The 53,613-nt window shown below is 40.4% G+C and overlaps 2 protein-coding genes across 4 annotated transcripts; both read left to right on the top strand.

The window, feature by feature from the left end:
* The first annotated feature begins 213 nt into the window (after positions 1 to 213).
* ldb1b (LIM-domain binding 1b) lies at positions 214 to 22,628 on the top strand. Of its 3 annotated transcripts, none has more exons than XM_084930590.1 (11): positions 214 to 735; positions 14,550 to 14,652; positions 16,092 to 16,136; positions 16,375 to 16,450; positions 16,539 to 16,641; positions 16,721 to 16,893; positions 17,851 to 17,973; positions 18,056 to 18,139; positions 19,283 to 19,406; positions 19,499 to 19,647; positions 20,405 to 22,628. In XM_084930590.1, exons 1-11 carry the CDS (start codon positions 708 to 710, stop codon positions 20,633 to 20,635), a joined length of 1,239 nt encoding a protein of 412 aa, XP_084786716.1. In that variant the 5' UTR covers positions 214 to 707; the 3' UTR covers positions 20,636 to 22,628. The 3 variants fall into 3 exon arrangements, with proteins under 3 accessions (XP_084786716.1, XP_084786715.1, XP_084786718.1); XM_084930589.1 differs by lacking the exon at positions 214 to 735 and adding an exon at positions 8,802 to 8,869; XM_084930592.1 differs by lacking the exon at positions 214 to 735 and adding an exon at positions 11,689 to 12,059.
* A 5,037-nt stretch (positions 22,629 to 27,665) lies between these two features.
* armh3 (armadillo like helical domain containing 3) lies at positions 27,666 to 51,008 on the top strand. Its single transcript, XM_084930566.1, has 25 exons — positions 27,666 to 27,777; positions 29,011 to 29,120; positions 29,216 to 29,272; positions 29,637 to 29,783; positions 30,688 to 30,795; positions 30,959 to 31,051; positions 31,142 to 31,216; positions 31,328 to 31,414; positions 32,189 to 32,245; positions 32,372 to 32,415; positions 32,926 to 33,033; positions 34,738 to 34,813; positions 35,821 to 35,914; positions 37,648 to 37,749; positions 37,938 to 37,996; positions 38,089 to 38,154; positions 39,303 to 39,372; positions 39,526 to 39,586; positions 39,678 to 39,766; positions 41,812 to 41,894; positions 42,202 to 42,328; positions 42,467 to 42,542; positions 44,448 to 44,526; positions 48,549 to 48,665; positions 49,916 to 51,008. Exons 2-25 carry the CDS (start codon positions 29,019 to 29,021, stop codon positions 50,006 to 50,008), a joined length of 2,070 nt encoding a protein of 689 aa, XP_084786692.1. The 5' UTR covers positions 27,666 to 27,777; positions 29,011 to 29,018; the 3' UTR covers positions 50,009 to 51,008.
* The last annotated feature ends 2,605 nt before the right edge of the window (positions 51,009 to 53,613 follow it).

The raw sequence follows: 53,613 nt of genomic DNA, 5'->3' as shown, positions 1-53,613 counted from the left end.
AAAGGGACCCACATCACATGGTTGTTATTCTCTCAAATCTGCCTCTCAGGTCACTTTGACAGTCCACTCTCTCTCTCGCCCTAGCTTACTCGCTTGCTCGCTCACACACACATTCGCACACACACTCTCTCCCGTTCTCTCTCTCTCTCTAGCACTCAGCCGCTCATTCCCTCCCTCTCTCTTTCTCTCTTACTCCCTCTCTCCTCCCACCTGAGCTGTAATTTGCAGGGCTGATGAGGGTGAGGGCAGAGCAGAGGCAGGAGCAGTATTCTCCTCACTCGATAACACGCACTCACTTACACACTTGGACACACACTCGCAGTGTGATTCACAGTGCACAGCTACAACTGAGAGAATCTGATCCTTTGTGTGTGTGTGTGTTTGTGTGTGCTCTTTTTTTTTTTAACCTTTTCTTCCCCTCTTTCTCTCTTTTCTCTTTTCCTCCCTCGCCGTCACTCACTCACTCCCTCCCTCCCTCACTCACTCACTCCCTCTTCTCTCTCTCTGCTCCCTGGCGGTGTGTATATGTGTGTGTATGTGTCTGTGTGTGTGAACCGTGGGGATAACAGACGCTCATGTGAGCAGCCTCAGTGGCGGCAGCAGTGACTGGTGAGAACGAGGAGAGAGAAGAGGAGAGGAAGAGAGCAGGGATAACAGAGCCACCACCACCATCATTCTGATCGGATTCACACCAGACATGTGAGAAGATGTCCGTGGGCGGCTGCGCGTGTCCCGGTAAGTAGCTGCCGTGGTGATGGTTGTCTTTAACGACAGCCCTGCCGCTGCTGCCTCTGCTGCTGTTGCCAGCCGCTGACTTTTTCTGGTTGTTGTTGTTGTATTTTGGTTGGTGAGTGCAGCGGCTGCTGTGGCGTGACCAACTGGGGCAGAGAGATGGGGAAAGAGGTGCCCCGAGGCCCTAGGGCTCTGTTTGCAAAGGCTCATGGGAGGTCACCCTCTGCGATGGTTGATGAAGTGCAAAGAAAATACTAGGATATATGCAGCAAACATGCATTCTTCTTATCATCGTACTCTTTTAGTTTCAAGATGAAATGCTGAAGATATTTGCTTGCGGCGCGCACATCTGTGCATGAAGTTGTTGCAGTGGCGCCACTAATGCAACTTCTTCCTCTTCCTCCACCAGTTGTTGTTCTTGCTGTTTCTGCTGTTGCTAATGATGCTGATGCTTTCTGACTAATGGCCCAGGTTAACAACAGAGTCCTTTATAAGTTACTCTCTCATCCAAAGTGGAAATCTGACAGCGGAGGTAGCGGAAAAGAAGAGAGGGGGAAAAAAAGGGATCAAAGTGTGACATTTAAAGGGCAAAGATCAGTGGCATGAATCAAAGGCTTGCGTGATTGATTTTGCTCCTCTTCTCACAGAAGAGTTACTAATGAATGCTTGATGTTTCGTAGCTCACACAGGAGTATGCTGTTTAGGATATGTGAAGAGGGAGATGAGGGGATGCTCCTCTTGCAGGTACAGAAGCAGTTTTTATCACTGATAATCAAAGTGGGGAAGAAAGTGCCCTGCTACATCTGTGGGACGTGATTTTTAAAGATTCAAGTCTTGTTCTTTAACCAAAGCATGGATGTATAATAGCCTTGTTAGGGAGCTTTTTACCTAGAAGTTCTCTTTAAGTTCACAAAACGAGGTCAGCAAGTGCACAGTCGAGTGGGAGAAGGGCAGACGCTGATCTTACTCTAACACAATTACTTGCACCTCTCTCTGTTCGCTGTTGTTTTCTGTGACATCTGAGGCTTCTTCATTCATGTTAAATATCTGTCTTTGGGGTTGAAGAAGTGTCAATCATATGGCCACAGTCGTAGCTTCATAGGCCGTTTTCATCTTGCGCCATGATAACAAAACAGCCCCGCAGTCCGACTGTTGTATGTCACCATTTTATTAAAATTGGTTGAAGTTGAGTATCGGCTACAGGGCTTCTGGGAACAGAGCCACGGAGAGCGACCTGGAGGGAGCAATATCCGTCATATTAGGCCACCATATTGAGAGGTGTGCGACTTCTGCGGAACTCCCCGCAGACCCCAAACAGTTGTGTTTAGGTGTGGGACGCCTGACAGCAAACAGATAATTCTTCTGGTTTTATTGACTTTAATCAGGCAGAGGTGGAAAGAACAAGAGAAATAAAGGTCTAGAAATAAACCCTGCACTGCTCAGCCTCAGGCAATATATTATTAAGTGTTACAGCGATTTATGTAGCACTCCTGATAGGATGTGTAGGACATGAAATACAATCCTATAGCTGCGAATGTATTCATAATCATGATAGATGCTCTCAGAATCTGCTGCTGTATAATTCTCAGCAGCAGGAGAGGAGGAAGGAAGTGTGATAAAGTTGTGAGCTGCTGTGTGTATTTATGTGCATGTGCGTGTAGGGTGCTGCATAACCCTGACGTGGCCTCCTCTCTTCTCCTGCCTACCAGGCCACAGCGGCCACAGTGGTCAACCCTCAAACAGCCGGGATGTGGATAAAGAAATTTAGCCAACCACTCATCGAGTATCATATTTCCCTGGTGCCAGTCTCGACTTTAGTCATTAGAGAGATGGAGCACTAACTGGTCCCATGTTTTGCGGTCTGGAAACTCTTTAGCATTGCAGATTATTTTAAAGGCGGAAAGTTTCTGAGAAGCAAACTGAGAGACAATGCTCGTCTTGGCTTGTACAGTTGCAGCTTGTAGACAGATGAATAGGAAGAGACACGACTGAGGATGACGGATCAGAAAGCTGGATAGTATAGAAACGTGTTGGCAGACAGATTTGGTATCAGCAAGGGCAAACTCTCTAGACGCACCAGATAACAATTTGTCTGGAGCGCACAATGGTACAGGGAATATGGTGCATCAGAGTTTTCGCGTGTGTGTGTGTGTGTTCAATCATGTGTTTTCAATCTCTGCGCAGCGCTCCGTGTTACAAAGGCAAACGCTGCCACCTCAGCCGTTAAACAAGCCTGCACAGCAGAGGCGAGAGCATTTGTTTAGAACCGGGCCTTAGCTATCTTGTGGTCAGATTGCATACTTAATCAACGTGGTCATGGAAATTTCCAAAAAGACGTATGACTGCACTCTTCTGCACTCCACTTTTGCTCTCATATTGTTCTCTCTGGTGTTCCCCTTTTTGCTTTTGGCTTTTTTTCTGTTTTCTTTTGTATTCTCTTTTTCATTTTCTCCTCATTTTTCTTTTTTTTCTCACTTAAAAAAATATTATTGACAAAGTAGCTTCTTGTCTGGTGACATCTTTCACTTTTCAGCTCCTGGCTTCATAGATGTCGACACATATTTAGCAAAACCCAAACTTTAAAAAGACAACACAACTGTGCAATCTTACTTTCTCATGCACATCTGGTGACCTTAAAGAATACGTGTGATTAATACAGCTTCAGTCACTCACACAGATACACATGTATACACAACATGAGGTAACTGAAAACCAATGTAAACACTGCCTCCTAAAACGGAACAATCACTTCCATTCATTCAAGTCAACTTCAAATGAACCCAAAGCTTGACCCTAAAGTGACGCTAGTTAATTTACACGCTTAAGTTGCCACCCTCTTTATATAATTAAAACACGATCAGAGACTCTGTGAAGGCTGACTAAATACAACAGCATATAAAATGTGAAACTATATAATTTCTGCCTTTCGGTTGCTTTCGTCTTGTTCTCTGTTGTTTACATTCCTGAGCCGTGTTCAACGCACAAGGATCCTCCCCCTTCTTGTGTGGGCTCACAGTTTGTACGTGAGTGTGTGTGTGTGTGTGTGTGTGTGTGCGTCTGGATGCACACACACAGCATGTGTCCTGACATGTGGATGACATAAACAGTGGGCCAAAGTGTGTGAGGGAATAACTTTACTCAATGGTTATTGTGTTTTCTGCTTGGAGATCAATTAGATGACTTCATGCTATTCTACACTGACCTTACAGTAAAATTCACACTACTCTGTGCCCCCCTCACCTCTGTGACATCTCCCCCCCCATACCTCCCCTGTCTCCCCTCTCCCACACAGTTTCAGTCTGCACTATGTATATACCTTCATCCTTCTTTCCCCTCTCACCCTCCCCTCACTCCCTCTTTTTCTTTGACTCCTCTGATTGCTAGCGTATGTTGGCTGGCTGGCTGGCTAGAGTGGGGGAAGCGGTGGGGAGGAGTAAGGAGGGAGACGGGGAAAGGGAAAGAGAAGGAGAGAGAGCGACAGAGAGAGAGAGAGAGAGAGAGAGAGAGAGAGAGAGAGAAGGGGGAAGGGACTGTGCCCTCTCATGCAGAGAGTCACATGGTGTCCCTGATTGGAGGAAAATGAGTAAAGACTGCAGCTCTGGCTGAAATGGCAACAGACAAAAACGCACAAAGGCTGAGCTGTTTAAAAACGGGTTGCACAACAAGAGAGCCTGGAGAGGAGGAGGAGGAGGAGGGTGTGACAGAGGGGAAGAGAGAGGGAGTGAGCAGACACCGAGGAAAGATGTGGATTAAGGGAGGAAGAGGAGGAGGAGGAGGAAGCAGGAGAAAGGAGGGAGAAGAGGTGATTGGGGGGGGGGCAGAGTGCAGAAGAGCCAAGAAAAGAGAAGCAAGTAGGAGATGAACACTGTAGGAGAGGGAGGGAGATGGAGTGGGTGAGACAGAGTGAGAGAGAGAGATCAGACTGTGTTTCTATGTTTTCTGCAAGGCTGAGCGGTGACGTGATTGGCTGAGGGTGTGTGGGGTGGGGGGCAGACCTGACTCTGAGATCAGAGACAGACAAAATGGCTCCCAGAGAACAGAGAACGCAGCATCAGGGCACTGTCATCTCCACTCACACAGCTGCCAGCTGACACCAGCAGCCGCCACACACACTCTCACGCACATCTGTCACACACACACTTAAATCTAAGCTACCTGCAAAATGCCAGGGAGAAAAGGGGGTGGCGGGGCGGGGGGGGGGGGGGGGGGGGGGTGCAACAGTGAAGATGATGGATAATAATATAGATCATTAAGTTACTACAGCGCATGCATGATTCTTTTGACACTTAAAGTAACACACTCATATAATATATTTCAATGCCAAACTGGCTCACGGCTGAGCCTTTTCCTGATTTAATCCCTTCACCTCTTGGCCTGTTATAACATGTGACGCACTTGCCGCTGAACTTCCCAGGTTGCAGTGTGTCTGTGTTTGCCTGCCAAAAAGATCCTGAGTAGGGAATTCACCCAGTGAGTGAGAAAAAAAACTGTAGGGCAGCATGAAAACAAAGACACTGGCTCACTGTGGCCACGAGAGGGCGCTGCTATCAAAGGACAAGCTGCAGATTGTAGGTCAGTCCGAATTTTCCACAGTGATTTCTCCTGACTGTAAAGCAGATGAATGAGTGATGGATCTCTGCTGAGCAACAGCGGATCCATTTATATTCAGTGTCGCTTGTTTTGATTGTCGCACTTTTGTTTTCTCTTGCAAATGAGACGCATCAATAACAATTTCCCGTCTGACAGTTGAGCTGTAGGGTGCAAGAGATTTAGATCGTTTAAGTATAAGCAGTCAAGTCCTTTCAAAGTAAAAGTCCTCACTAAAAAAATGTACTTATTATTTTCCCGAACAAAATATCAATAGTCCCTGTCTTAAGCTTCATTATTTTGGACGGGGGATATTAACATTATCTATGATTTAATAGAGAGAGAAATTAATAATTTATTAATATTAATCCTATTATACATTTTTTTTTAATTAAATAATTTTCTGAATGGATAAAATAAGCTTACTCAAGCTTTGAGCTTTACAATATCTTTTTTATTATCTAAATCTGAACACAGAGGGAGAAAAATAAGACCCAGTTGGGACTTAAGCGCCACTGAAATTAGTTTAATATCACTGTTTTGCACAGACTAGCTGACAAACTCAGCAGTATTAGTATTACATGAGGTTGGAGGGATAAAATTCTTATAAATACGACCATTTGATACTGGTTCTTAAATGTAAGGGTTTTCAACTTTTATCCCTGATTGTTATTACCTATATTGCTTTTCTGCAAGATACAGTTGAGATATATTTATGGGGGGGAAACACGCACGTACACACACACCCTCTTTTTGGGGTCTCCTGTGATTTAAATACATAAATCAAAATTACTTATCTTTAGACAGTTATTTCTAACTTTTGATTCCAGTGGTTGTTCATGTAAAGAAAGATTACAAAAACACCCAACAAGATATAGTAAAGCTGTTATGTGATTAAAATTCTAGAGTGAGGCTACCTGTGCACATCTTTGACCAGGTGATATAGAAGCAGAACCTGATGTTTGTATTATCTTGAACTGATGTTAAAAAAAATCCTCCAAACATTAAACATATTCAGTGAGCATCAGTTCTCTGGGCAAAAATGCCCTGATAAATATTAGGAGAATGGATAGAAGGGTTCAAGCTGATATGAATGCAACAGTAACTCAAATAGTTGCTTATTACAACCAAAGAATGCCAAAGAGTATCACTGAATGCACAACATGCCAAACTTTGAAGCAGGTGAGCTACAGCAGCAGAAAACCCATTCCTGTCAGATGAGAATAGAAAATCTGAGGCTTTGATTTGGACAAGTTGACCAAAATTGGACAATACAAGATTGGAAAAACATTGCCTCCGTTTCTGCTGCAACAACAAACAACATGAAAGCATGGATCCACCCTGCCTTTTACCAACAATTCAGACTGCTACTGGTGGTGTAATATGTGGGACATATTTTCTTGGCACACTTTGTCCCCCTTACTAGCAGCTGAGCATTGTTTAAATGCCACAGCCTACCATCTCCATCCCTTTATGACCACAGTCTACCCATCTTCTGATCACTGTTCCCAGTAGGATATCATCCCATGTCACAAAGTCAAATCATCTTATAGTGGTTTCTTGATCATAACAATGAGTTCACTGTACTCTAATGTGCTCCACAGTCATAGAATCGAAATCCAACAGAGCACTTTTGGGATGTGGTGCAACAGGAGATTCACATTATGGACGTGCAGCAAATGTGTTATCATATCAATATGGACCAACATCTCAGAGGAATGTTTCCAGCACCTTGTTGAATCTGTGCCATAAAGAATTGAAGCAGTTCTGAAGGGAAAAGGGGGTCCAACCTAGTACTAGCAAGGTGTGCCCAACAAACTGTCTGAGCAGTGTATATTGCACAAGATACATTTGTATCCCACTTAAGCAACGGCACACTATAACAGTGTGGCAAAAACTCTCTGACAGTAGACTGCTATTAATCTCACAGTATTGTCATATTGTCCAACTTTGCCCTTATGTAATAACTAAGTACAACTCTTGAGATTAGGAATCTCTTTTGTGAGCGTGTCCTGGGCCCAGATGGGATGCTGTTCAGTGGCAGAAGTAACTAGAGAAAACCTTCCCAGGCTGAGGGAGATCATTTGAACTCCATGCATCCATTCGCTTCCACTTATCCTTTTCAGGGTCGCGGGGGGCGCTGAAGCCTATCCCAGCTGTCATAGGGCGAGAGGCTGGGTACACCCTGGACAGGTCGCCAGTCTGTCGCAGGGCCAACACACAGGGACAGACAACCATTCGCACTCACATTCATTCGCACATTCACACCTAGTGACAATTTGGATTATCCAATTAACCTATCCCCACAAGCTGCATGTCTTTGGACAGTGGGAGGAAGCCGGAGTACCCGGAGGGAACCCACGCAAACACGGGGAGAACATGCAAACTCCACACAGAAAGACCCCGGCCTGATGTTGGAATTGAACTCAGGACCTTCTTGCTGTGCGGCAACAGTGCTAACCACCGTTCCACCGTGCTGCATCATTTGAACTCCACAAAGAAATCCTCTTGCTGTGAGCCACCATGCTGCTAATTAATGTGAATGCTACTTTCTTCTGTTGTACGTTTCTCTGTTGAGATAAGACATTTTGTTTTAACCCTAAACCTCGAGTCCATTAAAATAACTACAGCTGAAGTTCTGCTGCAGTTAAGTGTCTGCAGCTCTTCTGGCTCACAGTCTCTTTGATCTAAAGCTGGCCACTGTTAGAGCTCATTCCTCCAAAAAGTGGCAGCTTGTCTTTTGGATCTTTTATCAGAGCTGAATCAGACAGAGAGATCTCTGTCCCCCCCCATCTGATCCAATAAAGGAGTAAAGAGGCCTGAGCTGCCAAATGTATCAAATCTGGCAGGCAGACACCAGTGAAATGAGCCCCAGAGACATGTAGCTAGCTTCCGTGTGGACAGTGTGTGCCACTGATGTGTCTAAAGTACTTATTTAATATTGTGAAGTGAAGTCGAGAAACAGTAGGCATGCTTTTAGCTTTGGGAAAGAAATGCAGTGAATGCTATCTATGAAAAGAGGAGTGGTTCTGTTTTCATTCCTCTTTGGGGAAAAAACGGAAAAAACAGCACTTAACTGATGTCACTCATTCTCCAGTTGGAACTCATCTTTGAGCTGGGATCAGCTCGGTCAGGGCTTTTTCTGCAGTCAAACCGACACAAAACTGTCCTGAGATCAGTGCTTAGGATTGTGCTGAAGGGAGGCTGGCGGGAATGGTTCTTATCAGAACTCTGGCAGATGCATGTGCAGTTGAGTTTCCTGTGGACTAGTAAGTGGAAGTGGCACATTGCACACATTTGCACATGTGCACGATAGCATGCACGCACACACATGCACATGCGAGGCAGACACACACACACACAGACTGTAGGCATCCTCCTTCCCCCTCCTCGTGCCCCTGAGCCTGACAGTCTGGACATGGAAGATATCAGAGAGTGGGAGAGGCATGAAAACACAGACTCAGGCTCTGAGTTAGATCAGTGTGTAGCTGTGAAAGTGCATTTGTAGGTGACAAAATGGCGATGTCAGAACAGCTAGAGTCTGAAGGAGGTAAGTCTGTCTTGCTGACCTTTTCCTTTTTGCCTTTCTCACAGCTGACGAGGTAACAAAAACCTCTGAGGTCAAACAAAACAGTCGAAAAGAAGAATTTCTGATTTGTCTTTTATTTAAAAGCAAGAACTAGTACAGCATATCTATACCAAAATGTTGTACAAGTTCAGTCTCTTACTCTCTTTTTATTGACTTTAACAAAGGTCAATTTAAACAGGTTGCACTTGTGGGTTTAAAGTGTAGGCTTAGTGAAAACACCATGTGTGCCCGCTTTGAGCACTTATTATACATGGCTTTATGGCTTTAGGTGTGAATGTTTAACTGCAGGAAAATGAGGCAAGCTGACGAAGCGAGGGTTGGGCAGATCTGTGTGAGTGTACCCGTGTGCCTCACTGGTTGGGGTGCTGGTTGAAGATAAGGCTGTCCCTATGCCTGAGAGCAAAGGAGATGGTGTGTGTAAGCCCTTCAAGCCTTATCCTGACACACCTCCCACCCCCACCTCCTCTCCATCACCCCACCACGCACACACGCACTGGGGATTAACCCCGTCATGTACCATTTCAATGGGTGAGCTTGGGGAGACACACACACACAGGATTAACCCTTGTGTGTCCATTTCCATGGATGTTTCTTAGCCTCTCTCTCTGGTTGTGTCAGCAATGATTGCTCATGTTGCCATAGTGACAGGGGCCAGCCAATGTAAGATAGGCAAATCCACATAAGTCACCCACAACAGACACTCTTAGCTACAACAGACTACACCTCCCCCTGGTACTAGACACACAAAGATGCTGCCAAAGGACTGACAGCAGCCTCGTGAGCTGTGAAGAGCTCATGTCACAGGCTTACCATGGTCAAACCAATATACATAAAGTCAGCCCGGGCATCTTTGTTGCTGGTTGGGTGAGAGACAGGCCTTATAGAGGCTTATCCTCTCTACATGCCTGGCTCTGGGAGACAGTGCACTTCACCATACTCTGGATTTCATACATCAGAGTCTACAAAGAGGTTCATATTTGAGTTGCTGTCTTCATTTTGGGCATATAAGAGCAGCAGATCCCGGCGGGATAGATGTCCAACAAACAGATCCAACACTTGAAAAACATATACAAGTATTTTAAATGTATAAATGGAAAAAAGCATAAAAATAAAAATACAATAAAATGTATTACACCTAGATTCAGTGTATCAAAATGCTGGCATGAATTAAAAAATATAACATAGTAATAATAGTAAAAAATAATCTGGATGAAAATGTGAGAATAATGTTTAAAAAAATGTGCAAAAATTGCATCTTTACTTATATCTACTGCACACATTTAAATGACTTATAAGTAACTGAGAATTAGATTATTGCATTAAAACTATCATGTATTTATATCATGTGTACAACGTAATAAAGAATCATGGAGCAACATGTATACGGGCTCACAAACTGCATACCACTGCAAATACACCACAGTGCAAGTCTGGTTCAGGATAAAATATTACACCATCAGAACAACAAATGGGATTTAAAATATCAGACACAGGCAGCAACTCATAACCTACTGAAATAACTTGTTTAACTGATGCTTGAAGTTTAAATTGTTCTGCATACCAAAATGTGTAAAAATAAACTTTAAAAAAATCACATTTCTACTCATGTCCGCTTTGGTGTATATATTTCCAGTCATTTATATGTGTTATCTATAGTGCAGTTAAAAGGTGAAGATGAACGTAATAATAATAATGATGATGATGATAATTATAATAATAACGACGATGATGATAAATGTTATTATAATGTTGCAATAATGTAATATTACTGATCAGCACCAGTGTTTAGTCTCACTCCCTCTGTGAAGACCTGTTTACTGAGCAGCTCGCAACAGCGGCTTAATTTATGAATAAATCATTTATGAAACATTGTTTTCACTCCCAGTGTGCATGGGTGGTGTATTAATGAGAACCGTGTTCGTGCTGGTGGCTGTAACAACCTAAAGAGTGCAGCAGGAAGGGAAAGTTCTTTAGTGGGTGAAAGGAAACTACTTTACATCCTCGATATGAGATAATCTGTCTTTTCTGTCCTTTGGGGTTAGATGCTGTAGATCAAATAGTTTGCGTGTTAGATATGACGCTTGCATAAATATGGAAAAATTGCTGTCCTAATACTGCTTGTTCTTTTTATATCACAACTTTGGACATATGGGTGAGATCTCTGCTGGCTGTGATCTGAATATCTGATTATTATTTGAGGCGATTTAAGCAGATTTAGAAGCCTGTGGGATTCTCCTTTTGGCTTAGTGCTTTGTGTGTGTGCGTGGATCTGTGTGTGTGTGCGCGCAGACTCAGAGATGAAAAGAGGGTAGAGATTCCTGATGTTAAGGGATTTACTCGTCCACCTTGGGCAGTTCAGCATACAAACTGAGAGGCAGAATTAATTGACAAACTTATTCTGCTGTCTTTAAGTGTAAATTTATAAGATCTTGGTGTACTTTTGACCAATGGGACTGCTCCACTGCAAATGTATGTGCATCACGTTTGCATCCTGCTTGGGCCCAGGGTCTTGGTTGTCACTGCCTCAGCTCAAGCTGATTGCAGCAAGCCTATGTTCACTAATTAGGTAAACATGACAGCCACTTTGCAGTCAGCATGATCTTTGTCTCCACGCTCATCTCCACTGAGTTGCATTAGGACAATTCTCATCTGTGTCAGTTACAAGGAAGGGATATGGGATGCAGGGAGGAGGAAGGGAAAAATGCTTACCAGACAACCTTTATGTGCAGTTGTGCATTAGTGGGGGGAGGAGGAGCAGAAGTGGGAGAGGGCGGCTGGCGGTGCTGGGCAGAGGAGAGAGGAGCAAATGCATTGCAGAGGGAGAGGAGGAGGAGGGCCTACAGCTATTGTTCATGTCCTCCCGTGAACAAAGGGCTCATCGGGGTCCATATGTAAACCCACAGCAGGCTTCAGCCCACTGACAAGGCCTCATGCGGGACAAAACATAACCGACCGACTCCCGCAATTTAGGCCTTATTCCGTTTAGAGGAGATTTTTTTATTGATCCAATTCAAAGGGACGTATTGTGTGGGTACGTTGCGTCCAGCCAACCGCCGTCCAGCGGGCCTATCCGTTTTTACGCACGGAGCGTACACACGGTCTATCAGCACGGATCTGTAAACATCAATTTTCTGATTGGACTTCTTTGCAGGTAAAGGGTCGCCTTTCCCCCAAACACACTACTCGACTCTAACGTTTAGCTTTTTTAGCGTTTACAGTTGGTGTAGGAACTGCCGCCGGTGTAATTGCTCCTCTTTTTGAGTGCTTTTTCGTTGCGAAGGGATTTAACGCTAAGGCGTTAGCAGGAAGGCTAAAACCAGCTAACTGGTTACAAACAGTTTTCTGGCTAGCTGACGTTAGCCTACCCTGCAGGCCTACGAGGCAGTGTTGTACACAGTCACCGTCGCTGTGGTTGAGGGGATCGGGATTATGTATTGTGTCTTGTTTGTTCACATAAATGTATTGCTTTTCAGATTATTATTGTTTGGCGTTTTGTTGTTAAGCTCGCTCGAGTCTCGTAATATATTTAGCCTAGCTAGCAACTATATGCTAGCTTGGTGCCATTCTAATTGCCTTTGTAGCAACTCTACATCCAATCTTCTTTAGTAGTTAAATTTATGAAGCATAGATGCCGAAATAACCTAAACCGGTGTCACTTTACGTTCAAAGTTTAACAATATGGTTCAGGTTAATCCGGCTCACAAATTCCGTTTGGATACTTGTCCCTTATCTTGTCCCTTATACCAATCATGGTGGCAGTCTTGAGTGGCAGGAGTGCACAACCACGACAGGTTATATCCCCATTTAGAGGAGACTTGATGTTGTGATGTTGGGTGGATTTTTGGCGGCTGAGCATGAAGAAAAGTCAATAGTTGAGTGTTTTTTGGCAACCGTGCCAGTTTGACAGATGATCTGCTCTAAAAGTTTCTGTCCACAAGCAGATGTGTGTATGTTTAATGTGTATGTTTCTGTCGACATTGTGTACTGTGTGCTTGTAAAAGAGAGGAACACGATTCCCAGTGGAGGAAGTGGAGTCCAGCTGATGTGATTGTGACTGCCTGTCATTAACCGCTAACGGGAGAGGAGAGGAGCTAATGGAGCTCTCAACAACTAATGGACACACAAAGAATCGATTATTTATTTATTTATCAGTCTTCTGGTGGTGCATCCAGCCCATAGCATAGTGTTGCACATAGTAAACAGCTTGTTTTTAACTCGATTTGAAGCCAGGGTTTCAAATAGATGAGTGTTTTATTGCCTTTTCTTTTTAACTTTTTAGAAAGATGGAAATGTTTTATGGCTCTATACTCTTTACGGAAAACTTTTTTTTATTAATTTACCTCTGGGTCTGTAAAAGCTGTGATCGCTGCCGTTATTCACAACATATTTGAATGCAATTCCTCCTTTCACTAGAATGGATTTCATAAGGATGCATAGATTAGTGATTTATAGGAACAACATCCTAATGTGTGTGACTTTAAAGGTTAGGCAGCCTCTGTCTGCCCACCTCACCACAGTGTGTCTGCAGATATGTGTTATGAAGTGTTACTAGTACTTTTTACTGGTTTAACTGTTTACTATACATCTTACGTCACTGTGTTCTCATTTCATAACAAACTTTCCTCTGAGACAAGTCCCCCTCTTTGGTTCTATCTTTCCTTCAGACATACAGTGACATAAATATGTTTAATATGCAGAGACACCACAGAGAGATATGAAGGAGGTGGGGCTTCACCATGGTGACGCAGAGGTCGTGACCCAGAGGCACGCCTGGATGGCCTTTATAAGAGAGCCAGGCAATTAGAGTAGAACAGGGACTGGATCTTTATGTGTGTGTGTGTGTGTGTGTGTGTGTGTGTGTGTGTGTGTCAGTGTCATCAGTATGTTTTCTCTTGTGTTTGGGGTTCCTTCTGACTTACTGTTTAGTACTTCATGGTAAGGCAGCAGTTTCTATGGTAGTGCAGCATGAGGCTTCTTCCATTGTGTTGTTTTATATTTTAATGCCCCAAAAATGAGCCATTCAGGGAAGACCATGGAATGAGTGCAGTTAAAACTGGACCATACTGGTTATTTAAGGCTGATTAGGCATCAGAGGTGTAACAGTTCTCCACTTTTTACTTTGGTTTTCAAAAAAAACAATTTTTAGCACAGGTCCAGTTATTCAATCATGATTGGATCATGGACCAAAAAAGAAACTATGTATTTATGTATCGCCGCTTCAGTTTTTAGCCAGATAATCTTTAAACACGACAACTTTACCATAATAGCATGCTTCAAGTAGGTAAGGCAAGATCTGATGCCGTATCGTGGGCCTTTGCATCTTTTCAATCTCAGTATTACAGATTCGTACAGCCCTGTTCGACATCATCATCTTTGGTTTTGTTGTTTTTTTCCCCATAACCTCAGCTTTATCGATATTGAAAAGTTTACTTTTTTTTCAGTTAATAAATTTTTTATCTTTATCTTTTGTGTCTAAATTTGGCATGCTTACTATACACACGTCATGTTCTCCGTCAGGTCACAAGTTTTCATCTGCCATAAGTTAAATATAATAATATATATTACAAATATATATAGTAATATGTTTGAACCCCGTACACAAAGCTTTCTTTTTCAACATTTGTCGTCACTTCTATTCCAGGCTGTTCCTCCAAGTCGTTCAAGCTGTACTCCCCCAAGGAGCCCCCCAACGGTAGCACTTTCCCCCCTTTCCACCCCGGCACCATGCTGGACAGAGACGTGGGGTGAGTTTCATTTCTGTGCTGTGTTTGTAAAGCTTGCCAAAAATTAGTCTAGCTGACTGCTTATGGGGCCAACTGTGTTGTTTTTAAAGTATGTTTTCTGTTAGCTGTCAAATGTTTTTCAAATGCTTCTGTGCATTCAAACTGTTGTCACAAAGTTTTTGCAGTGCGTTTACAATAACATAACAAGTTATGAACTTAAGTAGCGTTATCCTCACTTTAGCTGTCTCAGCTCCGCTCCACAAACACGGCGAAGGAAATCTTGTGTCTTTGCGTAATTACTTTAAGCCTTTAATTTAAAATCAAACCAACAGATAGAAATCCTCCTCAGTCTGTTTTCCCACGTTTTGTGAGGGATCAGTGTAGCCACTCAATGCTTGCACATTCATTTCAAAGTGTGTAGAGAGATGAGCACATGCAGTAGGTGTGACTGTGAGCACATCAGTGTTGCAAGAGTGTGGTATATTAGAGTGAAGCTGGCGTGAAGCGTGAATTTTCCTGGGAAATTTTAGTTCAATATTTATTTAATCCATCCATTTTTATTAGTTACTTATGGTACTTACGGGCGAGGGGGCACAGCCTATCCCAGCTGAAATTGTCAATCACATAGCAACACAGAGAGATGACACACTCACGTCCCCATCTATGGCCAATTTAGTCTCGCCATTTACTGTAACATTCGTGCCTTTGGTCTCTGGGAGGAAGCCGGAGTACTCAGAGAGAACGCACACAGGGATTGGGAGAACATGCAAACCTCAATTAATAATTGAATGCATTATGCTTTAAAAAAGCATCAAGCCTTGAGATCATCTATTGGCATAATAATGTAATAACTGAGTGATGCTACCTTCCAGTATCAGATCCTAAATATAAGCCATTTTTCAAAGTGTTGCATACGTTGTACAATATTACCACGCACTGGTAAAACACCTTTAATATATGAAGGTTTATTCCTTGTATTTAAGTAAAGGGGGGCCCGCTGATCTTCTGTCATTGAGTGAACATTTGCATCAGTACTGCTGTAATCCAGAGTAGAAAAATGTTATTCATTCATCGTTTACGCCACGAATTATAAAGGCAATTACCTGCTGAGCTACTGTGAGCAATGTTTAAACCGTTAACTGCTGTATGAGGTGAAAATTTACAGCCAAAAAATTGCATTGAATTGTGTAGCTCAGTAAAGTTGGAGAATATAGTTGTTGTTGTTTTTTAAATTTTGGTTGTTTTTCCACCCGTTGTCATTTTGCAATAAATAAATAAATAAATCGGCTGCAGTTGTTGATTGTGTCTGTGCATTTGAGAATTGATATTTACCGTCTCATCCAATTTTTGCCATGTTTGGCTCATGTCCCCGGGTTGTAAAGGCAGACTAGCTCCTTGAGGAGAGCATATTAGCACTATAGCTGAATGTAATAATGTCTCTGTCTCCTGTTTCTCTACAGCCCCACTCCAATGTACCCTCCCACATACCTGGAGCCAGGAATAGGGTAAGACTACATTGTTTCCCATTATTCCAGGCAGGTTTAAAAACTGTAGTAATGCAAATACAGATAAGATTGTGAGATTTTTTTTTTCCTTATCTTAATTGCCTAGAGATCTTGCAGTAAGACTGTAAGCCTCAACTGGGTTAAACCCTGCTAAATCTAAAGAGTCTATGAGAGCTGTAACCCTACTGCATTTTGATGACTGTCGGCTTTTGTGTTCTTTTCAATTTGTTTCTTCCAGGAGGCACACACCATATGGCAACCAGACAGACTACAGAATATATGAGCTCAACAAACGACTACAGAACTGGACAGAGGTTTGTGTGCATACACAGCCACATACACGGACGCTAAACGCCCCCAAAAAGGTGTTTAATGGATAACTTTCTCCTCTCTACAACGTAGGAGTGCGACAACCTGTGGTGGGATGCATTTACTACAGAGTTCTTTGAGGACGATGCCATGCTGACCATTACTTTCTGTCTGGAGGATGGACCCAAACGTTACAGTAGGGAGCTGTTTGAATGACACAAATCAGATTCAGATTTTCAGAATCAGATTTTTCAGATTCCGATTTCTTCTTACAGCAATTGGCCGGACGTTAATCCCGAGGTACTTCCGGAGTATATTTGAGGGCGGTGCCACTGAGCTCTACTATGTACTGAAACATCCCAAGGAGTCCTTCCACAATAACTTTGTCTCCCTCGACTGTGATCAGTGCACTATGGTCACACAGAATGGAAAACCCATGTTCACACAGGTGTGTATGTGCAGGGGATATCTGCGGAGGTATTGGGGACAAATACAGCTGGTACTTCTTAAAAACTGTGATATTTAAAGATGAAATTTCTGTCTATGTCCATCAGAGTAATTCTATTTTGAGACAAAAGTTGAAATATGGAGAAAAACGGAGTTGGTGGAATCGTACTTCATAATTAACTTTAGTAAAAAGGATGGAAACAATTTCTCTTTTAGCACGTAGACGTCAAAAAAGGTGGTGCAGGAAGCTGCAGCTGCAGAAGGAAAAAAAAAACACTCGGAAGAGTGGATTTGCACAAAATGTAATGGCTGGCAGTGGACAGATGCAAGGATATCAATAGCTCCACCCTCATCCAATAAAGTGGATGTATGCTGTATCACAAGACAGCTGATCAATTAGTTTCACCAACTCATCTAAATAAGGCATTTTGGAAAGGGTATAGAAATCTGTCTTGAAACAATAACTGTAATCTCCACATTTTGACTATTTCTCATCTTTAATCTCGAAATTTCAACTTTATTCTCAAAGTGATTCGTGCATTCTGTCGTGCACAGAATCTCTGTCCCAGGCTCTCCGCAAGTGATTATTAACTAGGTTGACATTGCATTGATGATAGATGTGACCTTCTCTTTCCACCTCTCTCCACTCTTATTTTGAGTGTAATTACTGTCCCAAAAATGGAAGGCAACATGCAGCTTTGTTGATCATGAAGTCGGCTCATATCATTGTCCTTTTCTGCAGACAACGTAGGGATTTGTTTTACTCGTGTAGTGAGAATCTGATATTCTGTATAACAAGAATTATTTAAAAAAATTATTTTCGAAAAATTTCTTAATGAATTCCCTGCTGCAAAAAACACTGTAATCTTTAAATGTGTAAACATGCACCCACTCCTGCATAGATTCTATTCGTCTCTCTTCGGTTGTGTACTAACTCCAGTTCTCTGATCTTCTGCAGGTGTGTGTAGAAGGGCGCTTGTACCTGGAGTTCATGTTTGACGACATGATGAGGATAAAGACGTGGCACTTCAGTATCCGACAACACCGTGAACTCATTCCTCGTAGTATACTGGCCATGCATGTGAGTGAATGCAGAAGAGGTAGGAACCCACACCGGCACACGCTGTTTGCTAGCTTTCTAATCTCCTTTCCATATGTTCCAGGCCCAAGACTCTCAGATGCTGGACCAGCTGTCCAAAAACATAACAAGATGTGGCCTGTCGAACTCCACCCTCAACTACCTCCGAGTGAGTACAGTACATGTGCAACATTTGGATTTGGAAAAATGTTCTTTCCTTGTGTCTTGATCGTGGTCCAGATGTAATTTCGTAAGAAAACATTTCCATCTCTGAAAACTTTACTGGATGTTAAACAGTTAATTAGGAACATTGAGTAACCTGCCAAACAGCAGCATATGTTATATACAGCATCACTGAGCAGAGTGAGAAGACTGTTCAGAGCAGTTCCTGCTTTTAAAGCACTTTGAATGATTACCTTCTGGTTTATAAATGAATATATAGCTTGTAGTCAAGGTGTGTACAAACTGGAGACTTTATTTTTGGACGCTTTACAGATCCTGTGGGGTGACAACCAACATAAGCACATTGTGTTTATGTACAGTAAAGATACAAGAATGGTTGAAATGGTTTATTACTAAAAACTGACCCTGTATGTAGAGCGTTTTTGACTAGTAGTGGCTCTGGAGAGCAGTGCTTTGCTTGAGTCTCTTGTTTTACAAGCGCGGAGCTGCTGCTTGTTGACAGGAACCTTTAAAACTTTAAGGGGATATTATAAGTCATCGTCTTGGCATCATTTTACTAGCATCTATGTCTGCATAATTTACATTTCATTCAACAGCTATTTCCCCATTTGCTTTTAAAAAAAGGCTCTTCATCCTCTACCCGACTGTGCAAATAATCACAGCTGTTTATTAAATTTTGTGTGTGAGACATGAGAAAAATACTGCCTCTTTAGTTATTGGTGACATCCCCTTGCAGAACAGTAATGCTTTAAATGTTCTTGTATGCTTGCAAACAGGCCCAGTTGGATACTAGCAGGCTGTTTGTTTTTCTGCATCTGGTGTGGCTCTCATTTTAAACACAGCACGCAGCACCACCTCACATCCATGTGAAAATTGATTGGAACACGAGCTTTAGATGCCTCTGTAGTGATTAAGCCACTCTAACGTTGCCGCGAAGTGATAACAAATTGTTTTGCTTGATGTTTTGTCCCATCGCATTGTCTGATCTCAAACTTTCAAGTCAACCAGTGATGCTAATAATGCTGAACACCAGCTGATAATGCTGGTAATAAATCAAGCGGAGCATCTCTAATTACCTTGAAAAATGGGTAATCACTAACCTGTGGCATCTCTCTGTTCCTTCCTCTAGCTGTGTGTGATTCTGGAGCCCATGCAGGAGCTGATGTCCAGACACAAGACCTACAGCCTCAGCCCCAGAGACTGCCTCAAGACCTGTCTGTTCCAGAAATGGCAGAGGATGGTGGCACCACCCGGTAGGTGAACCGCATGATTAGATAGGACACGCAGACACGTTGATATGTGGTAACTGGATGTGTAACTTTCTCTCTTTATTCCTTATCTGTAGCTGAGCCATCAAGACAAGCCCCTAACAAACGGCGGAAGCGTAGGATGTCAGGCGGCAGCACCATCAGTGGAGGTGGAGGAACTAACAATAACAACAACAACAAAAAGAAGAGCCCTGGTAGCGGCTTCCCGCTGTCCAGCCAAGTTCCGGTGAGTGCTCTGGTGCCATCTAGTGTCCGTCATTTGAGCACACATTATCGTTTTGCTCTTTGATAAACTGCTCCATGGATTTGCTAAGGAGAGTTCACATAATCGTGGCAACAAAAAAGCGGGACTCAATAAACCAAAGTCATTCTGTGTACAAAAATATGAGGACTGACTCAGATTCTGTAATCTAACCCTAGCTAAAACACAGTTGAAACGTCTTGTTACTGACGGAGCTAGTAGAAGTACAAATGTCACTTTTAAACCCTCTCAAGTTTTTGCAAACACCTCATCAGGGTTCATTCTTGTTTTGTTTAACTGGAAGATAAACTTGTGCCATTTAATGCATTTTTAATATAGCTGGGAAAAGTTACTAATATCAACCCAGGAAAATAGAAGCACTGTGCTATGACTTTTGGGTGAGTTTCATACTTTCATTTTCATGGTAGAACATGTATTAATTTTCTTTAAATTCAGTTGTTGTTCATTAGTCTATAACCATTACTTTTGGAATTAACATTTTAGATGTTGCTTGACTGTAATCAGGTCAGAGCAAGTGTTTTAACAGTAAATACATCTTTATTATTAACAGCTGGTTGGTCAAAGTTCCTGCCAAAACTACAGCAGGTGCAAATGAGAGGTGGCTTTACAGGGGGGGATTCAGAGGCACTAAATGCATCGCTTGTATGATATAAAATCGTATGCCATCTGTTCTAAGATATTCATGTGGTCTGATTGTTGGTGCTGTTTTGTAACTCCGTAGGATGTGATGGTGGTGGGAGAGCCCACTCTGATGGGAGGGGAGTTCGGCGACGAGGATGAGCGCCTGATCACACGGCTGGAGAACACACAGTTCGACGCTGCCAATGGCATAGATGACGAGGACAGCTTCAACAACTCTCCGGCGCTGGGCTCCAACTCGCCTTGGAACAACAAGGCTCCTTCCAGCCAGGAGAGCAAGAGCGACAACCCCACCTCACAGGCATCACAGTAGAGCCCAGAGCCCCGCATCCTCAACCTAACCCCTCCCTGTCACTCCTAGGCCCCCACCCCACCTCAATAGCCATGACTGCAACAGTAACAGTCCATCATCTGCTCTCCAATCCAAACACCACTGTAGCGCTCAGATTCAAGCACAGGTAGCCCGAGGGGGCTCGGACTGTTTTGCCGAGCTGGAGGAAGTTTCACAACTTCGATTATTGCGGTGACTTCCTGATAATTAGGCACTGTGTCCCACCTCTCGCTCCCTTTTCGTCATTTCATAGACAAAAAGTCCCATCTGCTCTTGCCAATTTTCAGTTTTGGATGGCAACCGGGTAGCACGAGTGATGATTTAGTCCAGGGGAGAACTGTGCACGCTAAAGTATCCATACTGAAGTTCACATGTAGGAACAGGTGGGGTGGAGGGGAAGGTGGCAGTCGGGCTTCAAGATGGTGGCGAGTCGCTTAGGGACGACTCGTCCACTCCTACGCTAAACATGCCTCTGGATTCTGGTCTGCTCTGCTGATGTGCGGGTCGCCCATAACGTTTGTTAATAGAGTGTGTGTGTGTGCGTGTGCGCTTGCATGCGTGTGAGTGTGTGTTTGTGAAAGTTTTGAGAAGAGAAAAGCAGCAGCGTGAGTTTAATGGTGGCTTTGCTGAAGCAGATGGACCAGGATTTAGAATCGGTATGTAAAACCATTTGAAATGAACACACTAATAAGAGAGGTGAAATGTGGCACTAGGGAAACATCAAACACACAGACGCGTGCGCGCACACACACAACCACACATAATGATTGAAGGATTTTGAGTCCCCCTAGTGCCCAAATATCTCTGATTAGACTACAGTGAATGCAGTCTTTCAAACAGAACATTGACAACACACACACATGCACAGTCTTACACACACACACACACACTTACACACACACACACACACACACAGTTACACATTTTAAGAGTTTTTATACAGTATATATTTCCCTAGAATGTTTTTTAATTTGTATTAAACGCCTTCATTTCAATTGTTACTTTTTTATTTTCTACCAATACTGAAAAAGCTACAGACCAAGGAGCAACACAGGACTTTTATCCCTTCCCCCTCTAAAATATATTGTTTTTATCTTTTATGTTTATAAAAGAGAAATACTTTAGTGTGGATGTTTTTATTTTGTCTTTTTGTTCCTTTTATTTTTTTTTCCTTTTGAGATTTGAATTTTTGTGTATTTGTGCTTGTATATTTAAGGTAGTAGCAAAGTTCTGTCTGACTGTAATAAAATGTATTCTTACTTAGATTTACCTAAAGCCATCCCAATCTAATGTAAAGAAACAAAAATAGGAAAAAGGAGAAAATTCATGAACCCGTCCCCTCTACCTTCCCACCTGCTCTCTTTCCTCCTCCCTCTTTTTTAAAAATGTAAATTACAACTCCCCCTGGGGGTACAATGCCACCATAGAGAGATGGTTTTACTGTTTATTTTCTTTAATTTATTCAGAAATTCAGTCATGTATTCATCTATACAGAAAGTGATTTTTTTTTTTTCACTTAACATTCACAATTTTGTGTATTACAACTTGATGTCAAGTGAATGTGCTCGCTGAACTTTAGTTATCCGGTGACTTTCATGTTTCGTCACTGGCTAAACACATTTTTTGTTTTAAGAAGTTTTCTGTCTAAATTGTCTTTATTTGTATTCATAACCAGAATCATACACATCTTCTTAAACCAGCCTCACATTGAGTTCAGTCTGCATATTTGGTAGCAATGCTGAGTCTGTAAAGTCTAATAAATGAACAGCTGAAGCTCTGTCATTGTTTTGTACATTTCCATTTTGTTACTGTTGAATCCAGCAGCAGTTATGACTGAGTTTGAATGGTGACTTGTACCTTCTCCAGACCCTGTAGGAAAATCATTGTTTGATATATATTTTTTTGATTTGGTTAGTTTCTGCCCTTGATAATTAATGTATGGTACCAATAAAAAGATACATTTTCACTTTAAAAAGCTTCTTTGTAGTTGATTTTTCTAAATTTTACACTCAAAACTTATTTAAGCCAACACTGTTTTAGTTGCATGTTGTGTCCATTTGGCTTACATAATTTTAAACAACATTATGTAGTGAGCACAAAACAGCTTAACCAGCTTAAACCCTGTTGCATATCTGGTTACTGTTTATTGAAAGCTTATTTTTGGATAAAACATATACACACTTTACTTTGTGTGTTACATAGACAGATCCGCTTTCATCTCAAGACAAGTGAGACCATATAAGCTAATAAGCATAAGAAAATGACTCATCAAACACATGATTAACTGCCTGGTTTAGAAAAAGTGCAGTTACAGCGATATGTTTCATATTTTCCGCTTTCGATCACAACTCGAAGACTAAGCGGCATTAGATTGTTGTAAAAATGCAATGCCCTTTTGTGCAAGATTACTATTTTAAAAAACTAGAGGCCCTAACTGGACACTTTATTGGGCAGGTTCTCTCACGTTATGTAACTTTATGTTAAATTACCTAAATTACCTAGAACCTGGAGTATGTCCTCTCTGGAAGTCCATAAAAATGCACCTTTTTGAATTCCACATAGGAGGTGTTGATACTCTGGGTTTCCTTCATGTAAACTGCCTTTAACAGCCTCTCTACATGTTTAGTATGCTGTTTACTTTTGTGGCGCAAGAATAAAAAAATAATTTAGGAACGGTAGCAAAAAAATTTCTTTTTAGTTGTCAATGTTAAAAACCTTCCAAATCTTCACAAGATTATTTTGCATTAGTGAAACATCTGAAAAACAAAAACAAAAGCAATGGTTTTGAGTTTTCTGCATACAACAATCATGAACCCGTCCTCTCTACCTTCATACAGTAGCCATAGATGCCCGGGGTGAAAAACAGAAAGCGTTGATGACAAATATTTTTGTTGCTCTCCTGCCTGTCTCCTCGGTAGTTTATGAATTATAGTACATCCCTCTGTTTTTCTGAAACAGACCCCTCAACCCTTTAGAGCGCAGCTCCTGTTCTAGAAGTCAGTGTGAATTTGTCTGTCTCACAGGCTTGAAGCTGTCCTTCTGGGTGTCCAAAGCCTGCAGGTATTCTGCCCTACCGGGTGGTTAATGGCTGTCAATCAAGTCTACATGTGCCCTGAAACACACATCTAAAATAACATTGATGGGGAGAAGAGAGAACCAGTAGGCTTCTGACACCAAGGAACCAGAAATGTTGCCCTTATTGGTGAGACAGATTTCATATCCTTTCAGAGCGGCAACCAACAGTTCTGTCATTCAGGTTTCATCATCAGTCCTTTGTTTATGTAACAAAACCCCCCAAATCAACATCAATAATGTGCCTTCTTCACTCATTCAGTACCAAAAAGCTTTTTATTTTTTTTTCCAAATTGTTTCCACTTGTATTTACAGAAGTCAAATCAAGAGGCTCACTGTGGGTTACCAACATCCTTCAGACATTTACATACACCCGGCCTACCTACCATCATTATTTTTAAACAGGTATTTATTCCTCTTATTGTGCCACATGGTACCTTCACAGCTGTAAAGGCTATTATTTGATCTTCTGCCGGGTCAAAGAGCAGACAGTTGGGACAGAATAGAAGATTTGGGGGGAGTCAATTGTCTTTGTAAGTCCCAGTAGAAAAAATTATGTATGACTAATTGGGACGATGCACAGTTGGGAGACCAAAAAATAAACAAACAAACATGTGCTGGAACCAAGGCCCTGAGCTGGCCTGGTGTTTGGCTTTGCAAAGTGTAAAATGGGCTGCTGTATTAAAAAAAATACTAGTTTGGTTTATTTACAGAAACTCTACATGTGAAGGTTTTGCTTAATTTAAAAACTAAAATATTATTTTTCAAACTGCATTTATTTTTTTGGGACATCTCAGACTTGTCTATGTAATAATAGAAAACAATTAAAAAAGAAATAATGCCCTCTGCTGCCTGAAAAGTTTTAAGACAATGGGGTGTGAGGCGTTTTTATTCCATAATTATGGAATGGTTTTACTAGCGTAGCCCACATGAAATCAAATGTGGATGAAGTGAAACAAGTCTGACAGACACTCCTGATAGAAAGAATAACATATGTTAAAGAAATTAGAAATAACGAGTAGTTAGTCTTTTGCGAGGCTCATTGTTTGCAACAGGCTTAATTATAAATGACTCATGAATAAAATGAATCATTGTGCTCCATGGCAGGATAATTATGAACTAATCATTAACTAAAGATTCACTAATGTAGTGTCTCTCACTTTGATCTCTAGTAATTAGATATTTTCTATTACATACTCACTGTCTATGAAGTATTGGTCGATAATGAAAAGATATTATTGATTATTGATTCTTTATCAAGTTCCCTCTTGATTGTTGATAGAGCTCATTGTGATTATTCAGCAGTTTGAACCCAGTGTATAAATAGTGACTCAGGTGTGTAAATGCTCCACTTACATGATTCTGACTTTGACTTAAAGCTGGCAAACAACCATGCAAGCATTTATATTTGGATCTTATACCATTCTGATGTACAGAACATTTTAGACCCCTCTTTAACAGTTATTAGGGAAGTACTTTTGAATGATGCATCAAACTGTTCCAGATTAATTCTGTACTTGTTCTTTATTAACTACATTGTTACAATATTGTTGTGTTATTGGATTATCTTGATATATATCATAGTATTTTTGCATTATTAGCTGTCTGACGCTGCCCACAGCTTAATTTAAAATGCAGTGCATTAGCGTGGAATCTAGTGAAACACTCTCTTTCAAAGGTCATTATGTCTGCTGATGTGTTACAACAGAACTATTGAGCTGTGCTGGCATCAAGTAGCTGGCAGACAGAAATGACTGCGGTAGTGTTTAACTTTCCTTTCTGTTTCATCATCAATTTTAACCTTAACAAAGAGTTTCAAGCAATGAGCACCTGCAAAGTTAAAACCTTCTTAATGTTCTCTCACACTCTTTAAACCCAGTTTCTCTCCTCTACTCCTTTCTCATTAGGTTCTGATTTTCTTCCACTCTCTTCCTTCGTCTCCCTCTCAGTCTAATGACACAGTAAAAGCAGAGCTTGTCTAATTTATTTTGGAAATTGAGGTGGTCCATGTACTCCTTACCAGAAATATTACCCCTTGATTGTAAAAGTTAATTTACCAAAAACGCATGAGGTCAAAATATGGACGCATTAACTGCTGCGTTGAACTACAGCCAAAACCATTGGGAAATATATTATCTCGGTCCTGAGAAACAGGTCCACCATAAAGACGGCAAAGCACTTGCTCTAATTCACAGATACAGACAAAATGAACGTGCAGTATGAAGTAGTTAAAAGGGAGTTCATTCATCTCAACTCACTGCATAATTTCCACACAACTCTATAGGAAGCTTTCACATAAATATGACAGAAAACTGCTGCTGAAAAGCCATTAAAAGACTGTAACTTTTACAGAAATAAAACTAAGATGTGAAATTAAGCTCCAGGATTTTAATGTACTGAAAATAAATTACAGTCAGAGGTGGGTAAATGTTTATTTCTGCTACCGCAAGCAATCCTTGTGGCATAAAGAAGAGCTTAATAGCTGGACTGTAATGAAGGCCACAAGCTGAAATGAGCTGGGCAAACAATAAAGTTACATACTTTAAGACAAGCCTTAACCCTTCAGACTGTATGCTCTTCTTTCTGAACCTTTGAGATATGTGAAAATATGCCAGAAAACTCTTAAACATTTATTTGCTGTGTCAATTATTTTTTACATTTACTCATCAGGGGCTTGGACACATTGATACTCTTAAATGCTTAGGGAAACTTTAGGTCAATTTTCTATGGACCTAAAATTTCCTATCACTAATTTGATATTAACTGCAATAGACTTATAAAATGATCTTTTCATCGCCTGAAAAAAGTGTGTTTGATTATGTAGTTTTGCTGCTTTTCCTGCCTTGTTTAAAAGCATTGCTGTTTTCTGGAAGTGTATTATTGCCTCACTCAACGTCTTTATAAACACAGTTTTACCAGAATTTAATAAATCGTCACAAACATGTAAGTGTTAATAGAATACACAAATCTGTCGCATCATAAAAAGTACTGTAATCATTTTAACGCTTTATTTGTTTTGCAATTTAGAATCTTTGGCTAAAATTGTGTGATATATTAAAGCAAATAGTTGTTTTCCCAGGTTGATGTGGGATCAACATCATCTAGAAGGGGCTGTGTGGTAAAGGTGCACTGGCTATAACTACAGAAAATGTAAAAATAACGTTTAGACTCTTTGTTTAATTAACATTGTCACCACTTCAAAAATGAAACAAAACAAAACACAAGCAAAAAATAGACTTTTAGCTGTCTACCATGTCGTCAGGAATAAACCAAAGTCATATCTAAGTAGGCCTGTAACTGGGAGCCACCATCCGAACGTGGCCAGCAATGTCCTCACAAGTAAAGACAGCATTATATGAATGAATCTCCAGTGAAATAGGTCTGTACTGCTATTTGGCTTGATTGTGCTTCACTTATATGTGCAACAAAACCTTTTCTGTGAACCACAACATGCTCCAGTTTTTTTCGTAATTGCTAAACATCTGTCCTATCTGCTGCATATTTTTGAATCGGATCCGGTGGGTTGATAGTCTTGCATGTGACCCTCTCAGTTATTCCCATTTTACAATGAGTTATTCTCCAGAGTCCCAGTCTTATATTAAATTATAATGAATTAACGGGTAGGACAGTTTGTACACATATAGTAAATATTTAATTTTAATCATTCTCTTTGTCACTCAGGGGTAAAAGTTTCAAAAGTAAAAATAGAAAGGAAAAAATATATGAGCTCATGCATTTGCGTGAATATCAGCATCCATATGTCTGGTGTCTATATTTTCCTCATTCATTCATACAGACACGTACTGTAGTATCAGTGTTTGACAGTGTCAGCACTGTTAAATTGTCAAAATGTTCACTGTGTGTCCTTTGCCCGGAAAAGCTGCCCTATGGCGTAAACATGTTGCAATAGGTGTAGCGCTAGGACCCTGCAGATAAGCAGGAGAGTGTCGACAGCCGTATGCTAGCAGATACTGACTGTATGCTAGCAGATACTGTTGTTACAAGAATTCATGAACTGCAATAGCAGCATAGGTTTTAAAACTTTAATAGAGGTAAGAACAGACGACAGCCACCAATCTAAACAACACAACACAACACAACACAGTAACGTTGCTAATAATCCCTTTCAGATATCAGCTGACAGCCAAATCGTTGTTAATATATTTGTGTGACAAATATTAAGCTACGTAGCGTTAGCTTTAGCTGGGAGGAATCTGGGCATTTTATTAGATTAACATTTAATGACCTAACCGCTAAAGTGCTTTTCGGATGTCTGCTGGACAACAGTGCATGCTACATGATGTGTTGCCGTTTGTTGTTTACTGCTTGATCCCACCAAGTTAGGTGGCAGTGGTTAGCAAGCTAATGTTAGCTGACAAGCTAGTACTTCAACGTCCAGTTGGCTTAATACTGATCAGTGTGAGCAAATGTCAATATGATATATGATACTCAGATAATCAATTGATGCAAGCCCATAAGATGTTGGCAATGTAAACTGATAATGCACGTTCATTTTAAACGTATTAATCGGTCTGATTATGGGAAAATAACTTCTTAAATAAAAACTGTATACTTACATTCATAACCTGTTCATTATAAAAAGGGTGTGGGACAAAGGCATGAAATCTTGAAAAACAGGTCAGACTATTATCTGTTTCTGATCTTTTCTTTTGATCAAACAATACAGAATATTTTTAGCCTTGTTTTTATAATAATCAATTGACGATTGTGGGGCCACAAGCCAGTGCACTCCTAGGGCCAGTCCTAAGTTTGGTCACAGAGGACATCTGGCATAAAATCCTTTGCCAAATCAAACATACAGATTTTCAAGGTTGAGATTTCCATATTGGATTGGTTGGGGAGTCTGGGTTAACAAGGACTACCTCTGGTGCTGTTGGCCAGCAGGGTACAGGTAAAAACTGTGTGCTGGAGAGGGGGGAGGCATATTCAGTACAGCGAGAAAGAAGGAATGACAGGAGTGTGGAGGTGAGGACTTTAAATGTTGGAACTATGACTGGTAAAGGGAGAGTACTGGCTGGACACATTGTACAAAGGATGCTGATTATGGAGCTACCAGGATGGGAAAAAAGGAAGAACACAGGGACAATTCATGGATGTAGTGAAGGAGGACATGCAAAGAGTTGGTTTGACGAAGGAAAAAGCTAGGAATACAGAGAGATGGAAGCAGATAATCTGCTATGGTGACCCCTAAAGGGAGCAGCTGAAAAAAAGAAGACAAATACTCATTAAATATATATGTCTTTTAACTGTGGTTATCTTCTCAGACTTAATCATGTCTCAGGTGGAGAAGAAGGCAGGGCTGCTGAGGAGGACGTCATCCTCTAAAAAGCCCTTGAAAGAGAAGGTGGTCCTCATGTATGATGAGATTTTTGCAGTGAGTATCATAGAAAGTCAAACAATGTCGATGTTGAGAGTTTTGAGAAATGCATTATGTTCAAGTGCTAACAGTGTCATTTCTGCTTGATTTAGAAAGAAGACCCAGCAAAAAATAACCCTCGTTTCTGGGATGAGCTGTTTCTTATGAAGGTAAGGAGAAAGAAGTGTGCTGCATAACAGGAAATCTCTCACAGTGCACTCTGTGGTTATGTGAAGCTGCAGCAGTGATGTGATGCACATAGTTTAAAGAATGCATACTTTAGAAAAGAGGAAGTACTGATGCTCAAATCAAATACACTGCAACCAAATACTGCAGAGATAAGGACTTTGAAGATTGGCAGGCAGTATAATTTGCATTTATTGTGATACTTCTCTACTATGAATGGTTAGGCTATTGCTTTTTTAACAGGAGAGTAGTCTGAGATTTTGAAGTGAATCTTTTAAATGACTTATGCACCCTTAACGTTTAATTCTCCTTGCTTTTCACTCAACACTTTTATCTTTTTTTTCGCAGGTGAACCTAGAGTACCTGGAGTCAAAGTTGGAGAGTGTGGATGGGGAGGACGTCCAGCGCATTCAAGACAACATCAACTCTCTGTTTCACCACTGCGTTCAGGCTCTGGGAGAGGAGCACCAGATCAAAGTGGTCAATGCCCTGCAGGTAACTATCACCTGGATTTTCAACTGCGTGCACATTGTGTATATAATCATCACATAAAGAGCAATCTAAGTATGTTGATCAGGCTGTTAGCTTCTTTTGACTGATAAATTATGTTAGCTTGACTCCATATTTTTATTTTATAATATCATTTCACAAAAATGTGGAAATGTGTGTTGTGGTTTTAAAAAAATAAAAAATATTTAGGCAGGACTAGTTAATGGCATTCTATAATGAGTGTGTTGATATGCATAGAGGTGTTATGATTGCAGTTTATAATAACTACAGTATTAAAGCTTAACCCTGTTAAATAATGAAACATACTAAAACTATTTTTCTCCTTGATGCAGTAACAGCGACAATATCATCCCATGACTGTTGTTGTCTCATGCAGGATTTATGGACCTGCATCAGTATTGCTTTTTAGGTCTTTTTCTGTTCAGAGTGAAGTTTAAGTATGCAACCAACGCAGAAGTACCCACCTGCAGTGCCTTTAAAAAACAACACCATGTAGCCTGGTGGCACTGACATATGTAGCAGTTGAATGCTGATCGGTTGAAAAGCTGGGTTAAACAGAAAAGGGAGCAATAGCAGAGTTCACCATAAACACCATCAAGCATGGAAAAAAAATCCAAAATCAAAACAGCACACTCAAAAAGCCCATAGATCTGTCACAACACAACAGAGTCATTACCGTGAAGTATGACTTCTGTCTATCGAAACTCAAATATATAGTACATATTTACCTGATGTTCCACACCTTTGAGGCATCTCCCCTTGCTGTAAATCTTCGAAAATCTGCATAACAGTTAAATATTACCAATGCAAAATGATGTGAGGTGCTTTACAGACGTGCCGATTCATGAAACATTTGTTAAGCAGCCCATGTGTCCTCCTATACTTCCAGACTCTCTGTGCACTTTTCCGAGGGGTCCACCAGAAGAACAAGTCGGCGTCCGGGTTTGATATTATCAACATGCTCATGGGGTTTGATAAGGCTGAGCAAAGGATGAAGGTATGTTAGACTCTAAACAAAAATAGAAAGAAAAACAAAATAGAAATAGAAAGAAAAATTGAGTGAAATCGATTAGTAAATAAAGATGTAATCGGATAGATGGGTTGAGTTGTTGTTTTTTTTTACTCATTCATACACTTCCTTTTGTTTGTGTCTCCTGCAGGACCTGATGGAGAGACTGGACAGCCTTCTCTGTGGAGACAGCTCAGAGAGTCTCAAGAGCCTTTGCCTCAAACTGTTGCTGTGTTTGGTGACGGTGAGATGGAGCATGCATGATAATTATCATTTGATATGCTTGTTCTGCTGTTACACAAAATGTTACAGCTGTTGAAATATTGTGTTACAGGTAACAGACAATATTAGCCAGAACACTATACTAGAATATGTGATGATCAATAGCATCTTTGAAGCCATTCTTCAGGTAAATCATTTGAATAGAAAATATAATTCTGTGATTTTCAGTTATATTTTGAAATTGTCTCTCCTCTGCTCTGGTCTATTCATCTTTGCTCTCCGTTTGTTTCCTGCTCAGATTCTGTCAGATGCATCCAGCAGAGGGCAGCATGGTTATGATGCTGTGGTGCTTCTGGCTCTCCTGGTGAACTATAGAAAATATGAGGTCTGTTTGATGTGCATATGCTGACTTTTGACTGTGCTAGTGTTTCTTCATATAAAGCTTTTTCTACAATAGTCATGAACTCCAGTATAAAGCCCATGTGAGACTGAACCGGGTTGTGTATTCAAAAGCAAAGATCAACCTCCTGTTCTCTGACGAATCTCCTTCTGGAAACTGATCTGATCTTCTGCTGTAAAGTCTAAAAATTAGAAGATATGTTAAAGGCAATTATTAGTCTCTAAACACCGCAACAGTAGAGAATAATAGGTAAAAATAACTCAGAGGAAGAAAATAACTTGGGCGTTTTAAATCATGTTTCCAGAATATTAATGGTGCCACACTCTGATTAGTTAAGCCAATGTGGATGAGGGGTAAAACAGTGTCTTCATGCATCATCAGGGTGACTTTACACGCTGACTGTTTCTATTTGTAGTCTTACTGGGATGCCATCTTGGGTGCATCGGGGACAAAAAGAATAATATTCCAGCATCCATTTTCTGCACTTGGTATAGATTTTAAAAACATTATTTTTTGTACCAAAGCCCTTCTTGACGCCATATTTTCACCCTCTAGAAAGAAAAATAACCTTCAAAAAGGATGATGTATTTTTATTTGCATTTCTGAACATTACATTGCTTAGCCTGACCAGTTAAATGTTGCAGGTTGTTAGTGTATATACTGGGTAGGAGGCTCTTGAGTTAGTAAGTTATAATAAATAAAGAATGGTCTTTCATGGTCTTTAATAATAAAGTATTTACTTTTCCTTTTCTGTTATAGTCTGTGAATCCATACATTGTAAAGCTCTCCATTGTGGATGATGAACCAACACTAGATGTAAGTATGCTGTCACTAGCTGTTCTTTGTAATTGCAGAATAATAAATAGCCAGCCTGATGTAGGTGGTCTTTACAGACAGATAATCAAAGCTCTCAGTGACACCTTGAATGTTTTTCTTTTCCAGGGAATGGGTATGGTTGTCCACCAAGCTCTGACAGAATATAACAGGTGAGATTTAAAACTTCCATCTGTCAAAAAGGTGTTTTTAATGATGCAGTACATAGTGTGCTGAGAGTGTTGGTACCATCAGTTTAGTTTGATGTATCCTGCAAATGTTCTATTTCTATTCTCCTTAAAAGAAAACAGGCCTTCATAGCTTTAGTTATTTATATCTGACAGCTTTCTTTGGGAGTCTGTAATGTTTTTTGGATGAGGAAAGGTTCAGATATTAAAATGCTGTGTGTGAAGGAGGTCTTGTCTGTCTGCGTGCATAGACAGACACATCAAAATGATGGATGGTGGCTCTATGCACTTCATTGTTTTTGTGTATAAACTGATTGCCTGTAGATAATAAACTGCAGAGAGCAAAAGGAGGTGTTAGGTAAATGTGTGTTAGGTTAGGCATGGCTGTTTTTATTGCTCTCTTTTGTGGCTTACCTGCCTTTCATTAATTTGTCATTCGCTCCTCTTTTTTTGTTCTGTCTACTTTCTGTCCATCTGGTCTTTTTCTCTTTTTAGGCAGTACAAAGACAAAGAGGAGGAGAACCAGGGTGGCTTCTTCTCTACCCTCACTAGTATGGTGGGCAGCATGTTTATAGCAGATGCTGACGAGAAGCTCTCCGTACAGTAAGTGCAAAGCCGTTTCACTTCTTACATCAGACAGATTCATTCTTTATACTCAAGTTAAAAGTAACAGGACAGAATTGGAGTACGAATGAACAGGTTGGCTGAAATACTATAAACAGAAGGAAGACACTCAGATATTAATAAGTTTAACCCAGTATTTACTGTTATATTTACAATGTGTTACATATAGTTTTTAATATCTTTAAGTCCATTTGTCAGAACCTCAGTTTTATTAATAAAAACAAGATTTATCTGGTAGAATTTAGATATCGCGCCATGTTATTTCATCATTTAGATGCATGGACTTGCATGGAATTAAATCACTATTTTTGCCCATCAGTCCGCATCCAGTAAGCCATAATAACACAGAAGCATTTGAGTGTGGCCTTTGTCTAAACCACTTAGACAAAGGTACTATAATTTTGCTTTTGCTCCATTTGCATCCATTTTTCAGGTGATGAGTAGACCGAGTGCTCCTCTGAAATAGTGCTTGTGTCATCAGATTAGACGATTTGTTTGCTCTTGCTTTGTTGCTCATTTTCAGTTCCATATTAGAGTCTTGCAGGACTTAAAGTCTTTGTATTATACTGGACTTTAGTTTAGCATTTCAGTTAATGCTGTCTCTGAAATAAGTTCCATTCCAAGCCATCTTCGTTCTCATTGGACGCCCCTTGCAAACAGAACATTTTTACAACAGGTGGGTGGGGCTTCTGGGCTTGCAGACATAGATGTGTGCTTAAGATGTCCATAGTAGGTATACACGCTCTCTGTGACATCATACCGATCTAAAAGTAGAAAAACATTGTGAAACTGAGTGTTGAGATCAGTCTGATATATATAGTCAGCTGCTGTATAATTCTCTCAGTCACTTCAGTCTTGCTAGTTTACCACCAAGGCCTGATGCTTTGTCCTCCTTCAGGAGGTTCTCTGATCTCTGGGTTAGGGGTCGGGGTTTTTCTTACACCTTTTTTACTTTACTATTTAGTTTGAGTTTTGAGTTAATGCTGAACTCAAGGAAAAGTTTTGTTGTTTCAGATTTCTTGCATCTCACAGGTTTTGGGCTGCTGTGCTTGTGGGTTTATAAATCATTTGTACGCTTCTTCTGGTCTATTCCTCACCACAGCTTTATAGCAGATGTTGTAGGAAGTTTATTGGACTTCTTGGCTTGGTATATAATCACTTTTTCACTGTGAGTTATTTAGTCTAGACTGACGGGGAAAAATATATAGCAGTAGACAATATAACTTTTATGCGGTATGATGTTTTTGAAGAAAGTAGAAGATAAAAACTGTTGCATTGTTTAGTACAGACAGTTTGGCTCAGGCCAACTAACTTAATATGTTTAAAACTGCAGTCAAATACTTGTGTTCATAATCAGTATACTCACTGTTGTTTTATATGACTAATGTCCCAATTTCTATCAACATAAAAATGGACAATGCATTATGAGGGGATTTGGGAAATGATTTATTATTCTGTTCAAACATTGTGCAGTAGTTAATGACACAGAAAATTAAAAAAGTGACCTGCTGATGCGTGAAGCCGTTGTTAAGAAACTTTGAGCAGCAGAGTGCTTTTCCAGTTGTTCCTTGAGCTTGACTGGATCAAAGGCTGGAACGCTCAGTCCACTATTTTGCGAAAATTTGGATATTTAGCCAATGAAAAAAACGTGTTCTCTCTAACTAACTTAACTTTCATTTCAAGGACAAATGAGGCGATTCTGCTGGCACTCTATGAGGCTGTGCATCTCAACCGCAACTTCATCACTGTCTTAGCACAGGTAACATACAACACTTTTTTGTGTTCTTCTATGCTCACAGCTTTTGGATGTTAGAGGTCAAGTAAAAGTTATTCCACCCCTTAGTTTTTCTGTAATTTTGTGTGTTGATGCCTTTTTGCCTGCACTGTAACTCACAGAAAGTTGGTAAGAAACTACCTTGTCTTCATTTATGATTTAATTTAAAGAGATATTACAGGTGGTCCTCAGGCTAAGCAAAGGTCCTCAGGTCCAAAAGTTCCTGAGGTTCTCAGACTGCAATGAGAATTCAGAAAACTTTGAGTTTTATGATTTAATCTTTAGCAAACCTTATCATTTACCTCCTCTCGAGGTTGAAATCCTTTTATTCTTAAATCTTCTGCTACACATGGTATCTGTGAGATGATTTGCCAATAACGACCGATGCGCAGACCAGTGGTTAAGAGTAGAAGTGGAAACACACATCACTTTTTATGTATAAGTGGGCACAGGAAAAACTGTTTTATCATGAGGAGACCTTTAAAAGAACCAGGCCTGGGGAAGGACAGCCATGTGTTGTGAGTGGCTGGTCTGTGAGTGAAATAGAAGAGAGAAAAAAAGAGACTATAGAGAGAAAATACTACTATGGGAGTTAATTACATGCATTTGTCGTATATAAAGGCTTCAGAAGTGAAAAGATTGGAGTTGCTTGCAATTTAATGTGTTTTGCTCTTTTAGTATAAATGACTTGATAAGAGTAAAGCGTTTGAGCTAACGACCTAAATAAGGATAAGATGGCAGCCTCAGGACCAGCTCACAAATGTGTTGCTTTTTTGCAGTGTTGTGCTTATTTGCATATTTCAGGGTAAATGAAGAGATTAGGTGACTGATTAGTGCATCGTTTTGTAGATGTTTCACTCTCCTAAACGTAATCTGTCTCTACTACTCTTCTTGTTTTCTCACTGACTCAGCTTTTCTTTACATTATGAGACTCTAGGCAAGGTTAATCACTGTTAATGAGGTGTTTTTATGTGTGTCATGTCTTTCCACAGAGCCATCCCGAGATCGACATTGCCGCCACACCTACCACCACTACTCCAACCACCCCTACGACGCCACTTGGCACAACGCCGCCCTCCCTTGACAGTAAGCCGTACACTTAATATTTTGAAAAAAAAAGCTTACAGCTCTCAGAAAAGCTTACATGATGTCAGGGGCATTAATCATTGGTTTTGGAGGGCAACTCTCACTGGCTTTATATCACTGTTTGGGAGCACATTTTAAAGTTTCTAGAAAGAATATTTGTTGACCGCAGTAGTCAGTCAACAGACCGTTTTAAAGGCGTTGTCTTGAGGTTGTTAAAGAAAATAGATTGAATAGACTCAGTAACAGGATTCGTTTCTTTAACCTAAAAAAAAGTAACTTTGTCTTCTTTGATATAAAAAAATGACCCTTCAAAGCACCTGAATAGGCCGAGAGCACTGTAAAGGTCTCTAAAGCTGTGGGGCGTTAATGGTCTCTGCTTCTTTGCGTCCATTTAATCGTAACTTTTAATATGCATTTTTAAACACTCCCTTTGAATCTGGCAGCTTTTGTTCACGTTTGCTTTTAAACACTCAAAAGCAAAGAGGCAGAAATAAAAAATACAGTTTGTGCTCTTTACCTGATAGAATTGAGTTCCTAATACACACTCGATTTATTACACCTTAATAAGTGAATTATTAATACTACTTCAGCTGCTTACTAATCTCACTTTGAAAAGGAGTTCATAGCTCCCACTTCAGCTTTTGTGGATGGTGTATGTTGATGCTGGCACATTGACAAGCAGCTCATTTGGCATGCACATGTGCTGTAACTGTTAAAAGGTACATGTTTCTATCTCTGGCTAGCTTCAAACCCAAGAGCCATTTTCTATATAAAATATTAACCTCCAGCTTCAAATACAAATGAGAGTTTCACATGCAGTGTGCATCATGAAAAGTTGAGAGAGTGTCAGCCCTGAGGTCTTTTGTGTGGAACATACATGTGCCTTGTAATCACATGTCAGGAATATGCATTTCCTTCTACAGTCGAGCCTCACACGATAGTATACTGATGGTGTGAAATCTTTTTGGTTTTTTTGGTGGTATGCCTGCTGTGTGCTGAGGAAGAAGGAAACACAGGAGGGTTTTGTGGGGTGGAGGGACATGACCAGCTCATCATTTAACCATGAGTCAAGCTGTATGTTTCAGAGAGCAGAGATTTTTAAATGGATGAAAATGCTTGTCTAGACTGCACAGTTAAATACAGTAGCTACAGTAATGGCAAAAACACATTACTTTCTGTGCGTGAATGAACACTCCGTTTACCCAAACAAGTTAGCTGCTGTTTTATCCCAAAAGGCTGAGTCTGTTCATCTGGACGTAGCAATTTCAGTGGGAGAAACGTTTTGTCACTCATCCAAGTGATTTCTTCAGTCTCAGCTGACTGCAGGTTTCTCCAACCATATAAACAGTACATTTGCACAATAACTGAAACTAGCCCACTGAATGAACATTTGGGCTGTGAGGTCAAACAGCTACGTCCAGATGAACAGAATCAACCTTTTGGGATTAATTTACCTGGATGATTGAGCATGCATCAAGACAGCTGTTGTTTCAGTGTCATGCTGTTGTTAATGGTGGCTTTAAGATGGGCTCAGGTTTCACGGAGAGTCATAATTTAAAGACTGGGACTAACTTCAAAATTTCTGACTTTTTTGCAACTCTGTTGTTTTCTGGATTCAGAGTAAATCTGAAAACAAGGAAATTAGTTTGACTGTGTGTGTGTTTTTTTTTTTTTTTTTTTTTACCCTAGTGATGATGTTTATCTGTACTGTCATTTCTACATTTGCATTATAGTGATGAGCAACCCAGAACTGCCTCTGGATCCCAACCTGCAGACCAGCAACCTTCTCATCACCTTCCTCAAGTATGCTTCCATTGTAATGCAGGATACAAAAGGTAACAGAAAGATTTAAATCCTCTTTCTCTTGGTCTCTGCTACTCTACCTTCTTATAATCATTCATTCTGGTAATTTTAATTTCATCTTTGTCCTAAAGTGCCCCCCCAAATTATTAAACTGTTATAGCTGTCATCATGTTGTGGGTTGTTTATGTTTAGTCCTTTTTATCTGTTATTGTTTTCAAAGATGAGCACCGACTCAACAGCGCCAGACTGTGCCTGATTATTCTCACCTGCATAGCCGAGGTATGAGAACCTACCGTCCTGCAACAAATGCCACCGACCGCATTCTCCGTCAACCTGACCATCTTTGTTTTTAATCCTTCCCTGTACGATAGGACCAGTATGCTGATGCCTTTCTTCATGATGACAATATGAACTTCAGAGTCAGTCTCCATCGAATGGTGAGTTCATGGCCGTGTGAGTGACACTCAGTGAGGATAGAAGTAATTACAAGGTGCGATCCGAAAGTCCAGCCTGTTTCTGTTATGCTATGTTATCTGTGAATAGCCCAGTGTTAATGTAATAAACCTGCACTGTCAGTGGAAGATGTTTCACTCTAAGGGGACACATCAGGTCAGGATGGTGACCCAGGCCGTGATCATCACTCTTTTGATTGTTCCTGGGGGTTGAAAACTGAATTCATTCCCTAGGGTCAGACTTTTTACTGCATGTTCTATTATAACATCTTGCAGCACAGATGAATCTAAATGTTACACAGTGGCACAGTGAATTGTACACTTTAAAAATGTGCGCTGGTTCGTTTCCCCCTACTAAGATATTTTTAACTCCCTACTTGTCTTCCCTTGCCTGATATTACTCCATCTGATTGCTTCCTCTTGTGCATCAAAGATAGTTAGATAGAAAGATAGGAGCATTTCAAGTGTGGACACTGGGTGTGGTATATGGTGTCTGCAGTTGGTTGGAGGTATCAACTGTTTTAGTTTTGTCAACTGAAACATATAATCAGCTCTTGAGTGAATCTCGTTCTGTAGCTAAACTCAGACTCCATCATTTTGGACTTCAGCTGGCGGCTGTAGACCTTGTTCTTCTCTGCAGCCTCTGTGAGCTCAGAATAGCGGTGCATGGAAAAATTTCCCACTGCTACAGATTCTGGTTAGTGTGGCCCTCTTGCTCACTGATCTCCAGACCAGAAGGAGGACTGCTGACAGTTCAAAACAGTAGAATTGGAGTACCTCCCACAAATCCACTTTGTGAAAACAGCTAAATGAAATTGACATATAGCACAAAAGCAACCTGGCCAGTGAGATATCTGGAAAAACATGAGCTTGCAGAATTGCAAATGAAGTTATTCTCTTAAAAGTTGTACTTTGAATGATTACATACCCGTGCAGATGCTGTCAGTTTCTGACTGTGACTGTTATTTAGTGTCTGCTGATTATCTGCTCTGTGTCACTTAACAATAAATAACATACAGCTGTAAAAACGGTTTCCAGAACTGCAAAGTAGGCTTGTCTTGTACAATTATAATTATTAAAATTACAGAGTATCTGTGCATATTAACATATTTTTCTATTTCTACATTTTTCAGCCTATGAGGCACAGGAAAAAAGCAGTGGACAAGAACATCCCGTCACGGCCGCTGGTGTGTGCTGTTCTAGGTAAGAAGAGTGTTTTAACACTTGTTTACTATGGATTCAAATCAGCAATGATATCTGTTAGCTGTAAGGCCTAACTTCTGAGTTTTTGCATCAATTAAACCTCATTATTATGCAATCAAAGGTCATGCATTTTAACAGTTATCTTTTGTGCAGATCTGATGGTGGAGTTTATTGTTACTCACATGATGAAGGATTTCCCCATGGATTTATACCTGTGAGAACACATTAAACTACACATATATCATTATGACTCATCCATCATCAAATCCCTTTAATCAGAGTTTCTTGTCTTATGTCCTGTGCAGGCGCTGTGTGCAGATCATCCACAAACTCCTTTGTTACCAAAAGAAATGTAGAATCAGATTACACTACACCTGGAGAGAGCTTTGGTCAGGTAATGATACCTCATCTTCTCGCTTATGTACTGTTTGTCAGAAAAAAAGCCCCATTCAGATAGGATTTATTTCTCAGGGTGAAATAAGGTGAATTTAATGAAATGCCTGCTGTTTTTTTTTTTTTTTAAATCACAGGTTATCTCATAATTTAAATCCCAGTGTCCTTGTATTTTAGAGTCAATCTGAGCTTTTCCATTTTCATCCCAGTTTTTGTGAATTAGTGAGCTGATAATACCATTTAGCTCAAAGCACAGTCCCTCAGAGCTCTGAAGAACAATTTCCAATTTATGACCTTTTCACAGAAATAAGTAGATACGTTTTAGATAGTAGATAAGTACACCCTTACTGCTTTTAGAGTTAAGAAGGTAAGTAGCACCCAGGTGCTGCTAATCAAATGCACTCGATTGTTGATCATTTGCAAGCATGACCACCTCTATAACAGCAGAAGTTTGAGTTATTTGCTTGTATGGCGCATTCAGGTGTGTTAGCACAATACCGCAGTCTTTCCACGAATGAACGTTCAAGTAGATTTAACCCAAGATCATCTGAGACTCTACAGGCCTCAGGTAGCATGTTAATGTTCACGACAGTGCAGCTGGAAAAAACTGTGCAAATATGGATTATTCAGAGGGATTACCAGGAGAAATGGTGACGTGGCATCTGTTGGATCTGAACAAAGATTTTAAGACTTCTGGAACAATGTTCTTTGAAGAGAACAGATTAAAGTGGGGATGTTTGGTCGTAATTCGCAACACCACAGCATGTCAGCACAAACACCTCATACCAACTGTCAGCATGGTGGTGGAGGGATGATGATATTGGTTTGTTTTGCAGGGACAGCACCTGGGCACCTTGCGGTTGTTGAGTAACCATAAACTCCTTTGTATAAAACAGTATTCATACTCTAGAGTCAAATGTAGGGACTTCTGCCCAGCAGTTAAACATTTTGGTTCATGAAACGGGACAATGATCTCAAGCAAGGAGCAAATCTAAAACAGAATGGCTTAAAAAAGAAAAGAGTCAAGGCAGTGCAGTTGCAGTGACTCATTCAAAGTCCAGACTTCAACACAACTGAAATACTGTGGTGGGAGCTTAAGAGAACTGTGCATAAACAAATGCCCACAAACCTCACTGAACCAAACCAAGTTTGCAAAGAAGAGTGGGCCAAAATTGCTCCACAGTGATTTGAGAGATGGATAAAGTCAAACTGAAAATGAATTTGAAGTTATTGCTGCTTAAGGTGGGTTTACAAGCTACTGAATTATTGGGTGTATTTACTTAGAGTCCTGTGAAAAGTTCTTTTTCACATGACTGTTGATGTATATAACAGAAAATAAGTAAATGCTCAACAGTTTACTTTTAACCTAGGTTTAAATGACCTGAGAGACAACATATGACTAATTTAAAATGTTTGATTTGCTAAATATATATCACCTCACGAGCTGAGCAAATAGTTCCTGCTTTTGCAAAACAAACACAATTTCCTTCTAAAGTGTTGTTTTGTAAATGTATTGCATCACTGAAACCAGATAATGAGTCTCTAAAGAAAGCACAATCCATCCTCGTGGCCTTGTTTTCAGCCTGGTCAACAAACAATAGGATAACATTTCAGCTTGTAATGGCCTCATCGCGCTGTCTCATTAGAATACAGATTCCTCTAATCAGACCAATAATCAGCTTAATTCCCTGAATAACCCCGACTCTCTTTTCCTGGTGGAGATAATAGCGTACCATGAAATGAAACTGGAGAGAAAAATGAATTCGATTGTTTGTCTTCTTTTAGCATGTTGCTGTGCCAACTCGTGTTGGAGCTTTTTTTGTGCGTGCACATTTTGGTTCTTCTCGTGGGATTGTTTGCCTCGATAAAAGCTCGTGAAGAGGCTAGATTTGGTGTTGAAAGACCCCCCCTCCTGTGATTCCATTATCTACCTTAATAAAGCTGCACACTAAGGAAAGCAGTCTGCTGACATATGCCTCTGCTGCTAGACGATTAGCAACACTCCTCTGTATTTCATTAATGCAAGCATGTCTCCCTCTGCATTAGCTCTCATCAACCTGCTGAAGTTCCTGCTGTCAAATGAGACCACACTGCTGGCCAAGCACAACATCTTTCATCTGGCCTTGCTGGTGAGAATCATACACTGTTAAAAAAACACATGGAGGCACAAGACCAGACCACAAACCACAGTGAGGATTGGTTTAATAGAGATGCTGTATGTGTAAGAGTTAGTAAGAAGACAGATTCTAGTAGTGGCGCTTCAACCATGAATCTAAACAAATTTTATGTTTGTCCAAGGAGATTAAAAGCACCAAACAGATGCGGTGTAAATGTAATTTCCCTTTATAAACCCTCTTTTTGGTTTATTTTTCTCTTGTTGGGTACTTTCTATAAATGTAATGTTCAGCTAATCCTAGTGTGTGTCTCTTTATCCAGGTAGTAAACCTGTTCAACATGTTCATAACTTACGGCGACACATTCCTGCCCACCTCCAACAGCTACGACGAGCTGTACTACGAAATCGTACGAATGCATCAGGTCTTCGACAACCTCTACTGCATGGGTACGTAACCTCATGCTTGAGTTTTTAATTTTTTTTTTTTTAAAGCATTCCTGAACTATTTAATACGCACAGCCACCTTTATACAGCCTTAATCCTAAAAATGTGATTTTTGTGTATTTCTGTCATTCTGCTTTCCAGTTTTGAGAGTTTCAACTAACACAGGCCAGTGGAAGGAGGCAGCCAGTAAAGTCACACATGCCCTTGTCAATGTTCGGTAATCACACAGCCACACACCCACACTCACACTCTTTACTCTGATTTCTGTATCCTAAGAAGGAGAAATGAGTCATACTGGATTGAAGGGAGCTGAAAGTGAGCGAAGTCTTCGGAACCGTAATTTGGGTTCTCTACCATCTGACTTTTTTTAGTCCCCTAGGCCCCTCTATTTTATAAATTTTAAGCTTTTATCTCCTTCACCCCAACCTCACACAGATATTGTACTTGGTCTCTTCCTCAAATCTTTTCCCTGTAATCTCCCTTTCCTCCTCGATCTTCTCCGGGGAGATGATCCTCTGAGGTCACCCTGGCTCGAAGGCCCCAGAGGGCAGCCGTATGAACAGGATAGTCCTAGAGGATTTAGCGAGTGCAGTGGGCTCCTGATAGAACAGCATCCCTGTGTAAAAAGGCAGTCAGAAGAGCTGAAGTGAAGGCTGGGAGTATAACAGGAGTAAATGTTGAAAGAATGGATGAATAAATACACGAAGACAGAATTCTAAAGAATTCACAGAAGATGGTCTTATAATGAACTTAAATGAAAGGACCAAACCCATTTTACTCAGTTTGTTTATTCCAATATAGGCTGGCTTCCCATACATAAATGACAGCAGAATTACCACTGCCGAGAATCCTCTGCATGTTTGTCACTATAATCTGTTTGATATATGACGCAGCCAAAGCCAGTACAAAATAAGCCATTCAATCTCTCAGCTGTGCTTAGTGCCTCAACTCATACTTGAGCTATAAAGCAGTTTATTTCTTGGAAATAAATGCTAATGATGGAGAAGATTGCCTCTGAATTTAGATTTGATTCCCTGGTGTATCCAAACAATATAAAGGAGACAGTGACATGTATCAGAAGTGACTTTTCTGTTAACAGACACTCTGCAAATTGTATTTTTTAGGACACGTTTTGTCAAAAAATACAAATTTCAGATATTTAAACATTTAATATAATTTAATTATCAATTATTATTTGAACCTAAATAAGATGTTGTGCCACATATCATAGCCAAATGTATTTGGACATCCTTGCTTTCAGCAGATTTCAGACAACTTGTCAAGGATATCAGGTTTGATCCTTGTAGCCTATATGCCGATTATATCTATTGAACTGGGGCCAAGAGGCACAGCTGTTCTTCCTCTGCTATGTATTTCCATTCTGAGCTGCCCTTGATAAAATCTGGAGGATGCATCACACAAACATGCTTTTCTTGACATAACTCAGATAGACTGTGGCAGGAGTTACCTCTTAAATCATGCAAAACATTTTGTTTTCTCCCATCTTTGAACCTCTTTTGCATTGGTCATTTTTAATCTGGGACAACATCGGATGGTGTGCAGTGTGGCCAGTGTCATAGTACATTTAGACTGGCACTGTTTCTTTGTTTTGGGTCACGACTCTCAGTTTCAACTTTTTGTACTATTAGTTTAGAAAGATTCTTCCACATTAAACCATCTAATTTATTTTTCCCCATGTCCCAGACAGTGGAACAAGTGTGGAATATTTGTTTGATTGTAGCTCATAATTGCTGCCTGCTGTGCTAGTCCTGCCTCTTTAGTCCTTCGGCTCTGGATCTCCACCTGGCACTCAAGCTCACAGCTGCTGCAGCAGGTGGAGAACTGGTTTATGTGACGCTACACAGAACTCACCAAGGCTTCAGACAAGGGCTAAGATCAGCAGCTGCAGTGCATGATGATGAAGTTGGAGTTAATCCGCAGGATAAGAAACTTGCTATAGAGCAGCTCAGTTATGTACTGTAACAAAGTATTAGGTGGATAAAACAGTTAGAGACAGAAGCTGAATTATTAAGTCATTCAACAAACATACACATACATGCGCATGGATATCCCCTTTATCTCCCATTTCTTATTTAAAAAGTTTTTTGCGTTTTTCTTCCAGGGCCATAATCAACCACTTCAACCCCAAGATTGAGTCATACGCTGCAGTGAACCACATCTCTCAGCTGTCAGAAGAGCAGGTAAACACTTTGCCTGACTAAAAGTTGAATGTGAATAAAAATGAACTTCCATATCGTCTCGGGGCCATTTGGGCTGAACTCCAGTGACATGTCACTCTTGTTCTTTCAGAAGAAAATCTTCTGAATTTCTCAGTAAACAATGAACAAGGCTGAAGTGTTTGAGGAAAAGCTCACTGAGTTTTGTTTTGGGGGGGAAAAAGCCTATTCATCAAGACGTAGTTACAGCAGTGTGGCAGAAATGAATGACTCAAACGTTGGTTATGGTGATGAGACGCACAGAAAAGCAGTTGTTATCACACACATCGCTGAGCTTCAGACTCATCATGGCAGATTCAGGGAAACATTACACTGAAAGGCAGGCTTGAGTTATTCTCATTTGAGATTTTATTGTACATCAAATACAGCAAATGTTGCCATTTCTCTGGTGTCTGCAGCTGCTCTTGTAGAAATAATGACAATTTTTCCACATAGTTTGCAAACACAAACAGAGTGTGGATCGAGTCATTAAGCAGAAGCGCTTGGGCGACTTTTGAAACAGTAATTTTTGGAAATACGTGAGCTGGGACTGGAAGGAGGCTGAACTGATATGAGCTCTATAAGCTCCATTTAAGACTCGTGTGAAGTCTTTCGCGATGAAAAACAGCAGGAAAAAAACGTTATTTTTTTGTACTTGATAAGAAGTGATGGATTTGGTCATTATTCTCTCCAATTACCTCTCTGCTTTTATCTACTAGATTTATTCACAACAAAGAGGAAAGCCAGAAGGTAACTCAGGTGTCAATGAGCTGTGGCTGGTTTTATGTTATTTTTCACCTTTGGTATTAACAGCCTTTTCGTTAGATGCAAGGGGTTGAACAGCAAAGATTGGGTTGAAGCTGCGGTTGTCTAGGGCTGTTCGATATTACCATATATATCGGATGACGATACAAAAACGTCTATCGTTTCATTTTACGCTATCGTTTGTTTCGTGGTGTCGCAAAATAAACTGTTTACGGTAATATTTTTTCATCGTTTGGATGGTCACTGTAGTGGCTATATTAATTTCTTAAAGTTCTCTATTTCTCTTATATTTTATATAACCACACTACAGACGGACAAGCGATTGTTTTTATGCGTTGTGGTTAGCAACAACAACGGTAACACCATCAAGCGCGTGTCCGCTTGTTTATGTTCCACATAAACCTTTCACAATAAAGCTCAAGATCCTGTTGAGACTTTTCAAAATAAACGAAATCATGTGAAAGAGCAGATTATTTACGGATGAGAAGTAAAAAAGAGCCGCCAGGTGCTAAAAAATAAACCTTAGACTCAAACGTTAGAACAGGCTTTTCCCCGCAGCACGCCGTGTAATAAATGCTCACAAAGAAAATGGCGTCTGTTACAACTTATGTCTAAAAATGTATCGTTTCATGCATCTGTTAAAACACTGGACTCCAGCTACATGACACGCAGCTGGAAACACTTCACGCAAGTTGAGCTGCCCGAGATTCACAGAATTTACAGAAAATGTTACATTTTTGTGATTTATATCGTTATCGGGACGATAGAATTCTTATATCGGGATATGAGATTTTGGTCATATCGCACAGCCCCACGGTTGCCTTTCTTAAAGTCCATAAAATAGGCATTTCAGATCAGTGATTCTCAGCTGACCATAGGTGTGGATGTGATCGTGTTTGGTTGTCTGTCTGTATTTGTTAGCTCTATAGTGGACTGTCGACCTGAAAAGTCAGTTGATTGTTTTTAAGAGGTGACAGTTTCCAGCTGTCCACTATGGTTAAATTGATACAGATAGAGGAAAGCTGGAAATGTTTAAAAATGATTTTCTTTAGAGTAATGCTGGAAAAAACCTCTTTTACTTGTCTTCTCCTAATTTTAGGCTTTAACTGCTTTTGTACACATGTGGCTGGCTCGGCTTAAGCACAACACATCACGTCTCAGCTGTCCTAAACACGTTTCTGCGTTGTAAGTGAATGAACTGCAGAGCAGCGTGAACACATGAACACGCGCTGACAGTGAGAGGCTGAAGATGCCAAGACCTGTCCAAACCTTCTGACTCAGCTTTGTCATAACGACATTGTGCAGACCTCTGCAGGATACTGTTTAAAACATTATAAAAGGCCATTAATATAATTTTATGTGTTTTTATGTTTTAAGATTAATGCCCATTGTGCTTTCTCTGCACAAAGTAATTACAAGTTGTAACTCAAATCTGGAGGAAAGAACATGGTCACTATTGGGATTAATATTTCGGTTAGTGTGTTTATGCCGGCTGAATAATTACTCTGGTTGTAAATTACAAGATCAGCCACAGCCAGGGCAGCTTTTCAGTAGCTGTATGCAGCCGGTGACTCACATATATGCAGCAGAATAGAGATAAAGAAAGCAGGAACACATGACATCTATAGAGTCAGCTCTTTTCTTTTCTCTTGTCTGCTTCTGTCCCTTGCTCTTTGTTTTTCAGTGAACTGAAAGAAACTTTGAATTTTGATCCCTCAGTCTTTTGGCATACTGTCCTAAACACACATACACACACACCAACACACACAAACCTCCCTGCTCTCCAGCCCTCTGGAGCGACTTCACTCTCTACAGTGACACCAGAAGACGGATGGCCTCCAGAGACACGCAGCATTGAAACAAGCTGCTGTATGCTCTGTTCCTCACACAAAGTACGAAACTGGACTACAATACTAGAGTTAAAACACATTAAAAACCTGCTTTTTTAGTCCATGCATCAAGATAAAGACAGTGACAACTGCGTGCACACAATCGTATCTGCTTAGACACTGAAACAGTTGCACAAGCAAGTACTTATCTCCCTTTGTTCTAACAACCTCATACACTTTCCTTTAATTCCCCTTTTTTTCCTTTACTTTATATCAACATTTTTGCTTCTGAACAGTTTGTTATATCGTTCCATTTTTTTCTTCTTTACTTTTTCTTTTTGCATTAGTTTGGTTTACTATTCAAACCTACCACCGCTTTTTCATACAGAGAGGAGGGAGATGGAGAGGGAGGGAGGGAGCGAGAGAGAGATATGGGTATGAATTTTTCATCAGTGTACCACCAGAGGTTGAAGTAAAAACAACAGCACTTTTTATTCACAAGCAGAGTCGTAGATTTATTAGAGAACGCTCTTCTGGTCTCAGCCTTTAATAAGTCTAAAAATGTTGATTCAGCTGGATAGTAAATAAGCTGCCATGGCTAAAAGAGAATTATGTTATGCATAAATGAAATAAGACCTAGATGTAAGTTAACATATGGGTGTTTAATGTATGAGTGTTCATTTTTGTGGAGCCTTTCTGAGAAGCATGACAAAGTGCAGCTCATGTTCTTTGCTGTGAATTTTTCATGCCGTGTGGAGTCTTTCTGGAGCATTAATAAAAAAATGAAAAAGGTCTGCTTAGTGGCTATTTCACAGCTGAAAGGTGTGGAGAATCTCTGTATAATTACCTCTGATTTTAGCCAGCCTTCTTATCTCAGCTGGACATTAGCTGAGGCAACTCTTTCCTCTGCATACGTAACCACAGTTTATACACACTACTGACGATTCTGCATTATTCGTAGCCTGAAACTTTCATTGTGAAAATGCTTTTAATCCGTGAGTCTTAACAGTCCGCTCAACAACAAAGTAATTAAGCAGCTGCAGTTGAATAAGCCTGTTAGAGTCCCAACTGAAGGCGCGGACAGCACTGAGAAAGTGGGACAGAAGAAATAAAACTTAAATTAAGTGAAATCTGTCAATAAAACCTCGTTTTTCTAAATGACACGTGAAACGGTTCATTACAGTGAGGCACATTATCGCTGGAAAAAGTCGGAGAGGAACCAAATGTTACGTTGCAACTCTGAAACACTACTTGACCCCTCATAAATAAAAGTGTGGGAATAAAGTATTTAACACTAATTAATTTTTGACTGCTCTGTAACCATTCCCAGTGTTCGCTGTACAATGCAAAAACCAGTTGAGAGAATCACATGAGACTTAATTTCATTTTGTGTTTGTCTGATCTTTTTGTAAGGTGTTGGAGGTGGTACGGTCCAACTATGACACACTGACCCTCAAACTGCAGGATGGCCTGGACCAGTTTGAGAGATACTCTGAGCAGCCCAAAGAGGCTGCTTTCTTCAAGGAGCTGGTAAGAGAGAGGGAGGGTGGTTTGTTTTGAGTGTTCAGGGTTTTATACACTCCATTTGAACTCTTTCTCAAGTGCATCCAGTCTAATGTTTGATTCAAGCAGCGTTTCACTCAGAATTATCAAAAATCTGTCTCTCAGGAGTGTTAGAAACATTTTCTCAGATTTTACTGTGTTTTTTTAAGGAAGACCATTACTTGCCAGCTTGTTTCATTATAAAAATTAATGGAGAAAGTACAAAACACGAGGCAGAAGTAGCAGAAAAAGTGCACATTGACACAACAGCTAGAAGGTAGAGGGTGATTGCTCAGCGCACTATTAGTGAGGTTTTAATTTCTGTTTTTTAGACAAGAGGCAATTATAAAGTTTCAGGACTCCCATCAAAAAAATTAAGCATCTTGCCTGATGTAAACAGGGCCAATCTCCTCTTCAAGGTATCTTCTTGCGTACCTTTTGACCACTTTCAGTACAGTTATTATATTGCTCTGTGAATGCCTCATTCTGTGCTCTTGCGAGCCTCTGCGACACACACTGGATATAATTTCATTTTGGGGAAATAACAAAAGGAGGCAAAGCGGTCTGCGTGCACTGAATGTCGTCCCTCAGATTCCTCAGGATGTTGCAGTATAACTTAACATTGTTAGTGCTACCTTGCTGATCAGATTCACGGTGCACAGCTTGTGCATGCTAAAGGGAAAACAAACATGCTACAGCTCCTGCTTCACCTCGCCCAGTGCACCGCTTCTGGGATTGGAAACTGTGAAGCCTTCAGAGGACTGCAGTTCTGATAATCCTCCATGTTAGACTTGGGTGGAAAGAAAAGTTTATGCCTGTTTTGTGCAGCAGTTGAGGTCTGTGTGAAAATATCTGGCAAATGCAGGTGGTCAGAACACACCTTCCATGGAGTGGTACCAAAATCCTCCCAATTATTGAAGATAGTTAGTGGGGTTAGGTTAATTGGTGAATCTAAATTGCACAGTACATAAGTGTGTTAGACTGGTGTAGCCTGCCTCTCACCCTATCGTAGCTGGGATAGGCTCCAACCTCACGCAGCCCTGAATTGGATAAGTGGAAGAAAATGAATGGATGATGTATTTATTGTCAGTGCCATAAATTAATTTGTCGCTGTCGTTAATGTGTTGAAACCTCAGCAGGAAATCACAGAGGCATAGCTGATGAAGAGAGGTAGTTGTGAGTGGAGTGAGATGTTTTACACAAACATAAAGCCTTGTAATAAATGTGCGTGTCTCCAGGTGCGCTCCATCAGCCTGAATGTGAGGAAGAACGTCTCCCTGAACACGCTGAGTCAGGACGTCCTGCTCAAAGAGTTCTCCACCATCTCCTGAGAAACACCCACACTCCCTTCAACACGGATGTGTAAATATAGTTTAACACATGCAACAGAAACGATAACAATCCTGGATGGTTCTTTCCATAAATCATTTCTCATCTTCAGTGTCCTGTGAACTGGATAGGGGGATCCTGCAGAGACACTTAAAGGCTGAATGCACCTTAAGGACAGGCCTAAAAACTCTCCAGACTTTGCTCCTTGTGCTTGTTCATGTTCGTGCTGATTTGAAGAAGTGCCCATATTGCACTGGTCCCTCATGTGCAATCAGCAGTATTGGCTGGACTGTTAACTGACACTTAAAAGTTTTGATTATGGTAGTAAAACAAAGTATTTCAGTCCTCTGGTGTCTAATCACATTTTCTGAATCATCTGTTTAGCAGTTTGTCCTTCACGACATTAGTGATGGTGATGCTGAGCCGTTTTGAGTTTGGTGAATCTTACTGTAAGTCCTCTTGAATTAGAGCATTAGCCTTTTGTTTTCCGATCAGTGCTCGTTGCGCGAGTATTAAATTCATTCTCTACATGTTCAAGATTCAATTTGAGTATTTTTATGTACTTACTTGCTAAGGGGATAGAGCAAGCTGAGGATGCTTTGAAGTGACGAAAAGCTTTTTATTTTTGTTTTTGATGAGAGCCAATACTAACACTCACTACTGTTACTCACGTCTCCATTATTTTAACAAATGACCTGAATGTCTTTGAAGTGAGTTGTTATCATTTAGAAGAAAAACTTTATTAATGAAACAAAATGAGCTGTAATGTCATCATGGCTGTTGTGTCTCTGGCACACACAAGGTCTTTAGTGAGAATAGCCTCATGCGTATGCGCTCTTGAACTCACTTTTCTTCTTTCAGAACAGTTGAACTTATATTTTTGAAAGTTGATCTGAATTATGCAATTTCTTTACCTGAAGGGTCTTCTTTCTTTCCTTCACCTCTAACCTCTGTTGGTATATTTATGTTTCTTTTTTAAATAAAGATTGGTTTCCTACTATATCAGTGATTCCTCTTGACTGTTTTCACACATCGTTGAGGAACTGTGACGTCGGTAAGTTTCAAACTGCTGTGGAAGCGTTTCAGCAAACGTTAGCACAAAACACACTGGCTGCCCTCTGTCGACTGAGTGTGAGCATCAGTTTGAGACTTGATTTGTTATCCCCCACGCATTGCCGAAGTGCCACAATCTACGAATATGATCTGTTTTTATAAATGTTTTTGTCTTGGCTCGTGTCTTTACTCAATGTTCACTGTCGAGCACGTATGAACTGTGAGTTCTTAATTAAAGAGACATGTTCTCACTTCATGTCACTGCGGACTTACAGTAAATTAAGTTATTTTGACTTTTATCTGATTAAGGCTCTTCTAAGACCTGACTATACAGACACTGTGCTTGATAAACATCTCTGTTAGCTTTGTGCATCTATCAGAAAGGAAATGTGACCGTTTTTTGATTGTTTTTAGTTAGTTTAATAACTGATGAAAGAAACATTGAATTATAGGGGATAGGGCTGCCACGATCAGTCGACTAGTCACGATTACGTCGACTATCAAAATCGTCGACGACTGATTTAATAGTCGACGCGTCATTTTAAGCTTTGTAAGATCACAAAAGACGCAGGAATAAGTAGTAGGATTTAAGAGTGTAATAACGGACTGAAACAGAAGATGGCAGCACTGCATGTACAAGGATGCCAGCTGCCGTTAAACCCCGAAGAAGAAGAAGTAGCTCTGTCCCAGAATTCATAGCGCAGCCCAGCTCAGTTTCCAACAATGGCGGCAGCTAGTTAGTTTTAATATTACTCTTATTATTCTTTCTGGGTCACAAAATAAACGTTTAACATATTTTCAGGCGAGAATGTAGCTGTGTAAACCTCAAATATCTGCTCAGTTTATCAAGACACCACATATTTTCAAAAGCGCTCCGACGTTTTCGGAGACGTCTGTTACCCACTAGCTCGATAGCGAGCCGGGGGCAAGGCTCACTAGAGCCGTGAGAACACCGGACTCCTGGCAAATCGTTTTCAAACTCCCCGCGGACTTTCGCTACTCAGGTTAAACATGATATATAAGTCACTTAGATAACTTAAAAATGTTATTGTTTGGCTTTTTTTTTTTTTTTAGTGTTTTATTTGTTCCTGAGTAAATCGGTTTGGCTGAGATTAAAGTTATAGTTTTTACACAACTGAATAAACGTCAAGCAGACAGCTGATTATCAGAAGTGTGAGATGCTCGAGAATATACTCCAGTGTCCTGTTATATTTTAGATAGCAAGGAGTTTATTAAACTTCACCGAAACAATCTGCAAATTTCATTAAAATTTAATAAACTATCATCGTGTCTTTATTTTTAGTTAGCACAGACCTTAAACACTTAAAGCTGTAAGATAATGATAGTTATATAAGAGCAGATGCTGCTGGTGCAATAAGCTGTACGTTTTACGTCCAATGGATGATGATCTGATTAGTCTACTAATCGCAAAAATAATCGGTGACTAGTCGACTATCAAAATAATCGTTTGTGGCAGCCCTAGTAGGGGACAGAATTCATGTCACCTGCAAGAAATATGAAATGTGAATGATTAAAAAAAAAAAAAACAGGAAAAATTAATGATTCTTTCTGAGTATTTGATATATTTACTGCACTCTGCTGGGACAAACTAGCAGTGTATGAATTTATGTAGAAGGTATGACATCATCTTTATACACACATTTTTCAAAATAAAAAATAATAATAAAAATCCCCATAAATCCAGCTTAGAGGATTGTGAGATGCTTTATGAAATGAGAACAGCAGCTGCAATAAATATATCAGACTGAATGCAAAGATCCTGATGTATGATTATAGTTGCAACATGATAAACAGTCAGAGAGATGCAATGTGATTCTGGTATTCTAAACTGTGGGAACAAGACTGTGAAAATGAGACACACACCTGATTATATAATGAGAATGTAAAATGTGTTTTGTTGCAACAGCAGAGATGTGGAAGTAGTTCATTAAAAACAAAAAATCAATAGTCTGCTGCTGAATAAACGTATTATCAGGTCATAGTTGGTGAGAAAGTGGAAACTTTCCTGCTCCAGTCTCGCTGTTCCGCCTTTTACCCTTCTCGCCCCTTCATGTTGTGAAACTAATTAGCCAGTATCTCTGATAAACTTTGTCCTCCAGCTACTTCCTAATGATGTCTGCACCCCGAGGCTCGCACAAACAACACCAGCTAAGTCTTTTGTTTCTCAAAGTAACCTAAATCTTTGGATGGAGAAAAAAAAAATGCAAGCAGAGGTCAGAGAGGAGGATGGCAGAAATTGTGATGAAGGGAATAAACTGACGCTGAGAAGGTGCAGGAAATAATCTGGATGCACAGTGAGGGCAGAAGTCTGACTTTATTGAAGGGATATTTGACAGCTGGCTTGCAGAGGTCCAGACGAATCAATAAAGGTAGTGCTTGACTTGCTTTCTTAAAATGTCTCTCCCCTGCTGCTGGAAGTTAGTTTCACACCAGGCAACAAACAGACATGATCCTTCTGTCAGGAGATTCCTGATTGTTTTCTTTTTTCCTTCATCATCATTCAACTCATAGCATCCAACTCTGTGAATACATC

Source organism: Perissodus microlepis, chromosome 6, assembly GCF_051167445.1.
Source record: "Perissodus microlepis isolate ML-2025 ecotype Zambia chromosome 6, ASM5116744v1, whole genome shotgun sequence".
Lineage (NCBI taxonomy): Eukaryota > Metazoa > Chordata > Actinopteri > Cichliformes > Cichlidae > Perissodus > Perissodus microlepis.
Note: the sequence above shows the minus strand (reverse complement) of the source record. Positions and strands in the feature narration are given on the sequence as shown.

What these genes read in the sequence shown, in the direction of transcription:
- ldb1b (XM_084930589.1), top strand. Translation starts at nt 8,836, where the DNA reads ATGGCGATGTCAGAACAGCTAGAGTCTGAAGGAG. An exon ending in GTAGTATACTGGCCATGCAT is followed by an intron (nt 17,974 to 18,055) that starts GTGAGTGAATGC and finishes CATATGTTCCAG; the next exon opens with GCCCAAGACTCTCAGATGCT. An exon ending in CCACCCTCAACTACCTCCGA is followed by an intron (nt 18,140 to 19,282) that starts GTGAGTACAGTA and finishes TCCTTCCTCTAG; the next exon opens with CTGTGTGTGATTCTGGAGCC.
- armh3 (XM_084930566.1), top strand. Translation starts at nt 29,019, where the DNA reads ATGTCTCAGGTGGAGAAGAAGGCAGGGCTGCTGAGGAGGACGTCATCC. An exon ending in TGAACTATAGAAAATATGAG is followed by an intron (nt 31,415 to 32,188) that starts GTCTGTTTGATG and finishes TTTCTGTTATAG; the next exon opens with TCTGTGAATCCATACATTGT. An exon ending in CTCAGCTGTCAGAAGAGCAG is followed by an intron (nt 44,527 to 48,548) that starts GTAAACACTTTG and finishes TCTTTTTGTAAG; the next exon opens with GTGTTGGAGGTGGTACGGTC.